The sequence below is a fragment of the Ipomoea triloba genome, chromosome 14, assembly GCF_003576645.1.
Source record: "Ipomoea triloba cultivar NCNSP0323 chromosome 14, ASM357664v1".
Lineage (NCBI taxonomy): Eukaryota > Viridiplantae > Streptophyta > Magnoliopsida > Solanales > Convolvulaceae > Ipomoea > Ipomoea triloba.
In genome coordinates this window covers 4,292,851-4,363,954 of record NC_044929.1, presented here as the reverse complement: position 1 = coordinate 4,363,954, position 71,104 = coordinate 4,292,851, and the positions used below count along the sequence as shown (strand labels likewise).

The window sequence follows — 71,104 nt, the reverse complement described above, 5'->3', positions numbered from 1 at the left end:
ATCAGCCAAGGCTTTATACTCAGCTTCCGTGGATGATCTTGCAACTGTCTTCTGTTTCTTGCACACCCAAGAGATAAGATTGGTGCCAAGAAACACTGCATACCCACTAGTAGATTTACGGTCCTCAGGACAACCAGCCCAGTCAGAATCAGAGAAAGCATGAAGCTCTCTAGAATTTGACTGAGTTACACGCAAGCCGAATGAGAGGGTGCCTTTGACATACCTGAGCACTCGTTTTAGCTGCTCCCAGTGAGACAATGTTGGAGCATGCATATGTTGACACAATTGATTGACCGCAAAGGATAAGTCTGGCCGTGTAATTGTGAGATACTGGAGAGCACCAGCCAAACTCCTGTATTTCGTTGGATCTTCATATGAATCTGAATTAAGCAATGGAGTTTTCGATGTAGAAATAGGAGTGGCGAGAGGTTTACAATCAGTCATTCCAGCCCGTTTTAAGATGTCTGACATGTACCGCTGCTGAGAAAGAATAACACCATTGCTAGTTTTGACTAGCTCAATTCCAAGAAAGAAACCAGGTTCACCAAGATCTCTAATTTTGAAAGCATTAGACAGTTTAGAGAGTAAATCAGACACTAGTAGCTCATCAGTCCCCATTACCAAAATGTCATCAACATATACTAAAAGATACACACATGCAGAACCACGAGAGTAATAGAATAATGACACATCAGTCTTTGAAGCTATAAACCCAACAGAGAGTAAAAAAGTATGCAGCCGATTAAACCAAGCTCGTGAAGCTTGCTTTAAGCTATATAAGGAACGCCTCAACAGACAAACGTGATCAGGTAATTGAGCATCAGCATACCCGGGTGGTTAACGCATATAAACAGTCTCAGCCAAATCACCATTCAAAAATGCATTGTGTACGTCAAGCTGCCTAACCACCCAACCTGAGGAAATAGCCAAACTCAAAAGCAATCTGACTGTAGTGGGTTTCACAACCGGACTAAAGGTGTCAAAAAAGTCCTGACCAGGAACTTGATTAAACCCTTTCGCCACAAGTCTCGCCTTATGTCTCTCTATTGAACCATCAGCTTTACGTTTAGTACGAAAAACCCACTTACACCCAATCACATTCATACCTGGGCGAGGAGGAACTAGAACCCAAGTCTGATTGTGCAAAAGTGCATTGAACTCCAGATCCATTGCCTCTCGCCATTCAGAAAATTTAACTGCCTGAGTGTAGCAAGTGGGTTCGGTAGGACAGGCCTGAGTAGAGAGAGCCAAANCGCGAAGAAGAATTGCCTTGGTTGCTATATCCTTCACAACAAAAAAGGATGGATGAAACTCAAAAAAGACTTTATTATCTTTTGCAAAGCGTTGCACAGATAAAAGAGAGGAAGACAAACCAGGAACATGTAAAATATCAGACATCCTAAATACTTTAGACGGGGTAGAAAAAGAAGCATGACCAGTATGACTAATAAGCAAACCTGTACCATCACCAACTCGAAGAGCATCACCACCAGTGTACTCTTCAGATGTAGAGAGCGCAGCAATATCAGGGGTCGCGTGATTTGTCGCCCCAGTGTCTGGAATCCAAAGATGCGAGTCAGACACAAGATTCGGCGCATCCTCAGCATATGTTAAATGAGCTTGGAGTCCACGGCCAATTAAAGAAAAACAGGCTGGTGCAAGATGACCATAATTGCCACATAATTGGCATTGAGGCTGCCAATTACCACCACGTCGCCCACGTGACCTGCCACCGCCATGCGAGCCACGTCCACGCTGCACACCACCGCCCTGCTGCTGTTGGTCGGCGAAAACAGCACCGCCACGTGACTGATTCCCACCGCGGTGATTCGATCCGCCACGCCAAGACCGCGACCGACCTCCACTACCACGCTGGCCAACAAAAGCCGCAGCTGCAGGGGCTGGAACACTGCTATAGCTATCACCGGTAGCGAACTCATGCGAGCCAAGGAGATCGGCGAGTTCGGGAAGACGCACCGGCTGACCTCGAACATTCAAAGAGGCTACGATAGAGTGATATTCTGGACGTAAACCTCTGAAAATATACATATTTTTATCCTCCAAAGGAACCGCACGGCCAGCAAGAGCTAGATCTTCCACCATAACTTGCGCACGAGCAATGTAGTCGACGGCCGAGGCATCACCTTGGCGTATTGTTTGAAGCTGTCCAAGAATATGCATAATCCGAGCTTGACTGGAAGAAGCGAGAGCCTGCTCAAGCACCAACCAGAGATCACGCGACGTAGTGCAACCAATTGCGAGGTACATAACTTCCGACGAAAGTGAAGAGATTAACATGCTAAGGACCGCCTGATCTTGGCGCACCCATGGAGCATGCAGCGGGTTGGGTAGAGCAGCAGCAGCGGAGGAGCCTTCAGAAACGGGAAGAAAACGATTAGGGCAAGAGTTCGTGCCATCAACGAAACCCATGAGGTCGTGCCCACGAAGAAACGGAATAACCTGCGTCCTCCAAAACAAGAAATTCTTGTTCGTTAGCTTAATGCTAACATAGTGATGCGCAGCAGACAGAGAAGCGGCTGCTGAAGAAACCGCAGAAGAAATAGCTGCATCAGAAACGGTCCGTTCGGAAGAATTAACAGAGCCGTCATCCATTGGAAAATAAACCTAGGCTAGCTGATACCAGATGAGAACTGAATATTGTATTGATTCAATTGAACAATTACAATGATGAGGAATAGGAGATATATATACTAGGGGAGTCTCAGGTAGAGTAGGATAGCTAGTCCTAACGTGACTCAAACTCAGAGAGTCCTAATAAAGATGAACCAAACATAGGAATGTTAGTTTTGGAATGTCACATATCCTTGGTTATGTTGTATAACTTGAACCAAATGCCCCTTAAAGTTTGTCAAATTAGGAAGTGACAAGTTTGAGTGTAGTAAATGTAGGGTACTACGCACTATCGTTTATATTATATGATATGATTGGATATTAGAGGAGTGGAATGATTTAATTTGATGTTATTTATAGTTTGAATTTTTAATAAATTTTATATAATAAAAAATCTATTAAAATTGTATTAAATATAAAAAAGTTGAATTTGAAAATCATTGAAAAAAGAAAAAAAAAATTCTGACTAATGAATTATGGAGTTGTGGTTTTCTTTTTTCTTTTTCTTTTTTCTTCTTTTGAACACTTTGCACCCACTAAGTTTCAAACCCATGATCTTCTAAATGGGAGATTCATTTTGTGCCATTAAATCATAAGATTTTTGACACTCGGAGTTAATCCTAACAAGATATGATATTATTGAGTTAATTCCAATTTTGGTCTTAGATTTATAGGAATTATAGGTGACAGTCTACTCTTAATCTTTTTTATTAGAACATCTAAGTTGGTCATAGTATTAATGTGGTATGTCCATTTTTAGTCCTCTGTCAACAAAATCGTTAAAATGTCGTTAAATACAAAGGCATTTCGATCATTTTTATACAAAGTGAGTTGACCCCGCTATATTTTTATGTTTTTTTTAAAACCACATAATTGAAGATCGAAATGCCTTTGAATTTAATGGTCATAAAATAGTTTTGTAGATAGAAAACCAAAAATGGTCATGTCACAATAATACTAGAATCAAAATGGATGTTTTAATAATAAATAAAAAAATTATTAAAAATGGACTACCACCTATAAATGTAGGACAACAAATGGAATTAACTCTATATTATTCATACTAGAATGTATTATTATTTTATTATATGATTTGTAATAAGAAAGGGTAAAATATTATTTTTATTATTAATTTAATAAAATGAGTGTTACTATTTTTAAAATTTTGAATTAATTTTAAGATCAATTTTTATTGTCTAATAAGAAATAGACACATGATGTGGACTTGAGAGGAGAATGGAGAACGATGTGGGGATGATGAAAATCCGACATAACAAGAGGGAGGGAGGGAAGGGTGGAGGGCAATTTATATCCTGGGCCATGGTCCACGTAGAATTATGGACTTTGGTTCGAAATAATGAAATACAAAATTTATACTTATAAGGTACAAAATTTTATAATACAAGACACAAAAATAACAATACAAGAGATGTACATATGTTACATATGTGAAACCCTAAGCTATATAAAGCAATGTATTGTCATTATATAATATTATAATCCAAACGCTACCTGATATCTCTGTATCTCTCTCGCTCTCATTTCTCATTAAATTTTACGTACGTACGAATACGATGGCTCGTCGTTCTCTGCATGGTTACATATTCAAGCCAACCGACAAGGAGTTGATGCAATATTTGGAGGGTTTCGTCCTTGGAAAACCTCTCAAACACACCTCTGATTTCATCGCACTGGAAGATCTTTACGGAGAGAAAGAACCTTCTGAGATTTTCGGCTCCGGCGACCCTATGACTCGCTATTACTTCACCCAGTTGAGGAGAAAATGCCAAGGTGGCTCAAGATTCTTGCGTGGCGTCGAAAACCGCGGGACGTGGAAGGGCCAGGACGCAGCACATCCTATTAGAGTCCGCGACAAAGTTATGGGATTCAGGAAAAGTTTGAAGTACGAGATGAAAAAATCAAAAAGCAAGGGCGGACTGGGCGACCGCCCAGGGGAGGCTTGGCTCATGAAAGAATATTCCCTGTCGGATGATTATCTCCGAGATAAAAACGTTGTACTCAAGGATGTTGTACTCTGCCGGATAAGGCGGAGAGTCGTTAGAAGCACATCAAGAAGCAGTGAATCGTCTACTCTGAATATTAATGAAAATGATACGCCGTTGGAGATTTACAATTGGCCGGAAAATGGTGATGTCACCGTATCTCTGCCACCCACTCAAACTCCAACTTTGGCCGCCGCAGATGTTTCCAGTGGAGTTGATGATTCATATGGAGGAGTGATCGCTATGGACAATCATACATTACAGGTGGATGAATTCAATGAATTGGATGAATTGTTGAGGAGGCTGGAAAACGACGACGTTACGGTATCTCTGCCACCCTCAGAAACTTCAACTTTGGCCGCCGCAGAAGCTTCCAGTGGAGTTGATGATGCATATGGAGGAGGGAGCGCTATGGGAAATGATATCGAGGATTACAATTTTGGTCCAACCTCTTACCCAAGAGGATAATGAAATAATAAATCAGCCTGAGCCAGTGACTATTTTAAGGCCGAACTAAATTAATTAAGATTACACAAATGGTATAGTAGCACAGTATGTAAAAGTAAGGATCAATCCCACGAAGGGTATAGTCTCAATAACAGTAAACAGTTTTACAAAGAGGGTCAATCAGTCCCTATTAACTGTAAATAATTTTGGCAAGTTTGTTGAGGATTTCAGATGCAGATGCAGGAAAGCGTGATACATTCCATTTCCCCTGCTTTAACCTACCTTTTATTATGTACATATATCCATATTTCTGTTAGAGGATGAATGAAGTGTTCACAAGAGGGTCTATATATATTTTCTCTTTTGTAGCTAGTCAGTTAAGTTTGTTAAGTTGTATTTTGGTTGAGTCTGCAGTTGTATTTATGTTGATGATATAATGCATAGGGAGAGAGAAGTAGCTAATATTTGTCCTTCAAAGATAGAAATTAAATGTTAGGTTGTGGTATGCCTGGATGGTTCCTGTCAATTTAATTTGTTTCTTTCAAGTTTTAGAGTTAGGAGTTCACACATGACTATTTCTCAAGCTTCATGTCAGATAGATAATATAGCACTTGCTCTATTTCAATTATTTTAGTGTTAGTTTAGAAACTCAGAAAATGACTTCTAGAAGTCATTTTTTGGATTTTTCAGCGTTTAGGTACTCAAGAAAAATGAAGTCAAAAGAAAATTAATATTGGTAGGCTTCACACTCCCTTTTCATTGTCCAATTCTAGCTACTACGTGCAGTCATAACAACATTAACTCCCCATAGGAATCTACTACCATATTAGGAACATAAAATGGCTGAAAATGTCGTGAAAATCGATGCATCTTAGCCTCTTGAACAAGACACCATTCAATAGTTTTCCAGAATTAGAGAATTGATCCTTTCAGTCCAAGCTAAGGGTAGTGCAGGCCTTAAATCATTTGTTTTGTAGAAACCATCCTCTCCTCTGTGGACCTGAAACTTGTTTGCAACAGCTAGCAGGAAGCTTTAGACTTTAGTGATTAGTAGCATAAATGGTTAGAAATTTGCAGGTGGAACAGCAAGCTCTACCTGCCTATTTGATCGTATATTTCCTTTGTGGCCTTTTAATAAGTTTAGATCATGTGGGCATGCAGACTTGATGCCAAAACTTACATCCTATATATAGTTTGTTATTTTATTTTTCTTGACTTCAGTATGCATGGAAATGATTATCTTCAAATTTATTGCGGTACGCTTGTGCCAATATAATAAATAATCAAATTGGTGATTTGGTGGGCAGAGACCAATGAAGGACTAAGTCCGACAATTAGTGGCTAGAGGATTGTTGAGAAGAGGCTGGCGAAGGGTTAAGTTCACACCTTGCCTCTTTAAAAGTAGCAGTATATAAGAACATAAAGTTATATATTCGTGATGAGCTATAGTTTTTGGTATGGTGATAAGAGTTTGATCCCAACAAGACTTTTGGCATAGTTACGTTGTAAGCATCCTAACATAAAGCATTGATAGAGGCATAGACCTGGAGAGAGCTATACGTACAAATCATATGTTAATATATGACATTTTATGTTTAATCATAAGTTTTGTACAATTTATATAAAAAAAAATCAAATTTTCTAACCAACTATATTTAATCTACAACTAGGTGAATTTAGAAATCCTAACTCATATATATGAATGTACTATGCAGTACGTACTGATGATGCAAGAGAAGCAAGTGCGGCTAAGTAATGGAGTCATATATTCCGTAGTACTTTAATTTGTCCTATAATAATAATCAATCATTAATTCACACGAAACCTAATCGTTAAATTAGCAACGGAATGAATCCGTCGCTAAATCCGTAGTTATTTCCGCATTTTTTTGTAGTGTATGGTTGAAACTTTCACATTTCTTTATTGCACCATTATATCATTGAAGACTTATTACATAAGTTTTAGCTCTAAATTTAATGGTAAATTATTATTACTCTTGTTAAGGTTATTGGAGAATATAAATTGTAGGATGTGTCTCAATTCACCACTAGATGGTTCCCAAATAATATAATAATTGTACATACACTATTATTTATTACAATGCTAAATTCACACCTTATTTTTAAATCCTTAGATATAATTAATTTAAAAGTTAATTTCATTTTTTGCCCTAGATTTATAGGTGACATTCCACTTTTAGTCATTTCTTTTAGAACATCGATCTCCTGTTGGTCTTACAGTCTTACTATTATTGTGACATGACCATTTTTGGTATCTATCAACAAACCTATTTAAATTGTGTTAAATATGACGATGACATTTCAATCTATTAAGTTCTAAGTGTTAATTCATTTTTTTGTCCTAAATTTATGTGTCATTCCGCTACTGCATGCGGAGGCTCAAGTTGCAGAGGCGTTGCTACGGAGGCACAGATTGCAATTGAAGAAGACATGGGACTCTAACCATGAATTAGAAATTTTTCGGAAAAAAAAAACTAAAAATATATATATATAGCATGTCAACTCACTTTGTATAAAAAAACAAAATGTCATCATATTTAATGCTATTTAAACAAGTTTGTTGATGGACGAAAAAAATGATCATGTCACAATAATACTAGAATTAACCAACCTGCATGAGATATTCTTAAAAAAAAAAAAAAGAATGATACATATACATCTAGAACAAAAAAAAATAATAATAATAAAAAAATCTTTATTTAACTCCCCACCCTGTGACTGAAAATTCATTACCTGCTCCATAACTCCGGGAGTACATGGACTGCACATTTATCTCTTCACTTTCATGGTGTTGACTTGTTTGAGATGGGGTCACTTCAAATTTTTTTCAACATGCATGCAACAAACAATTTAGACATTTAGTGCAGTTGTTATTGGTGGTGGTGTTGTTATAATACATGAGCAACTTTTAATTTATCGTAATGTCAAAAACTCGTGTGAAATTGTCTCACGGGTCTCAATATATGCGAGATGAGTGGATTTTTTTATTAATGATGTTAAAGATCCGACCCATTAATCAAAGATTTGACCCGTCTCACACAAGTGTTACTCTATTATAATAGGGTAACACTTGAGTAAAATCGTCGCAGGGTCTCTGGATATTTGACCACATTAATCAAAGATCCGACATGAGACGGTCTTACATAAGTTTTTGTCATCCTAATATGTTTTATATTACCCCTCCATTTTTTTTTGTAGTATCTGACGGTCTTGCACAGTTGCCTCCACTAAGGTTCAAACGAACTCACTCCACTGAGGCTCGAACTCACTCCATCATCCATGTGGGAGTGTAAACTGGACTGGGTGCAACTAGACCACAAGGTCTTTGAAAATATATAATATCTACTTTCCATAATTAAATACTACGGAATTCGTTTTCAAAAAAAATTACTACGGAATTCTATTTTTTTAGTTTTTAATTTACCATTTGAAAATAAAATTATAACTTTAGTTTAAAAAAAAATATTTTGTTACTAAAATTTATAGTAACAAAATGTGGGTTATTTAAGGAAAAAATAATAATATAATAGAAAGTAAAAAAAAATTATAAAATAATATTAAAATCAAAATAATCTGAACCATTCATTTTATCCATTTTTAGTTCCCATTATAATTTTCTTTATAGGCTTAATTTTATTGGCTTTTATTATTACTTCAGTTTAGTAGATTAGTAGAGCTGGTACTCATAATAGATATATGGTTTACTACTATAACAGATAGATAACTCAGCTCCTCTCAGTATATATTGCTCTCCCTAGCTTCTATCCTAGGTATCAGGTGCAGGGAAAAACATGTCAGCAATGAACCCTCTCTTGGATCTCCAAGACCAGCTGTGCTATGTAAAATGTGGCCACTGCACCACCATTTTACTTGTAATAATAAAAAAATATTTCTCAATACACTTAATAATGTCTTCTTCCCTTGTATGTGTTATATTCTGATCTGATATGATGGAATACAATATAATGCAGGTGAGCGTGCCCCGGAGCAGCCTGTGCACGGTGGTGACGGTCAGATGCGGCCACTGCACCGCCATTCTTTCCGTCAACATGATGATGATGACAACTTCACTTGTCCCTTTCCAGTTCTTGGCTTCCCTTGATCATCATCATCAGGTAATTCCTTAATTAATCTACAACAACATCGAACTTCAATTCATAATGTTTCTGCACTGATCATCACAAAAATCAAAGCAGTGGAATCAAGAAGGAGAAGAAGATCAGCAAGAAGGGGACGATTCCAATAATAACCCAAAACCTTGGGAGAAAAACACCCCCTCCTTGGAGGAAGAAGACAATAATGATGATTCCCCAGTTACCCAAACTGCCGTCACTAAACGTATAGTATTCATCATCTAAGTTTAATAATATATATTCATTGTTTTCACAGAAATTTAAACATGAAATTCTGGAACATTTTAACTGTTCATTCATTCTTGCAGCTCCTGAGAAGAGACAAAGAGCCCCCTCAGCTTACAACTGCTTCATCAAGTAATTAAACATCTAAATAATCATTTCTTTAAATTTATTTTTTTTCTGCATTTTTTTACTTTCAATTTTTATCTGCATTATCAGAGAAGAGATCAAGAGACTGAAGGCTTCGAATCCGTGCATGAGCCACAAGCAGGTCTTCAGCGCTGCGTCCAAAAACGTAAGTTATCTAATCCCAAAAACATAATTTTTTTTTATAAATAAAAATCTAAAAATAATAATTTGAAAAAAATTGAAGTGGGCCCATCTGAGACCAAGTCAACACCATGAAAGCGAAGGAGGAAGCTATGGTCAGGAAGAGATAAATGTGCAGTCCGTGTACTCGGGGACTGAGCAGGTAAGTCTTCAGTTCTATAATGGTGAAACAAGTGTATGTGAGAGTGTCAACCATGTATAATTAGGTTTTGTGGGAATTAATGATTGATTATTGTTATTATTATAGGACAAATTAAAGTACTACCTAGGGTATATATATGATGAGCACCACTACACATAGTTCCACTTTTACTACATTTCTACTTATGTTGACATAATTTGATTAATCCATACAAATGTGGGCCACAAGTCTTAATTTCTTTGTTTTCTGTTTCTCCAATAAAATCTTAAAAAAAAAAAAAAAAAAAAGCTGGGGTTTTACTATGTTAAAATACACTTAACATAACTACTGCTTAGTACATAAATATATAGGTTTAAACCCTAAACCTGAGAGCCCTTGACTCCTCTATCCTGGGAATTGCGAGATGAGGTATATCACAGGATGTACCTCTATAACGCAGGGTTTGAGTGCTTACTTTTTGTTTCAAGGCTGAGATCCTCTCCCATTTAGGATTCGAACCCAGGTATTTGCTAGGTCACTAACTTTTTGACCACTAGCTATGCCCCAGGGCCTTATTACATACATATACATACATAAGAGAGTGAGTGTTTAAGTTTGTACTTGCTACTATTTCATCATACAGGATATAAACTTAAAAATTTTATAATTCACTTTGAGATGATACTTGGTACAAGAGTTAAGGATTGGTGTTGATGAATACTTTAGAAATTAGAAATTTGTGTATATAGTATGTGAAGTTATTAAATGGAATCAAAAGTATCAACTCTGCATGCCCACATGGTGTAAATTTATTGAATGGCCACAAAGGATATAGAAACAAATAGGCAGAGGTGGCTGGAACACCTGCAATTTTCTACCCATTTATTCTATTGATGAGTAAATTAAATTAAATTCTGATGCATGGCTTGTTGTTGTTGCAATCAAGTTTCAGGTCCACAGAGAATAGGATGGTTTCTACAAAAGAAGTGCTTTAAGGCACGCACCCTTGGAGTGAAAGGATCAAATCTCTCATTCTGGAAAAGTAGCATTGAATGTTGTCTTATTCAAACACACCACATTGGTTTTCGCAAAATTTTCAGCCATTTTTATGTTCCTAGTATGGTAGTAGATTCCTGTGGGGAGTTTAATGTTGTTATGACTGCTTATAGTAGCTAGAAATTGGAGAATGTGAAAGCTGCCGATGTTCACTTCTGTTTAATGATTGATGTTCCTTGTAGGAGTATCATTATTTTAGCTAATTAAGCTTAGTATATCCTAATTAAGCTGGGTTTTTTTTGTTGCAATAGTACAATTATCGATTACTTATGTTGTCTTTAATTGTACTTGGACCTTCCATTTCTTCTCATATTTTTTTTGGCATATATACAGTCATCCAAATTCCACATTATATTGATTTCAAAATAAAATATTTGGTTTGGTTTTGATTTGGCAAAAATTTAAATGTCAAACTAAAATACTTGATTTTATTTTAGTTTGACTCAAATCAAATTGGACCATCATTATATTTGGCGCGGCTAATCATTTACATATCATGATATAGTTTAAGATTCAAATGATAGTTGAATTATGTATTCGATTTAATATGTGTTAGCATTCAGTCATTTGTTAAATGTCTTACGAAAATTTCTAATTACAGTAAAGGTTGTGTTTGCTCTATTATGTAAATGCACAGGGAAGATAATTGTTGATTTGTTGTGCAAATGATTGGCCTCTTTTCATAATACCAAAATTTATCGTTTAAAAGTTTTTGACAACCCGTTCTATAAAAAAAAAAGTTTTTGACAACTCCAAAAAGTTTTGGGTGTTTATTGGCGGTAAATACTAGCCTAGATTTGTTTAACATTCTAGCATTTGCCTTTTCCTTTTCTATGTATAGAAAAAGGTTCAATTACGTTTGAAATTAAAATTAGCTTACCCGAATATTTTAGGTTTTGGTTTGGGTTGATTTATTGGTTTGAATAATTGAATGTAAATCCATGCCCTCTGATCTACTTAGAATATACAATCCTTAACCCGCTACTGCAATTTATGTTGAGTTGGGTGATCGAGTTTACTCCACTCGGATTTTGACTGCATTGCGCTAACTGCGTAGGAAACACCTTTAAACTAATACCATACTCAGACTAATATCTGTTCGAGAGGGTTCGAACTCCCACGGTCACTCACCCAACCAAGCTGGTTACTGTATTGATTTTTTTTTATTTTGTTTAATTTTATTTCTTTTAATTAGAGTCATGGTTGAAAAAATCGTTAGGCGTTTGGGGAGTGCCTAGAGCCTAGGCATGGATTAATCAGAGTTCGTGTATTTTTTATTTTATTTTTAAATTTTTTTTTAATTTTTAAGAGTTGATAATTATAAACTATTTAATACTTTAATAGTTAATAATAAAATATTAAATATTAACCTAAAAACATCTAGAATTTGAACAATTCAGAGTTATATTGTTCAAAATGATATCGTATTAAGTGAAATAACCCATTTAAAAAATATGAGAACATAGCTAATTGGCCGACTAGGAGGCCTAGGCGGAGGCAACCTAGTCGGCCGCATAGCGGCTAGCGCATCACCATATCGGTGGTCTAGGCGGCTGGCCAGTGCCTAGCGTCTAGGCGGGATTTTTGCAATACTAATTAGAGTATATATAGTTAAATTAACAAAAAGGAAGGCATTGAAATTTTGAAAAAAAAAAAAGTATATATAGTGACTAGTCAAGTAAAAATGCAAAAATTACGTAACGTAAAGAATTGAGTTTATTTTCCTTTTAGTTATTAATCTCGATTTACTTGTAGTTATAGACTTTAAAATTGTTTCAATTTTGTAGTTTAAATAATGCCTATAGTTTGCAAAATGTTACAGTACAAAATTTCATCCCACTACATTTTAGGACAATTTAGATTAAACATATAACATTTTTTAAGTTAAAAAAATAAAAGTGAAACAAATCAAATTTCATAACCAAAAGTGAAAATACTAATCCTTAAATGTAGCAACGAATCAAACCAACTACTAATTAGTATTATACACAATTTTTTTTGTTAGACCACCAAATTTCCTAAGTCCTAATTATAAGAAGACACATTTAACCACTTTCATGCTCAAACTAATCCATCACCAGATATCCTAATTATAAGAGACAGTTTTGAACACGCACTATAGTCAGACTAATCCACAATTTAGTGGTCGAAAGACTCTAATTCTTCATCGACATACTCGACCTTGGACTCAGAAATCTTGTCCAACAACTTATTGATCTGCTTCATTGAAGGCCGTGCTTCAGGCCGTTTCTGCAGGCACATTCCGGCGATCGTCACCATCTTCAGCACCGTGGCCGGATCATAAAACCTCTGTTCCCCCCTGATCAGCCTCGGATCCATGCTCGTCTCCATAATGCTCCGATCGGAAAAGCACTTCATCAGCACATCCAGCACCGGCGTTTCCTGGTCCGGAGCGGAGGACAGGGGTTTCCCCATGAGCAGCTCGCACAGGAATATTCCGAACCCCCAAACATCGTTCTCCTTCGTGGTCGAGTACGAGGTGAAGAGCTCCGGGGCTCTGGATAGGAACATTGTGATGGATTCCGGGGTTAATGTGGGGTCGGCCTCTTTGTGAAGGTCGGCTATGGTTTTGTACACGTTTAATTTGGGGAAAACGGCGTACGATAGCTTGACGTTTAGTTCCTCGTCTAAAAGTACGCACCGCGAGCCGAAGGTTCGGTACATTACGCCGTGTTCGTGGAGGTGTTCCAATGCGAGCCCGGTTTGGATGGCGATTCGGATCCGCCTCTCCCAGGCGAGGGGTTTGTGGGGCTTCTCGTAGTCGAGGAGGCGGTCGTGCGCGCTGCCGTTCTTGACGAGGTCGAATACGAGGAAACAATAGGCCCGATTTTCGCGGCGCCGGTCCGGCTCGGCGCAGTATCCGACGAGGTGGACGAGGTTCGGGTGCGAAATCTTCTCGAGTTTCTTGATTTCGTTGAGGCATTTGGGGAGATCTCCCGGCTGGAGGCCGCGGCTGAGGTTTCTGACGATTACCTCCATCGTCTTCGGCGCGTCGCGGTCAGCGACGGGGGGGTTAATGTGGAGGCCGCGGCGGAGGGTTCCCTTGTAGGTGTCCTCGCCGATTCTGTTGCCGGCGTTGAATTTTCCGGTGGCTTTTCTCAGTTTCTTGTAGGTGAATTTCTTGAGCGATGTGGTTGGCAATGGAGGGAAGAGGTCTTCTTCTCTGCCGGGGCTGAAACACCGCGCCCAATCCATGGTAAATTGTGATTTCAGAAACTCTGATCTGGGATTAATGGATAGGTCATGTTGAAATAATGATCGGATAGATCACCGGAGATAATATGATGTGGTTCAATTCTTGAATCTTGTTTAAAAGGGGAAATTAAATCTGCGTGAAAAAGCGATGCATATACTTGGGGAAATAATTAAACCGGTTTCTATTTTTACCCTTCAGTTTGAATATTAAACTTGGATGGCAACATTTCATTTCGGTTGAATGGAGAATATGAATATAAATTGGTTTGCTTTATCAATTTTTTAAAATTAATAAATTTAATGTAAATGAAGGAATTAGATGTTGTGATAAAATAAATTAAATAGACACTTAAATATTTTTTAAATTTAAAAAGTAAAAAGGGAAGTTGCACTTTTAAACAGTCATAATTCCAAATTACGGAGTATAATTTAAATGACAGTAGGTGTAAATAATGTGCCACTTAATTAATCTCATCAACTAATTTGGGTAGATTAATAGGTTGCTGAAAAAAAAAAAAAGGATACATGAGATTCATCCAAACTTTTACAAGAAAGATCGTGTTTACACATGCACACATTAACTTTATTTTTTTATTTAAACGGAGAACCAATTATAGCAAGAAAATAAAATTAAAGTTAATTATGTAATGTGCTAAAATTAAAATACTAAGGAGGATTTGATAAATATCTTATCAGTCAACTTTTGACTTATTTGATTAATTCTAGTTGTCTAACTTGGTCAATAAATTAAAATGAGTAATTGGTAAATAACTTTTTATTGAGAGATGACAAATAAATTTTTAGTTTAGCTTATTGATGTTATAAGCTAAAATTGAAAAACTTAGTTGGAGTTCTATGTTGGTATTAGTTGATTGCGTTTTTTTTTTTTAAATCTAATTTATCATTAATAGTTATTGGTTATTGAGGTATTTATATTTATTTAATTTTTATTTCAAATTTACATGTTTAATATTGAATTATTTTTACTTAATAAAAATAATAATAGTTAAAATAATAAGTAACAACAACAATTATTATTAATAATATTATTATAAAATAAACCTATTTTAAAATTCATACCTAAGACTAAAAATAATTTAATCAATAAAATAATATATTCCTATTTTTTTGAAAATAATATATTCATATATTTTAAAGGAATTTAATTTACAAGTAACACCCTAGCATTAAATAGTTAATTTAATAAAAAAATTTCTTACAAACGGCTAATACTAATAATTGGTCAAAACATTTAACACAATCTTTTATCGGATAACATCTAATTGCCAAACATCTCTCAAATTAAGGTGGTTTTTGTACTTTACTATCAAATTTGATATATATTACCATGTTTATTTGCCTACCTTTATTATTTTACTATGGATTCAAATCCTTTAATTAAAAATACACATTGGACATTGCTTTAATCGCGCAACGCGCGTGTGATAACTAGTTCTTTAACAATTGTAAAATACATTATCAGTCTCTTCTATACTTTTAAACAACATAATAAAAATAAGATTAAAAAATACTCCGTATTATTCATGCATTCAATATAGAACTTTAATATGTATACGTTATATATTTATCAATTTTATTTTCAAAGATTTTTCTTACTTACATTTTTTTCTTTTGAATATTATTAATTATGTTATAATATAGTATATGCCAACGAATTAGTTAATTTCTATTTGAAAGAGCTACAATTATGTAGTTTAATCACAAGTTAATTTTCAACAAAATATTCCATATTTCATAATAATTTGAAATAGTTGAGAACTCAATAGTAGAATTAACTACTTTTGAAAATGCCAAGCACCTTGTGCTCGATGGCAGAATAGTGGTATATTGGTTCTTTGTGCTCCAAGTTGAGTTTATTAAAAAAAAAAAACTACTTTTGAAAATATGTCAATTTTTTCTTCAATTGCGCCTTCGGACATCCGGCAGTTACCCTTTCGGTATGATGCTGCTGGAAATTTCCGATGGCCGGAAAATGGTGACACCCGGAAGTACCTTCCAGTGGATACTGGATATCGCTGCTACCCAATTGTCTGATTCATCAAAATACCCGACCCGAAAGCTAAGCTGAAAGATCAATGAATCTTGAGGCAGAGAATTCTGAAACCTCAGTACGAATTCCAGAGCTTGCAGTAGTGACAAGAAATATGAATAGAGGCAAGGGTTATATTATTTATTTACCAATTTTTTGATGGATATATGATGCATATCTAATAAACTGTAGGATTCGAATGAATCGGTTAAAAGTTAGGTTAATTTAGTATAGATTTCTTGAAAATTGTAAAATTTATTATTGTCTTGCCTGAAAGGGGAAATGTTGATGGCCGGTATTATAATATGGATTGCAGACTTGCAGTATAGGGGAAATAAAGAACATCTGGAAACACTTAGACTGATGAATGGTGCTTTTGGCCATGGCTGAAGAGTAAAGCAAAGATGTCCATAGTAATATTCTTACACTTGAAGTGTAGGCATGTAAAAAATTTCAACATCTTCATCTACTTCCAAGCCAAGCCATATAACCCACTAAATCCTCCATTTGTTAGTACTAATCACTTCATATAAATTAATTCTCAATGGCTTCCCTGGATATATGTAAATCAAGTAACACAAGGGAACAACCAGAGCCCATAAATGATGGCAACAATGGTTTTCATCATGTGCTTTCTTGTTTTCATGCTGGCAACTCTTGTCTGTGCCGAGAAGAGTTTATATGAAGAGATTAATGTTTTGAAGGAGTTTGAGGACTGGGAAGCGGAAGAAGGTGATGGAGTTGAGCTGTTGGACCTCCCATCGTTCACAAAAGGTCGTGGGAATAAGGTTCTTGTCAATGTGGATAGCTTCGGTGCAGTTGGTGATGGAGTTGCTGATGATACTAAGGTGATATTTCTCTTGATATATCTCTTGATATGGTTAACTTAGATTTGGTTAAATAATACTTCATATGAAACAGCCCATTTCACTCTTTTCTAGTGATCATAGAAATGTTAAACCATCCTGCTGCTGTTGTTATTAAGCTAAATTCGAAATAATTTTGCTTTCTACAATTTACCAGGCCTTCTCAGATGCGTGGAAACAAGCTTGTTCTATACCAAGATCGGTCCTCTTGGTTCCATCAGATGGCCGTTACCTAGTCAATGCAACAAGATTCAAAGGGCCCTGTGCTGGCAACTTAATAGTCCAGGTTGCACCCCAAATCCTTCACATTTTTTTTGTTTTTATCTTGCGTTTTCTCTGGAGTATGATACATTTTGGACTTTATGACGTTTATGTGGTCATTCAATCATCTCTGTTACTAAATTACCAGATCTTTAAGTCATATGGCAATATAATAAATGATTGGTGACATTGTTGGAAACAGATTGATGGAACAATTGTAGCACCAGATGAGCCTAAAAGTTGGGATCCGAAAAACCCACGGGTTTGGCTCGTTTTCTCAAACTTGACTGCAGTTTCATTCCAAGGACAAGGAGTAATTGATGGCTCTGGAAGTAAATGGTGGGAAGCCTCTTGCAAAAAGAACAAATCCAATGTAAGCATCAAACATACAAAACATTGTGTTTTAACTAGAAAAATATAATCCGAATTCCCATTCTCACTAATTTTCTGTTTTCCCTTATTAACAGCCTTGCAAAGGAGCACCAACGGTAAAGATATCAGTCACTGAATTATGTGAATTTTGCTCAGCATCATTTAAATATTTGGATGAACTTAAGTTGAAATTTTGATTGCAGGCATTTACTATAGATTTAAGTTCTGCGATAAAAGTAAAGGGCCTTACAATTCAAAACAGCCAACAGATGCACTTCACCATTTCTCGATCAGATTCTGTACGCATCACTGGCGTACAAGTTTCCTCTCCGGAAGACAGTCCTAATACTGATGGAATTCACATAACTGAATCAACAAATGTTATCCTCCAGAACAGCAAAATTGGAACAGGTCCCCAAATTACGCTCAAATGTCATTTATATTTTAAAATGAAAAACATTGCATAAACATCAAGAAGAATGACACTTCAATGGAAATGTCTTGCTCACAGATTCATTTAATGAAACTGCATTTTGATATGTAGGTGATGACTGCGTCTCAATTGTCAATGCTAGCTCCAGTATCAGGATGAAGAATATCTATTGTGGACCGGGCCATGGAATCAGGTGACTCCAATCAAGAGCATTATGCAAGTGCAATTTTAAAGGATTATTATTGCCAAAAGCCCCAAAACTGTGTCATAACTCATAATAAATATCAATAGAAGAATATCTGTATTTTAGTGCACCTAAGGGTGGCTTAATTATAGTCCCGACAAGAGTTTATCTCACAATATGATTTTCACTTGCCAGCATTGGAAGCCTTGGAAAGGACAACTCCGTTGCCGTAGTCACAAAGGTGGTATTGGATACTGCATTTCTCAGAGGTACTACCAATGGCCTTCGAATCAAGACCTGGCAGGTATTGCTATTCCTTTATTCTTTATATTCTATATTCCATTTCCCTATAATTTTCATTTGTTAAAAATTGCCTTCACCTCCTGGTTTTTGTGTGATATGAAAAAGAACTTGCAGCAGAACTTAATCCTAAGACACCGCGTTAATGTTGAGATAAGACAAAAAATATGTGTTTGTTTCGGAAAATGATGTTTGTTTCAACTATGTTTTTATCAAGCATAAAGTCTGTTACTTTATGTCAATCTGGTAGGGAGGGTCTGGTTATGTCCGTGCAATACGTTTCCAGAACGTGATGATGGAAGACGTCTCCAACCCCATTATCATTGACCAATTTTATTGCGACTCTCCAACAACTTGCCAAAACCAGGTACACTCGAGCCTAAAGAACATATCTCTATCACAAAGACGAACCTTATAGTATACATAATAACGCACTGTTTCTTTCTATTCGATAGACATCTGCAGTGGAAATAAGTGAAGTAGTTTACCGGAACATCACTGGAACTTCAAAGAGTCAAAAGGCAATGCAATTTGCTTGTAGCAACAGTGTTCCCTGTACTAACATCGTGTTGAACAACATCAATCTGGAGACCCGAGATGGCACTGCCGAGGTCTACTGCAACTCTGCCACTGGCATTGGCTATGGATATATACATCCGTCGGCTGAATGTCTCGACTCATCTGACAAGGAGATTGAGCAGGAAACGAGGGCTGAACTAGCTGAAGAAAACGAAGAGCTACGCCTCATTCATACTGAGCTATAACTTCTTACATGATAAATACTGAACCAAACATCTTGTCTATGTATGACTATCTATGATTTTATTTTTGGGTTTTATTATTGCTGATATTAGTGATATGAATATTGAATAGTCTCAGATTGTGAGATTACTAAATTGTGAGTGTAATTGCATAATTTTGTTGCTTTTCAGATTTTATACTCCGAACCATACTCTTGTACCCAAAAGAAAAACAGAACTGAATATATATATAACCAGACTTTTATCAGACCTTGTATGTTGTATCTAAGGTTTTTTTGTGTGTGTGTGTTTAAAATAAGAATGTATGAATAAAATGTCACTCTATATAACCATGTATGTATGCATGTTTGAAAACTCATGTACACTAACCCATTGGGCCACTCCAACTTCTTGATATATATGGAAGTTTTCAAGTGAAAACAAGCAAATTTTATTGTGGACTATGGTTCAAAACGGTGCCGTTTCTTTTAACGAAAACAAATGGCACCCGTTTAGCTAGGTTTGTCAACTTTCAGTTACTTTTTCAACTATGTTGTCCACTGAGATTCAAATCCACTCCCATCCATGTAGGAGTGTATACCGGGTGCCATTTAGACCACAAGGTCTTTGGCAGCCTAAAATATAAATCAAGTGACATGATCTTTTTAACTTTTGACATCCCTAGTGGGCTAGAGGTCTTGATTAAAAGGTTGAAGTGGGCTTGAAGTTGTCTTGATTAAAAGTTATAGTCCCACTAGTCCACTGGGGAAGCCCAAGGTTGTGCCATGGATGAACGGTTGGGAAGGCCCAGATGTGGAAAAACTGAAGTTGCAGGTTTTAGCACTCTACAGCATATAAGGGCCCATTGGAACATCAACTTCAGATGAAATCTTTTCCCCCAAGAAAACCAATTACAACTTATCATCATTATATTTATAGTTTTCTGATCCGTCTCTGGTGGGGTAGGTGGTGGACATTCAAATTGGACTTGAACTCTTAGTTTGATTGACACACTTTCAAATTCCCGAAAGGAGTATATATATATGGAAAGAATTGGAAATGTTGTGGATAAGTGAGAGTTATGGAGAGTAAAGTTGATAGCATTGAGCAAGATGGTGTGGAGAATATATCCTATCTAACGCAGGTACAAGCTGCACAACTGGATGAGCTGCTCACAGGTCCTCTTGGGTTTACTGTTCATCAGCTCATGGTTAGTGTTTTCATTATTTGATATCATTGAAGTATGTCTGATATATATATGCTTAATTGTTTTCTGGGATTTCTCTTGAAGGAATTGGCTGCTCTAAGTGTTGCAACTGCTATTGCAGAGGTAGTAGTGTTCACACAATCCTGTTTAATTGTTGATGAAACTACTATTTATGAGTTAATTATAGATTAATCTTCATAATTGGTGCTTTAGCAGAATTAGGTTAGGAAAATCGTTTACCACTATGTCGTATACCAAAAGCACTTACCAATCTTACAGACTTATCGATCAAGTGAACACAATCGTGTCCTTGTGATCTGTGGTCCGGGGAACAATGGCGGTGGGGGTCTTGTGTCTGCTCGCCATTTACGTAATTTTGGCTACAACATATCCATTTCTTACCCAAAGCCTCTTTACAACAATTTGGTCACCCAGGTAAGGGTGGGACTAAAGTACTAAACTCAAGCATATATCATAATACTTAATATATCACTATCTCTAATGCATCACATCAATGCATTTTGTAGCTTGAATCACTCTCAGTTCCTTTCCTATCTGTGGAAGATCTAACTCTGGACATATCTGAGAGCTTTGACATTCTGGTTGATGCTACCTTTGGCTTTTCCTTCCTCGGTATCGCCCTTATTTTGGTTTTATTCTTCGAAATGCAAATTGAATTGCTAGAGTTTGAAATGTTAATACGCGTCCAGGTGCCCCGAACCCGCCTTTAGATGATCTGATACAGAGGGTGGTGGCATTACAAAGTAGTAATCAGAAGGCAGTAATTGTGTGTGTGGATATTCCATCTGGATGGCACATTGAAGAAGGGGATCTCAGTGGCAAAGGCCTTAAACCTCACATGCTGGTGCTACATTATTCTCCTTATTACCGTTATTTTTGTACATTCTATCCTATCCATGGTATCTATTTAACAGATTATGTTAAGGAATAGGACTCACCTTGAAACCTTCTTTATAGAAAGCAACAGAGATGTCATCAAACTCTCGTTATTACTTTTAGATTTGAGAAGTTCAATGAATGTTACATTCTAAGCTTCTGAATATAATGTAGGTATCCCTGTTTGCACCAAAATTCTGTGCCAAAACCTTTCATGGTCCACACCATTTTCTGGGTGGCAGGTTTATTCCAGCAGCCATTTTAGAAAAATTTCAGCTGCAGTTACCAGATTATCCAGGCACTTCACCGTGTGTTCGAATTGGAAAGGCTTCGACGGGCATATCATCCTTGAAAGACAAGTATTTTGAACAACATGTTGAGGCTGATCCCTTTGATCAGGTAAAATTATTTGGCCTTTTTCATACTAGAGTTCCCATGTTGAATTGCTTTGATCTTCTTTTCAATTCTTGGCAGTTCCAAAAGTGGTTAGAAGATGCAATGAGTGCAGGCTTGAAGAGAGCAACTGCTGCTGCTGTGTCAACCGCGACAAAAGATGGGAAGACGTAAGATTATATGTATATATGCCATTCCCAAATAAGCTCTTCTTCACTCCCTCTCTATCACCATATTTTTCTTGCGTTTCATCTCAACTAAAAGTCTAAGCAGATAGTTGCACTGCATATTTATGTTTATATATTATATACTCAACACGCCTCCTCATGTTTATATATTATATATTCAACATGCCTCCTCACGTTTATATATTATATATTCAACATGCCTCCTCACGTGCTGCGAGCCGGTTATTTTTGGCGGGCTTCAAACAATACGTGTATCATAGTCTCTTTTTGTCGAGTAAAGCATGGGTTCTCTCCAATACCAAAAACTGAGTCATATATTCTGTTTCAACTAAAAGTCCAAGCTGATAGATGAAGTTGACATTTATGTGCATTCACTAATACTTGAATTGGTTTTATGAAAACCACACATTCTTAACTGAAGGTCATCAAGAATGGTGCTGCTGAGATCAGTAGACAGAGATGGCTTTGTCTGGTAATTACCCACTTCCTGCTTTTTCTAGCTACACCAAAACCCGGAGAAATTCTTCATTTTTCTAGAGAAACGGAAAACGGAAAATGCATTTGTTTCTATATTTCCACAACTCGAAAACTGAAGAACCGAAAATCAGAGAATTGAAGTAAACACAAACGAGATTTGACATTAATGCACTGTTTTTTGGTTCTGTAAACTGGAGTTGATTAAGTTTGTATGCAGGAACTCCAATTATGAAAGCAGAAAGGGTCAGGATATATCAGAAAACCCTCATGCGGCACTTCTTTTCTGCTGGAGTGGTTTAAACAGAGAGGCAAGAGTAGAGGGAACAGTGCAGAAAATTTCTGAACAAGAATCTGAGCACTACTTCTACAGTCGTCCAATAGAAAGTCAAATTGCAGCTTTAGTTAGCAAGCAGGTTTGAAATCACTTATTCATTTTTATACATACACACAAATATATTTCCATTTATTTTATTTTCTTATCTCTTTATATAACTACATCTCCAGAGTACTGTAATTCCTAATCGTCAGACTCTCCACAACGAATACAAAGATTTGGAGACCAAGTACTATGATGGGTCAGTACAATTTTTTGTATGGTATAAAACATAAATGTGCAGTACTAGTTCAACTATTAATTTAGACTTTTTAGTTGAGACGAGAAAAGTATTAACAATTGTATGAGGGGCATGAGTCTAAACTCTAAAAAGCAAAGTTATTCTTATAAATCAAATAGATCTTTTTTATTGTAAAATTCATCCATCCCGACCTTATAAGTTTTTTTTAGATATAAAGTAAATTTAATGTAATTTTCTATCTTGTGGTACGTGCATGCAGAATTGTGATTCCCAAACCAAAAAGCGCCGGAGGATACAGGCTTAGACCGAAAATGTTTGAATTCTTGCAAGGACAAGAATCTCAGTTGCATTATAGGTACGTCATATGAAGCTCTTGACATGTAGGGAGAAATTTGGCACTTTTCTTCCCTACTTGAACTAATTGATAGGAGAAAAAGGCAAATTAATGATTATATATTAACAGGTTGCAATATACTGCTCAAGATATTGATGGAAAGAAGGAATGGAAAATAGATCAATCCACTTGTGACAAGTGTTAAAATATTATTACGTTGTTGTAATTGTTGATCATTTTATTAGTGGTGCATCTTTATTACATAGAATTTTATTTCAAAGAAGGATTTTGGAGTAATGCTCGATAGTCTTGAAATGCTGTAAAAACTTTCCTAGCCTAATACAAGACAATTTTAAAGTTGAATATATCAAGAGATCTTTGCCGGTGCTGACTTGGATCTCGGCTCCGCGCTCTATTCGGTCGGAACCGGGTTCGAGAACATTCGACCATGAGTTGAAAGACCCTGGCGATTAGCCACTTCATATCAAGCACTTACCGCCCCTACCATTATATTTCCGTTTTTCATTTGGATCCTATCAACTTGGAGAGTGTCTAGATTAAGACACTTCTCGTGGCCGCCTTTGCTCAATTTGGCTCAGACCTTGATGCAGCGACTCAGGCATTACTCAATAGAGGTGCAAAAACTTACAAGAGGCGGAAGCAGGGTTGGTTGCATACCTGCTATAAGTGGGAAGCCCACATGCCTTACATATAAGTGTCATTTAAAAGATTTCAGTTACACATTTTTAATGACATTTTCTTATGCATTACTTTTATTTGTACAACAAAATTTAAATTTCTTATGCATTACTTTTATTTGTACAACAAAATTTAAGTAAAAAAAGAATTTATGGAGAAAAGATTAATTTCTTATAACTAAAATTAAAATTCTAAATAAATTAAAAAATCTTTCAACTAGTCATCTTTCAATTATTAATCCAAATTGGACTCCCGGGAAGTAGCTTATTAGCCATTGATTTGAATCAATAAACTATGTGCAACATATGTGATTTACTTTCTTATGTTCATTTGCCTACTATAATTAAAAAGTGAAATTTACTCAGTAGACACTCTCGGATAATTGCTGTGAGTTTCTCTCATTATTCAAAAAAATAAAAATTTTATTTATTAAATACTGCACATTTTTTAATAACCAAATTAGGGAAAATGGACAATTAAGCCATCGAATTATTTGGGAATTAGCAATTAAGCCATCGAACTCAAATAAGTTTCAAATAAGCTACTGAACTCAGAAAAACAAAACAATTAAGCCATTAAATCTGAAAAAATAACAATTAACATTTTTAACAGGTCATTTGCCTATTCCGGCCACCGACAATGACTTTTTCGGTGACCGTCGAAAAATTCCGACGACCGTCAACGACCGAGCCGTCGCCGGTTGCATTTTCTGAGCGGACCCTCGTCGGAGAAGGTGACCATATCTAGTTGCCTTCCCCAAGGAGAAGGTGACCTCTGGTTGTCTTCTCCGGTGAGGCAACCATTTTTGGTCCTCGGTTGGAAAATGCGTCCGTCGTCGCTAGAATTTTTCGCCGGTCACAGGAGAAGTCGTCGCTGGTGGCCGGAAAAGACTGGAAAAGACAAATAACCTGTTAAAAATGTTAATTATTATTTTTTGGGTTTAGTGGCTTAATTGCTTTGTTTTGATGAGTTCAGTGATTTATTAGGAGCTTATTTGAGTTCGATGGTTTAATTGCTAATTCCCAAATAGTTAGATAACTTATTTGTACATTTTCCCACCAAATTATATTGGAATAAAACATCACAGTTCATTAAGTGACTAATCCGACACCAAATTATATTGGAATAAAACATCACAGTTCATTAAGTGACTAATCCGAAGCTACCTAACATTATTTTGTTATTCAATGAATGATTCCCCGACAACTATACCTTTTTCTTTTTATCTTCCCAACAACAAACTATGCTGCTATCTTTCACTTTAGAAAAAATAGCACTCGTACCATTATTGAGTTCCTGCTTGTATTACTTCCAGTTGCTTCTTCTGTAAAGCTTACACACAATCAAAAAAATTGCAGTTGCACTATCACAGACAAACAGATCTAGAGATCCAAGGATAGATGGCTTGTGTAGCTGTAGCTTCTCTTCTCAGAACAATAGAGCTTGAGTTCTTCCAATATCACCCTCGTCCACTTGTTCTACACAATCATCTCATCTCTCCTAACAAAGACTTGATCCAATCTTTCCACCAAAAGCTTGGATTTCTCATAAGTCAGCTCGATGAGGAAAGACTCCATGTTGTTGAAGCAGTTAAACGCTTGGAAACCAAGCTCAGGGATTTAGCTTTCAGAGTGGAAGATGAAATCGAAATCCTAATAGCAAACCTCTATGATGAAGAGGAAGATGAAGATGAAGTCAAAATAACAGATCTCGTTTTGAAAGAGGAAAAACCACAGAGGGACATAGAAGAGCAGAAGTCTCAGCCTTACTGTGTGAAACTTGGTCAAGTTTTTCAAAGTGCAATGGAACAAATTGAAACCATCAAGGAAGAGTTGGTGAAAATCAAGGCAGAAGGAAGAAAGACGGCCCATGATGTTCAACAAAGGTCTCAACTTCTTTCCTCCAAGCATGCTTCACACTCCAAGGAACAAATGATCGGGAAAAAGGACGAGTTTGAGATAATCAAGAAGCTGCTAACTGAACTTGGATCTAAGGAAAAAAGAGTTGTATCAATTATAGGTATGGGAGGAATCGGTAAGACAACTTTGGCTAAACAAGTCTATGAAGATCCATCAATTTCTCTCCACTTTGATGTGCGAGCATGGGCTGTTGCGTCACAGGTTCACAACAAGAGGCAAATGCTTGTAAGTCTTCTTAATTCAATTTCCAAGCAAGACGACATAGAACGGTCCAGTGATGAGGAACTTGCTTTAAAACTCTACCAATGTTTGAAGCGTCAAAGGTACATGATTGTGGTTGATGATGTGTGGAGTGGTGAGGCATGGGATGATGTTAGCAATTGCTTTCCTGATGATGGAAATAGGAGTCGAGTATTGTTAACTACTCGCCTCTCACAGAGGTGGCAAATTATACTAGCTCTGACAATGACTTTTCTCATCATATGCAATTATTGGATCAAATTGATAGTTGAAATTTATTTTATAAAAAGGCATGTGAATCTCGTGGTGCAAAATTTGAGATAATCGGGAGGCCGATTGTTGAAAAATGCAAAGGATTGCCTCTAGCAATAATTGTGGTTGCCGGACTGTTCTCCAAACTCAACACACTAAATGAGTGGGAGAATATTGCAAAAGATCTAGATTTTTCTACAACAACAACTATTGAGGCAAGATGTTTAAAAGTACTCTCACTGAGCTACAATCACTTGTCTCACCACTTAAAGGCATGTTTTTTATATTTAGGAGCTTTTCCAGAAGATTATGATATCGATGCTAATGAGCTGGCAAGGTTATGGTCTGCTGAAGGTCTTGTAAAGGCATCCGAGAATACAACCTATGATGTAGTGGCTGAAAGGCGTATACAAGAACTAATGGATCGAAATTTAATTCTTGTGGTTGAAAGGAGTTGTTGTGGAAGAAAAATCAAAACGTTTGGGGTTCATGATTTATTGCATGTCTTTTGTGTGAAAGAAGCTCAAAAGGAGAACTTTTTGCATGTTGTTCGACAAAATGGTTTAGATTTTCCTCAGGAATACTTCCGTTGGGTAAGCATACAATCATCAAATTTTGATGTGTCTACACTATCTTATTATTCATCAAGAAGCTGTCGGTCTATCTTCTGTTTTTTTAGAGAATGCAGAAGCTCAAACTTGAAACAGTTCAAGCTATTGAGAGTGTTCTGTTTTTGTAGCTTTGGGATGTATGAAAATGTTGTGGATCTCGTCCATTTGAGATATTTTTCTTCAGAGTTTAATACTATAAATTTCATACCGTTCAACGCTTGGAATCTTCATATTTTACAAGATGATTGGAACTATTTGGAGTTTCCACAACTGCAATATGCTTTTACTATGGGACATCCTCCCAAATTTGTTCATCAAAACTTGCAGAGGCTTTCTTGGTTGGAGCCTGAGGATTGCACAAAAGAATTCTTTACACATGTTCCAAACATAAAAAAGATAGGGATTAGCGGTGAAAGAAGGGAGTGCAATGATTGCATCGAGAACCTTGTCAGTTTACAGCAGTTGGAGAGACTATATATTTATATTGGTAGAACCGGTTATACGATGAGTCCAAAGATGATCCAGATTAACAGCAATATTGTTCTCTTGAAAAGCCTTAAGAGGTTAAAATTTGAAAACAATCATTTTGAGTGGAATGGAATTAATGTTCTTTGCAAGTTGCCTAGGTTGGAGGTGCTCAAGTTAAATAAATATGCATGTCTAGGCAAAGAGTGGGAGCTACCAGAGGATGATGACAAATTCTGTCAGTTAATTGTTTTGAAAATTGGTAGAACGGATCTCAAGGATTGGAAAGCCACTGGTGATCATTTCCCAAAACTCAAGTACCTCTCCCTTTCTTCATGCACGGAATTGAAAGAGATCCCTAGCAGGTTTGCAGAAATTGAAGAGTTGAAATCAATCCAATTAGCGGATTGTCTTCCTTCTGTGGTTGCTTCAGCCGAGGAAATCAAGAAAGAACAACTTGAGTATATGAATAATACTGTGGATGTGGTTGAATTGTGATGTCACAACATGGCTACTAGTTTTCCGGTCTCTCTCCCGGCCTTTATCTTTCTGAATTACATACTTTTCTTTCTATACTGTACTCCGATCCATTCAATTTCATCATTATCCTAATTTTGTTTTAATAATTCATGACAGGTTTCTGAGCCTAAGTTTGATGAAGCTTAGTTTGATGGATGAAATTGAGTTGTGCCAAAAGAGTAGAAAGAGGAAAGCTTGAGAATAGGGAAAAATAGGTATGCATGTCTACATATCATTGTGAATCATAAAATTTGACCTTGCAGCATTGTACTGTGTAGCCCTGAGTGAGAAAGTGTTACATCACTCTACTTAATTCATTTGTGCTATTTTAATGCGAGTTAGACTCGTCCTTTAATTTGTTGTACTTTTTGTTTTAAAAACATTTGTTTCTATTTCATTCATAAGGTAATGTGATATGCTTGAAGTTTATTCAAGGTTTATATTGGTGTAAAAATTTGGACTGTGTTTGTACTCTCTGGCGATAGGTAAACTTGTGTTGTGGATGAATTTTGTTTCCACTTATTTTATTTTCTTATCTCTTTATATAACTCCATTTCCAGAGTACGTACTGTAACTCCTAATCGTTAGACGAATCCAAAGATTTGGAGACCTAAGTAATATGATGGGTCGGTACAATAACTAATAGTTTGCTTAAATGCCTCATTTAGCCTATATTTACTATGAAAATTGGACTAATTGATAGTCCAACGACCACGAGAGTGGCTCGTGGCGTTGGCATCTTTAGCATTTCCCTAAACTCTTCATTGATTCTTGCACGACTTAAATCTTAGGACACATAAGAATATCTATGCAAAGGTAGTTCGGTTCAAGTCATCGATCTTTTCTCAATTGTTTCTCAATTCAATTAGTTGTTTTTTGTTGCTTACTTCTTTTAGTCCGTAGTCCACAAATCAATAATGATTGGATTTTGACAATTTTTGACTTTGTCTTTCTTTTATAACAATTTTAAACGTTGTTGTTATATTGAAAGTGGATTGAAATTGTAACGAAGTATAAAAATAATGTTGAATTATAAACAACATTGAAAAAATCGCTAGACGTTCGGGGAGCGCTTAGCGCCTAGGAAGCCTAAGCGGGGATTAATTGGCACCAGTGTATTTTTTATTTTACTTTTTATTTTTTAAAAATTTGTTTTAAGTATTTTCAAATTTTTAAAGACTAATAATTATAAATTATATAATACTTTAAAAGTTAATACTAAAATATTAAGTATTAACCTAAAAAATATCTAGAGTTTGTACAATGTAGAGTTATTTCGCTTAAAATGATGTTGTTTTGAGTGAAATAACTCATTAAAAAAAAAAGAAGAACAATAGCTAATTGCCTGACTAGGTGCCCTAGTCGGTGCCTAGGAGGTCTAGTCGGCGCCTAGGTGGCCTAGGCGGTCAGCGCCTAAGCGGCCTAGGCGGTGTTTAGGCGGAGCTTAGATGGCCTAGCGGACGCCTAGCCGGCTAGCCACCTAGACCACCATTTAAGGTGATACGCTAGGCGGGGATTAATCGGTGCCTATGCGAGATTTTTGCAACATTGATTATAAATGTGATGATATAATAGTACGTGCTTTTGAAAGTGAGAGAATATTATAAAGATGGAGCTAGATAGTCTTTGGTTAAATTATTCAAGCAACCTTGTCGGCTAGTCGTGTGAAATGGAGTAATTAGCTAGTGGCTCGTATAATAATCAAAATGGTTGTTACCCTATTATTATATGCTATGTTTTAATGTAACAAGTAGCTGTAATATTTTTCAAAATGGTTGTTAGAAATGGAGACGATAATCAGCAAAGCAACTAAAATAACACCACTAACACAATTCTAGAATAGTTAATTTAGTGGGTAGTTGGGGTTTCATCACTGTCTTCAAAAATAATATTTCTTTATGTAAAGAGGGTAGTGAATATTGTTTAATAAAAGTTTAATTTCATTTTCTTTGTGCAAATTGATCTCCTCCTTGAGAATTGAAAAATTACATCATGTACTAAAAAGTTGGTTTTAGTGGGGGCGAAAATTTCATTATTCTAACACATAAAGCTAACTCATAAAAATATTATTATTTTACCACAAAAATTTCATTATTCTAACACATAAAGTACATTATTCTAACTCATAAAATGCATTATCTTATCTTCATTATTCTAGTACGCACAGGGAGCAAGAAATTATTTTTTTTTAACATCGTTTTGGACCGTGATCCACACAATAATTTGTCGTCAAAATCATTGCAAGCCTTTCATTATGTAGCAACCATTAAAAAAAACACATTTTCATAGATACGCAAAACATATTTCATTATCAATTACGGAGTATTAATCAATTCAAATACTTATACTACATATGATACATTATAAATCTCACAAATTAACACACATTATAAATATCAATAGTAAATTACTCAATAATAAATAAATTTTAAAACTTGATTGGTATCACAAATTAATTAATCTACATTATGAAATTAAATCTCACAATTGACACTAAAAAAAAAAAAGCAAAAAAAATATAATTTCCTGGAACCATGAACTAAAATTGAATCGCAGTTATATCTACTTATATGTGGAATCAGAACAAATGTAAAAAAATTGCAAACACCATTTATAAATATTATAATAATAATTTTAAGTCAATGCTAGTAACATTAATATTATAATTATACTAGTATTAAAGAATTATTTGTGTTTGAGCCATAATTCTGTTATTAGCATTAGTTTAAAATTATAATTATAATATTTGTAAAGGTGTATGTTCTTTTTCGCATTTATTCTTATTCTCATATTTAAGCAATAATTTGTTAAAGAAGAAAAATAAATAAAATATTTATTTGTAAGGTAAAAAATGTCTACTTAACATAAAAGGGTGAGAAAATCGTCACTTTTAAAATAATTAAAAGAATTAATATAGATACATAAATAATTTAGGGAGAAAAATCACTATAAGCATATACCCCATGAGAAAAAGTTGCCATTTTCCCTATATGTTTTTAGGGATTTTTAGACTTTCAGCATTTCTGTATAAGGCCTAATAAATTTGTTAGAAGAAAACACTCCCACAGTCCCACGTGATAAAGACGCGATTAAAACGGCCAACATTATTTGCATTCTTAATACTCACGCAAAAAGATAAATAAATAAATAAATAAAAATCTAAAATTTTCCTTTTGACTTGGCGCTACATACTCATTTAATTCTTTAATATTTAATTATAGGTAGGTGTGATAAATTAATTTGTAGAGACTTAATAAATATAAGTTACATTAATTTATTATGACAAAATTTTTTATGAAACTAGAACAGTTCCACAGTTTGGATCAAAATAAAAATGTAATATTTGTACTGAGAAATATAATACTAGTCAAGAATAAAGTGTTTGTTACTTATAGAAGAATGTGTAATATTCTTGAAGAAAAATGTAATACCTTTTACATTTTTATTTAAATACATTTACATTTTCCTCAAAAGTATTATATTTTCCCATATAAGTAACAAACATTTTAATATTATTGATTAGTATTACATTTTCCAGTATAAATATCTGCAAGACAATCTCACAGAGTCACAGGAGAGTCCGTCATTCTTAAGTCTTAATTAGTGTCTTTCTTAAACATTCTTCTCGAACTTCGCTCTTGTGACCAATTGAGCTGTCTATGAGAGCAGTCTTTTCAAACATATTTTTTTATTGTCCGAGGATGGCTGATCCAGCTCAGCTATGAATGCGGACGTCACACTGATATAAGCCTTTTGAGATGGGAATTGGTCACAATAAATACACCACACCACCTGCATAAGTACTGCATGCCCAAACAATAATTAGCAGCGGAGAGATATTACCAAATCCCAGACTCCACAGCTCCTCTCCTCAGACTCAGCCCTCAGGTATATATGCATCCAAAATTAAGTGTTGTCATCTATAGTCTTCCCCTCTTTAATTGTTTCTTTAACTAGCTATAAAACTTGCTAAATTCTACCAAAGTAAGCCAAGCACCTTTTGGTCAGATACCATTATAGTGCATTGTACTGTAGCCAGCTTAGTTAGTGAGAGTGTCGTGCACTCTTATCTCTTAATAGAGGTCAGGAGTTTAAAATTCCTTCTCGATTGTATGAAAAAATTAATATAGCTAACACTTTGAGGCTTAATTGGATGGGTTAGTCTGGTGCAAATGAGATTAGTTTGAATATGGCCGATACATGTTTAAAAGTGTCTCATATAGTTAGGGCATACTTAATTATGCAATGACACCTCATAGTCTATCAAAAAAAACATACATCGTACTGTGTAGAGGGGTAATTTTTCTTTGAGAGTGGAAGAAACTTGTGAGCCATTAATAAATATAGTACTCAAAAAAAAAATTATGGAGTAATGGTAGAAAATGTCTAAAGGATATAAGTGGATGACATTCTATGAAGGACTAAAATGAGAAGTAAGACAAATAAAATGTGATAAATAAAGTGCGGATTATAATATTTTTCCTATCTCGTTTTATACGGATAATTATGTTTGGCATAATTTTCATGATAAATAAACAAAATGTGATACTCATTCCAAAATTTTCATTATAAAAATGGTAAATTGGGACTCACTTAAAAAGAATAAAGTAAATTAAGTCAAGACCTTGTGGTCTAGTGACACCCGGTTGCACCTCCATAAGGAGGTGGGTTCAGGTCCCAGTGGGTAGAGGAAGTAGTTATGAACTGCATTCTTATTAAGCGTGTCAACAACCTTGTTGTCTAGTGGCAGAGAGTTACTCTCATATATGGAAATTGAGCCAATAGTAACCGTTAAAATTCATATTTTTATGCATTTTTCTAGAAGTATGTTCTTTAATTTATGTAACATAACCAGATTAAAGGTTGGATGGCGCTCAATAATTATTGTGATAGTGCTACAAGCGATGACCTGTCAGCCCCTTTGCTCCATCAACGGGAAACTTATGATAATGGAAAGGTGTGCAACAAGTTAGCTATTTGAATGGTCAAATTAATTTATTTTTTTTGTAATTATAAACATGATTTCTTGTCATTTTCAATAAATTATGCAACAAGTTAAGCTATTTGAGAATCTCATTTGACAAGTTATGTTATATGGTCGCACACGCATTTGGCGTGCTCTAAGGTGCATGCCATGCATTTTTACTTTCATTTTTTATGATTGGTTGATTAGAACATGCACAAATTTTAATATGAAATTAATGATATGATTGACATGAATATGTGACTAAAATATAGCTACTATACATTGGTGCATAATTAGGAGTACACTTCGATTCACTTTATAATTTAATATAATTGAGAGGTTGATTTGACCATTCACCTATTTTAGTGACAATAAATGTAATTAAATTTTATTGTTACATAAATATTAATGATTTAATAATTCATATTATGTGATGATTAATAGATGTTACTTTTAGTTAAAAATGATCGACCTTCAATAAATCAACACTTTTAAGGTAAATACTTTTTAACAAGCTCAAATAACTTAAGAATAACATTATTTCATCTCCTAATTTTATCTCTTAATATTCATTCCCTAACATGATAATAAAATTATTCTTACTTATTGAGCATCGAGAATTAATGGACTCCACCCAATATTTAAAAAAAAATTACTTCTTAATCAAATATAAAAGTAATCAATCAAATATTATAAGGATACAAGGCGATTAATCTAAAGAAACCTTATATAGAGCTTTATACCAATATCAATAGACTATTTATTGATGGTTGTGTTTTACTTTTAATTATCACTATTTGACAACAATAAAATTATTAAGGGATATAATATTATAATCAAGGTTGAAAAAATCGCTAGGCGTCCTCTAGGCGCCTGGGGGGCGCAACTAGCGCCTAAGGCGCCTAGGTTTTTTTTTTTTTTTTTTTTTTTTTAATTTTAATTTTTAAAAAAAAAAAAATTTTAAAAATATTTTAAGTGTAAATAATTGTAAAGTGCTTAATATTGTAAGTCTTTACACTTGAATAGTTAAATAGTTAACACTTATTAAGTTATTAGTTATTATTTATTAATTATTAGTGCATTACTTATTAGTTTAATTTAGTTATTACGTAGTACTTATTATTTTATTAAGTTATTACTTATTAGACCATTAGAGTATTAGTTAATACAGTATAACATTAATAGTTTAAATGTTTACAAAAAAACACCCAGGCTACTGGCCGCCCGCCCAGGAGACCTAGGCGCTTATACAATATCATTTTGGTCGCCGGCGCGTATAATTTATAATTGTTGTAATATATATTTTTAAACTTTAATTACATAATAAAGTAAATATAAGATATGTTGGAATACAAGTGTTCATTGTTTATAATTATGAAAGAATTAGAATTTTGTTTTAATTTGTAATATATTGATGATAATAATTTTTAATTAAAAAAATTATTGTATATATTTTATTTCAATAAATTATATTTAAAAATGTTCTTGAATTATATTTCATAAAAGGTATATTATTATAAGTAAAATTATATGTTTTTAATTAATATAATAATATATGTATATTAGTAAATTATTTTATATAATAATAATAAGTAATAATAATAATAATATAATAATAATAATATAATAATAATAATAATAATAATAAATTATGGCATTTATCATGTAAATTTCATAATAAATTGAAGTTATACTATTATAGTGAATCTCTTTTATTTATTTTGAAATAGTGGAGAGTCCATGCATGTTTTAATGATGAAGGGTATTTTATTAGGTGTCATTTTTTAAAGTAATAAGGATAAGAATAGAATAAATAATTAATTGCTCAGGTGTTTATTTAAAAACGCTATGAGAAGTGAGGTGTCAAAATAGTTTTATTTTTTTCATTCATTTCACCAAGCTTAATCTTGTGACCTTTTTTAAAGAGCCATAGAGGTGTCAATTAAGAATAAAGTGTGGATCAAACATATTTTAATTTTGATTTTTAAGTTAATAACAAACATATTTGATCCTCAATAAAATGTTGTGATGAGGATGATTACATTTAATTCAATAAATAATGCTTTTATCTTTAAATTAAATGTAAAAGAATGTATAGTGAAAGATCAAAATTAAAATTAAAATTAATTTATAATTAAATATTAGTGTAATAAGAATGAATTTTATACTTTTGCACGTACATCTTTTAATTGATGAACTTTTTTCTATTACATTATCACTTACATGCATGAACAGAAGAAACAAGGTCCACAAGATCATGTTTTGAACATAGATTATTCAAGTGGTCAAACTCACAACGGTCGAAATGATAATGAAAAGGTAATATATATTTGCAATGTGTAAGAATTAATATAATTTTATATATTTGCACGTCAATCTTTTAATTGGTGAACTTTTCTCTATTACATTATCACTTACATGAACAGGAGAAGAAGGGTCCACAAGATCGCGTTTTGAAAGTATGTTATTCAAGTAATCAAACTCACAACGAACTAAGTGATAGTGGAAAGGTTATATTTGCAATGTGCAATAATTAATTTTATACTTTTATAAGTTGATGATCTTTTAATTGATGAATTTTATTTTATTTTATTTTTTGTTAAATCATCACTTGTATGAACAGGAAAGTCAAGGTTCAGAAGATCACGTTTTGAACGTAGGTTATTTAAGTGATCAAACTCACAACCGACGAAGTGATATTGGAAAGGTTATATATATTTGCAATATGAATATACTCTTCACAATTCTATATACATCCACATACACATTGATGTGTCTACGGACCGATTCAGGACCCAATTGATCCAGCCCTGACTCAAACTCGAAAAAATTGGGTTTGACTTTACCGGACCTAGCTTGAACCGGGCCCAACTTATACCGGAGTTGTTTAGGTCCTATAAAATTAAAAAACCTTGGGGCCCAACTCGAAGTTGGCCCAGGACCGAGTCCCGGCACGACCTAGACTCCTAACCGGCCTAGGCATGACTTATAAAAGTATAAAATATATGTATAATTTACGCGTTATTGATATGATGTGGTCATCAGGAGCAGACAGTGGCAACATGCAAATCAAGTCGTGGGGACTATCTCAAACCAACATTGGTATCCATTGGCCCCAAGTACGTATTCAGTGAAAAGCATTTCAAAGGGGTTGCACGGTTCAAGAACCAAGAGTACAAGGACAAGTATTTCAAGTCTTTTCTCCAAAGAGGAGGGGAGACAAGAACAAAACACGACGAGTACCGGGAACACCTCAAGGACCCAAAGTTAAATTTGGTGCAAAAAGCCCGAAAATATTACGAGGAAATTGGAATCAACTGCCCTAATTCCGACCAAGACTTGGCCAACATCTTGGTTAATGATGGCGGCTTTGTCGTGGAGTTTGTCCTGAGATGCAAGAAAGGCGGCCGAGATGACCCGCGCATAAAAGAAAAAGGGAAAGAAGCACGCAAAGACATGCTTTGTTTCGAGAATCAACTCCCTTTCGAAGTCCTAACCGCCCTCTACCAAAAAATGATTAGCTATACTAACGAGGCAGAAACAGACCCCCCGAGTTTCATAAGACTAGTGAAGTTCGCATTTGCGTCCTTCGCACCAAACATTACCCTTTCCAATTTTTTCGACGATAACAAACCCGAAAACCCTCTTGATATACTCCATGTTCTCCACAGCCTTTGCCTCCCTCCAATCAACAATAATCCCCACCAAAACCAAACAATGGAGTGGCCAACAGTAGTCCACATTAACAGCGCCACGGAGCTTCGAGACGTCGGAGTTAGCTTCAATAACACCGGCGAAGTCTACACTATGCCAAGGCAATACCACACAATTTCATCCTTAAAAGAGTGCAAGGATACAACTAGCCTCTTCGACATAACCTTTTCGGGCGGGGTGATGAAGATCCCTTCTTTCAAAGTGGATGATTTCACTGAAATATTCTTCGGGAATATGATCGCCTTGGAGCAACGCCGCACTCTAAAGCCCAAATACTACACAGATTACGCCAGGTTAATGGACCATTTGGTGGACACTCATATGGACGTCAGTTTGCTCCGCAAGAATGGGACGATTCACAACCTTTTAGGCGAAGATATTAAGGTGGCCGATGTTTTCAACAGTGTGTGTGTTAAGGTAGATATTACCACCAACTTCTATTTCGCGCCGCTCTACACAGCTGTGAATCGGCATTGTCGCAACACGCGCCTTGTGTGGAAGGCGAGACTAAAAACTGATTATTTCTCCGATCCCTGGAAAGGGATTTCCTCTATTGCTGGGGCTATTGTCTTGCTACTTGGTGCCTCCCTCACTCTCAAAAGTCTACTTTCTTAGACCCTGGTTAGAATTGAATATGTGTTCCATCTCAACTAAAAATCTAAGTTGGTATTTGAATTGCATATTATTTGGATTAATGCCCAATGCTTATATTTAAATAAATATTTAAAAGTATATCAAATGCAAGAGTTGATCAACCAACAATATTGTTATTGTGCAAGTGTACTTAATTATATATACATCTATCGTAATAGTTGGTTTGTTTATCCGGATTCCGGAAGGTTTGATAATAAAATCTTGTCTATTTATTTTTTGCCTAGGCGTGTACCACATTCTAACAATCAGTCTCCACCCTCACATCCCTAATAAGGAATAAGGTTATGCTGCTTGATCAAGGATAGAGCCTCCTTGCAGGCTAGGCTTTTGTTATTAGTGGGTCAAAACCACAATTGAGAGAACCATTAGAAGGAGCAATGAATTTGATGGATGATATATTAGGGCCAATGGCCCGCAACCCAGCACGAGAAGGAATGAGTAACTTGGGCCTATTCATAGTTTAATAGGATTGGGTTGGTACATAATCGACTCTCTGCTCACCAAAATATCAACAGACGTGTGCATGATCAAGAGTTCATAGTACAATTAAGATCCAGTCATATACACAACAAGGAAAACCCATAGCTTCCTACATCATAATCTCATTGCATGACATTTTCATCTATGCTACCAACAGTAACCCAATTGCAAATAACACATTACCAACAAAAATGAAGATGACAAATAGTGAAGATGAATTGAAGACAATGACAATGTTACTCAAAAGAGAATTAAGAATACTTAGAAAAATTCAAACCAAAAGTAGTATTTTTTTAGACTAACATTTTTAGATCAAGTATTTAGATTATCAATTTTACAAAGTTGCAAACATTTATTTTAGCGTCAATTATAATTAATTTCTTATATTATCTTGAATTTATATACTTTGAGTTACATATTTAAATAAACAAATTTGACATTCAATTACCTATGTATACTTCTCCTATATAATCTTCCATTGATATACTTTCAAATATTTATTTAAATATAAACATTGGGCATTAACTCATTCGTGCACTGCACTAGTGTAAAACTAGTATCAATATAAAAATTAAACGATACTATTTTTGGACTATATAATTTTTTTTTTTGAAAACCAAACAAAGAAACTATATTAATTAATCGAAAGCAACTGCTGAATACAATCCGGGTAAGAAGTAAACCAAGAACAAGGACCAGACTGAGAAGCCGTAGCTCTAGCTAACACATGAGCATACGTATTCGCTGATCTAGGGACAAAATGAAACGACACAGCAACAAAATGACGTTTCAAACCAATACAATCATTGATGACACAACCAACATAGGAAAGTGTTGGGGAAGAGCTCTTTAACAAGTTACACACCAGCTGACAATCTGAGAAGATAGCCACCTTTTCCCATCCACAACCCTTCGCCCAAGAGAGAGCCTCCTTAACAGCCATAGCTTCCGCTAGAATAGGATCATGAAGACACCTGACTTGATCGTTACGTGCCGCCAAAAACCTCCCATCACCCCCATGCACTACAGCTGAAACAAATCCCTCCTCTTTGTCCTGGAAGATCGCTGCATCGACATTAATTCTAACCACATCTACAGGTGGCGTGTGAACATGAGCATGACTAGGTGGTGAAGGAGTAGAAGTAATAGGTGTTACCTGCAAAGTATACCACTCCTCAATTAACAGTTCCATTCGTCTCACCACCTCCCCATGCAACCAGGCCTTATTGCTCCATAACAGCTCATTGCGAGAGTTCCACACGGTCCAGCACAAAGCCACAACACTCCTAATCAGCACCTCGTCCTTCCCTTTGACAAGCTTTGAGAGCCATGCAGCAAAATTATCTGAATCAAGAAAAGGAGGGAGACTTTGAAAAGTATCCCACAGCCTGGACGTAAAAACACACTGTTTAAAAAGGTGCAAAGCAGATTCTGGATGAGAGTTACACAATGGACATGATATATCAATATTAACTCCCCTACCAGCCAGATTCGTATGCAACGGTAAAATATCTCGAGCACATCTCCACACGAAGTTTAGGATTTTTGGAGGCAGCTTCAAATTCCATAACAACTTCCATGCATTGAAACTGTTAGACTCACTGGCAGCACCCTCCACCATCAACTTATAACCCTGCTTAACCGTATACATCCCTTTAATATGGCCTCTCCAACACCACTGATCAGCAAAAGAAGTAGACATAGGCAGCCTCGTAATCAACTGAACATCCCGATCACAAAATAGCTCTCTAACAAGCGGAATATCCCAATCTGAAGTCACTGGATCAATGAGTGCCGACACCGTAGCTGAGCCGTGATGCACTGAACGAGGTGAAGTAATAAATGGGGAGTCCTTATCAGGTAGCCAAGGATCATCCCATATTCGGGTAGTACAACCGTCGCCAATCCTCCGAAAACANTTGAGAAATAATTTGTAGCCAAAGATAGCAGACCCTCCTGCTCAATCCACACCCCAGATACATCTCTCAAACGCGTAATATGGTTCCTTTTCCTCCTACCAGTTGCATAAGAGTGAAAGAACCTTGTATTACGATCACCCTGACATAACCAAAACTGTTTAGCCCGTTGACGCCAATACACATCCTGTTGATCTAACAAATGTTTCAACTCAAAGTTCAACTGTCTTACCTCCCTCAAGGAGTCGTGATCACGCCTCCCCCTTAGAGAATTTAGAGAAGCAAGAATACCAGTGATCTGCTTATTTAATTGTTTTCCAAAATCACCTCCCCATTGTTTTAATTTCTCACTGCAACAAAGGAGTCTATAAGGCAGACAATCACCTACTGTTTGATTCCAAACTTGACAGACAACCTCCTTGCACCCGCTGTCTTTCAACCAAGCGTTTTCAAACATGAACCTCCTACGACGCGCCTTAACACAGGGTTTCTCAACGTCAATATAAATGGCCGAGTGATCAGACGAAACCACATCCACATTGTACACAGTAGCATGCGGGTGCAACATACACCAATCCGCTCCGGCCACAGCTCTATCTAGGCGCTCCTCCACCCAGTCATCAGTACCCCTTCCACGCTCCCACGTAAAAGGACGTCCCTTCATTCCCAAGTCTATCAGTCTACAGTCCTCCAAAGTGCGGTTAAAACCCTCAATCAATGCAAGAGGATGAGAATGAGCACCCCGTTTCTCAGCAGGAGATGCCAAGTCATTGAAATCGCCTGCCACAAGCCACGGTAACGAGGAATGATGATGTAAGGACCTTAATAAGTCCCATGATAATTGACGCCTACTCCTTTCCGGATGTCCATAGAAACAGGTTAATCGCCATGGCGCCACTCCAGAAAGTAAAATCTCAACGTCAATATGATTCTTTGAATAAGATAGTAACCGTACAGAATTTCGTTCCCGCCATAGTAGCGCCAAGCCACCACCGAGACCCCCACCATCGACATAAAAAAGGCCATCAAACTGTAATCTAGCTTTCAAACGGTCAGCATGTTCACGTCTTACTTTAGTCTCCATCAAAAAAATAAACATCGGCTTCATCTTGGCATCAATGGCCAAGACCTCTTGAACTGTACGTGGATTGCCAAGACCACGACAGTTCCAACAAATGGTACTCATAGTGATTGGCGGGACTGGGAAACACCAGCACCCGCCACCAGCAAGTTTTTTGAAAGAGTCTGAGAGTCAATGTCAACCTGCATATCAGCACCAACCTCTGAACTCTCACCATCCACACGCTTCCGCTTTTGATCAAAGACAGTAAGTTCTTTACTCATGGCGATAGGAGTCGTACCACCGTCATTGGCAAGGCCAGTCTCAGTTATAGAACACCCCCTCGTATTCACGTTGTTTCGAGCCACAATCATAGATGAAACCTCGTTCACAGACATCGACGATTTCCCTTTCGCAACATCCGAACCCACCACCACAGGTCCCTTCCACAAGCTTCGCTCGGCAGTGGTTTCCGGCGCACACCATCGCTGCCCAGCCGTCGGCGTAGTCCTTCGAGAACCAGCCCTAAGACTAGCCCCAAAAGGCTTAACCAACGTAGAAACCTCTTCCCAAGATTTAGGGCAGAACTTTTCACCATGACCAATAATACCGCACAAGAAGCAAAACGTAGGCAATCGCTCATACTTAAACTCCACCATCACCCAGTCACCATTCTCAACCTTTAATCTCATACCTTTACGTAGAGGTTTAGTCACATCAATAGAAACCCTGATGCGAAAAAAAGACCTCATGGAACCATCGAAATTGCGCTCATCAGTCTTCACCAGTGAACCTATAAAGTTACCCATAGCGCTCAAAATAGCTTCCGATCGTAATCCAACCGGGAGACTATGAATCTGCACCCAAAAGTCCGTCGAATTTAGATTGACAGATTCAGGAACTTCCGGCGGCACAACTCGCTTCAAGATTAACAAACTTTGCTCAAACGACCAAGGCCCATCCTCCATAACACGTAAGACGTCTTTTTCATGAAAGAACCTGAAAAGATAGAGATGGGGTTGGAGTTCCCGCGCATTCATACCCATAAGAGGTTGCCAGACCGAAGCCATAGTGTCCTTCAGGAACGCAAACTTAGTCGGCTTATTCGTCACTAAACGACCGACTATATAAAACTCCACTTCTACAGCAGCACCCTCAACATGCACTTGTGCTTGGTGATACACCCCCTCATCGTCATCAAGATCAGCTAACGTGAGATTAGCCAAAGATGGAACATCGTCGTGGGACGCCATTCCCTCAAACAGAACGAAAAAAGACAAGAGAACAGAAAGCTCGCAAAAACCCTAGCGAGAGAGAGAAGACTCGCGAAACCCTAGCGAGAGATGCTTTTGCGGACTATATAATTTCTTCCATGCTTACTGCGCAAATTAAGCAATATATATATAGCTTAACTATCACTCTAGCTAGGTGCGAATCAGTGAAGTTCACAATTAAACTTTGGAAAATATACAATAATACATTTGTTCGTACAGGCTTGAAATGCACACAAAGCATAATAGATAAAGCGTGTTGCACATATTGAATGGGTGCATATATACTATACATAAAGTATGTTGGTCTGTTAAAGCAAATAAATTGATTATATATATTTATTCCATTTAATTTATTGGAATTGAAGCAAGGAATTGTGCCTCTTCTTCCTATTCAATATTCAATTTATATATATATATATATATATATATATATATATATATATATATATATATATATATATATATATATAAGAGGTTAGCTACACATACATTCACTCCACCATTTGATTCAATATCCTGGTGCCACATTAGCTTTAATTTTTCCCTTAAGTCTTATCCCTAATTCTTAGAAATGGCCAGCCAGCCTTTGTGGCAATCAAACATGGTAGTTTCACATATTGATGAAAGTATCATCACCGAAGAAGTTATAGCTACACATGATTCGGATAGCAAAGACTTTGAAGCCGATTCGTATAGCATCCTCTATTCTATCCTGCTGGTTTGTCTATTTATATTATTATCATAGCTTACATTTGTGTCATATTTTAAATTTGATTCGATAAGTCTCGATAGATGTATATATCTACTATATGGATTTCATGCACAATGATAAAGATTTATGTGGTATTTGTTAGTTATAAATGATCTAACGATACATAATAGTCTACGAGAAATCTATCCTTGTAGTAGCGGAAGTGAAAGCAACGTTGATCTCCAGCTACAGTTGATGTATGATGCCTCTTGGATGCTAGACCGTTAATCGACTCAGAATCCTAAATTGTGTATTGGTGTCTACTGAGCACTATGAGCACCATATCTTTAGATGTTATATAATTGTTTGTCTTGTATCCCATAAATACAAGTTTTATATAGGCATAATGGTGGAATATGGACTAAACCTATATGTTCAATCTAACCTATTACTTAAATGGGTCTAGTATACTATTTGCACCACATAATTAAAGACCACACTATATAATATATATTGTATGGGAAAAGTCTTACAATATTCTCATCTATTTTGTTTGGTGTTGGTTTAGACTCCTGGAGAAGTCACAAATATTCAAGAAGATTTGGCATGTTTACTAATAGAAAATTGTTTTCTATTTTCTAATTTTTCAGTTTCTATTTTCTATTTTTTGTTTAGAAAACTTGTTTAATAACACTTATTTTTTCAAATTTATTTTTTAGATTAACATTATAAGATTAACATAAGTTTAATTTCGAGAGATTTTTAGACTTTATATTTAAAATATTTTAAAATATATTTGGTTTAAATAGAATAAATAATATATGTAAAATTTTTACATTTGATATCTGAATCAAATTTATTTTTGTGTATAACATAATTACAAATATATTCAAACTAATAACCTATTAAGTTCACATAAAATTTAGTTTGGATAATATTAATATTTTTTGAGCTAATATTTAATATATTTTTGGATATATTCATTTGAATGACATATATATAATATATAATTTTTATTTTGAAATCTAATATAATAATATATATGAAATTTCGATATATGATATCTGGACCAAACTTGTATTTGATATAACATAATTAAAAATATTTGAACCAATAATCAATTGAGTTAAGTCAAAATATAAAACGTGGTATAGATTTCAATTTTAAAATTTGATAATGTGAATGGAGTATAATTTTAAGCATAAGCAAATAAGTTATGTTTAAATAAGTAACACAAGTAGAAAAGATAAAAGATGATGATAAGTAAAAGAAGATGATAATGAATGTAATCATAGTAATGAATAAATATGTAAGTAGATAATGGTGAGAATGTGATTATAGTGACATATAGCTAGTCTAAGAGATTATAGATGATTCTGTTTTTCCTTTAGAAAACAATTTTTATAGTGTTCCAGTTTTCTAGAAAACTGAAAAATTGTTTCCCAGTTTTCGAAATGGAAAATTGTGCTACTAAACATGTTTTCTGTTCTCCAATTTTCCAAATTTTCATAAAATTGGAGAAAATTTACAGTTAATAAACGGGTTGCAATTGGAGTTTTATGATGTGGAATCTGATGATGAGGAGTCTAATGAGGAAGATGAGGAAGATGAGTCTGATGAGGAAGATGAGTCTGACAGTGATGAAGAGTCTAAAGAGGAGGCATCCAAAGACGAGCAATCTAATGAGGATGAATCTTACGACAAGAAATCTAATGAGGATGAATCTTATGACAATGAATCTAATGAGGATGAATCTTACGAGGATGAATCTTACGATGAGGAATTTAATGTGGAAGAATTTATGTATCAAATAAAGCGATTTTCCTTTGAGGTGAGTCTTTTAAAGAGAAATTTATGTTTCTAAACTTTTGGATTCAATTTATAATATGCTGATTTTGTTATAACAGTTATGTTTATAAATGTTATTATTCAGGACATACTATAACCTGATGATTAGAAATTTTATAACGAATACCTAATGCGTATGGAACTTCAAAATGATACTATGATGGAAAGTCCACGTAAAGATTTCTTATTAATGTTAGTTTGATTTTTGTTGTTTTAAATTTCATATTCAGATAGCATCAAAGTGTGGACAAAGTGCAAATCCACATTCAACTGTAATCTACTTTTTGAAAATGTTGTCCACATATACATGGGAAGCCAAGCTTCTCATAATGCTGGCTGCTTTCTCCATCAACATTGGAGAATTCAACCTTGTCCACAGTCACAAGGGATTAGCCAGTAAATTGACAAATATCAATGGATGTGATAGTGCAGTGGCTCCCTCCCATATCTACCAATCACTTACCCAGTTTATCATATCACTCATATATCTTACTATCAGCATTGTTGAGCTTGCGCAATCATCTTCTTACAATTTGTCACCAGTCGTACCAGTTGCTTGCTATTGGATCATCACAAGTATCCTTACTTGTGCACCCTATTTCGCTCCCTTTCTAAAGGCAAATTCAGAGTAAGATTCAGTTTCTGGTATAGGTAACACATACACAATTTACGTTTTTTCATATCACTTGTCTAAATAATGTTATATTTAACAAAAAAACCCTGATTGTATGTTTATAAATAACTATATATTGATTAAGATATCAAATATTTGACTAGTTATATTATTATGAGTAATGTTACGTTACACACTCTTCTTAAATTTTCCATCCCGGCCCGACATCACATTAGTATTTGATTACAAGTAAAGCCAGTTAATTCATGAGCAAACAATAAATAATAGTAACATCAGGATTAAATTTAGGAGAGGAAACTTAGGAGAAAAAACATTTTCATATTAGTATATAATATAATTAATATAATACTATGAGAGTCGTTTCCATGCTTTGCTACTACTACATTTTGTTGTTGTTGTTACAAAATTTTATTGTTGTTGTTATTACAAAATGTACCCCGCCCATCTTTTAGTAGTTTTAAGATTTGACATTATTTGTTACAAATAGATATGAAAAAATTCAAATTATAAATATTTTTGTTGTTGCTGTTATTGTTGTTATAGGTGGCTTATTGCTAATGGAAATCAACTCTCCAGCTTAACTACAAAAATCAACGACTTAATCACTTATTGCCACCAAATACTAGGTTTGTTTAATAAATTCAAGCATATATATGCAATCATTATTTTGATCAAAGCTTAATAGTGATATTAAATTAATGCATGCATTGGATCGGTATATGCAGAGAAGAAGAGAGAAGAGGAATCTTACAAAGCATTGTGGGATGCATTTTCGGATGAGAATGAGATCCCTTCTACTAATTTGGATGTCCTCAAATTACTATTCAATGTCAATGATGGTGACGAGAAACCCATTTATGATGGTGCTAGAGAAGAATTGGTATGAACTTAATTAGTTTAAAATTAAACAATTAATTATTAAAGGTTGCTTGCTACTTGTTAATTAAGTACTGTTTTTCGTTTCCATGCTATATAAATTACTTGGAATATCATATCAATGGGAATCATGTATCATGAAATGGCAATATAATTAAACACATTACTAGCAACTTAGCAAATATTCATAGAAATATTGACTATATATATAACTTTTCTCTTTTATATATATATTCTTAAATTGCAGGTAGAGTTCCATTTGTTGGAGAATAAGAGCTTGTTATTGTTAATATCATCAAGCCTTAATATTGATGAATACTTATGGGAAATACTTATTGGGCTTCGGTGGACAACTGAGTTACCTGTGTTCTGGATCCCAATATTGGATGATTGTCCTGCATTAGGGGATACTAAAATTTTGAAAAAACAGTATAGAGATTTAGCGGATAGAGGAAGTTTAGTTATAGCGAGAAATTTAAAAAAAGTTGTGACACCAAGATTCATAAGATTTGTCAAAGAGAAATTCTTCCCAGAATTCCAAATAGGGGGCGAGCCTATAATTGTTTCATTGGATCATCACGGAAGGATTGTTCACCGCAATGCATTGCACATGATATTGATGAGAGCTATAGACTTTTTTGAAAGGATTTCTACTATTGTTAGTAAAGGACATAGAAGAATTCCTTTATTAAAGGATATGCTCAGGGAAAAGACTTCAGCTCTTCGAGATTTTGTGCCTGATATTGATAAGCGGATAAGCAAATTTGCAGATAAAACAAATAAGAAAATAAATGCTTGGTTACGTCGAATTGAGGAGAAAGTAAAAAATCCGGTATGTTTATTTTGAACTCTTATTAGCTAGCTTATTTAGCTAATTAGGTTATTTTATAATAAGTTTGTTAACCCATTTTTATTTAGATAATAGATTAAAATTACTTTGTATGGCAATTTATATCATGGACCAGCCCACATACTTGTAAGGTATAGAATTTCATAACATAAGATACAAAAAATCACAACACAAGACGTACATACACATGTTATATATATATATATTTAATTTACTTATATTTTAAATCTAATTTAGGTACATAATTTGTATTCATTAGTACAAAATTTCACAACACAAGATACAAAAATTCATAGCATAAGATACAATTATTATTATTATTATTATTAAAATAACTAATTGATTACAAATTTTTCCCTTCAAAGATGTTTTAATTATAATTTTATGAATAGATTTACAGCAATATTTACACCAGAGAGAGGGAAAATGATCTATGGAAGGAGAAGGAAGTAAGTTGGTGCACTAAGCTTATGGCAAGTAGGCAGGGCAGTCCAATAAACAAGTGGGTACGTTAACTTTGATTCTTGTTCATCCACAACTTTCAAAATATCACTCTACTTTAACTTTGATTACTTGTGAATTTTTTTAACAAAAATTAAAGAAATTAAATAATCAATTCATAGTATTACCTTTGAATTTCTTGCTTAAATTTTATATCAAATATAAATTTATAGCATTAACTCATATTTTGATTTATAGGCAGATAAGAAGAATTACATTTTTTTTATTGGAGGGAATAGCATACACTGGGTTAAAATATTTGTGTCCAAGGTAGTGTCACAAAGTCAATTTAACTCAAAATGGAAAATTAAGATGGCCTACATTGGTAGCAACATGGAAGTAGCATCAGTGATTAATCGAGACGAGATTTGCATGGCACCAGATGATGAGTCAAGTATAGCGTTCTTTTGGGCAAGGCTTCGAAGCATATTTTTGTCAAGGATCAGATTCTTAAATGAGTCTCATTGTGATGAAGGGTGTGACGAAATTGTGGAAGGACTAAAAAAGTTGCTAGCTTATGAAGATAAAGGGTTAGTATCACCAGTTGATGGATGGGCTATGCTGTGTAAGAGGAACAAGATAGTTGTATGTGACTTAGGAGATAACATGTTGACGGTCATGAATGAATTCGAGAAATGGAAGGAAAGTGCAATAACCAAAGGCTTTGACCAAGCATTCAAAGATCATCATGAGAAGAAGTTTGCTGGTACTACTACTTATGCCTCACAATGTCACCCTTGTTGTGCTCTTGATTATCCATCTAATTTTGATGAAGTTCCAAAGAACATGAAATGTCCCCAATGTTGGTGCAATATGCAAAAATTTGAAACTTTCATGTGTTCTCATGGCTATGATTCTAAAGTAGATGATGATGAAGATGACAATGAAGATAATAATGACAGTGATGATAGTGATGGTGATGATGATATTCACTAAGATATACTTAGTTGATATCAACACATTGTATTTGCATTTGTATATGAAGGTTAAACTTTTGCATGCAATTTAATGCCTTTCAATATCTTACCTACATTTTTAATTGAGATAATAGGCCTGGTAAATGGTTGTTAGCTGATGCTATTAGCTGATTGGGTTATAAGGTATAATTAATTGATAATATTAGCTGATTGTAGAAAAGTATTTGATAAATTAGCTGTTAGCTGATAGCTGTTTGGTATAATTTCATTTCTCAAAAGGCTAATTGAAAATGTTGCTTTGAGTAGTCTTTTGAAATTTAGTATTTTAGAGTTACAAAAATCTTATTAACAAAACACTTATTGATTTTTTAACCAAGTCAAACAACTAATAATGGTCAAATATGCCAAAATTGACTGATAGGCTAATTATTTACCAAACAGGACCAATTAAGTAAAAATTTAAAATTATTAGTACAAATTCAAGATCAACAAAAATAATATTATTAAGATTAAATTTAAATTATTATCCAATTATTAAATTTATTTTGTAGTATAAATTTAATCTTAATATTATTATTTTTGTTGATCTTGAATTTGTACTCATAATTTTAAATTTGTACTTAATTGGCTAAATATTAAAAATAATTTAAATTTAAACTAAAAAGTAAAAATAATTTTGAATTCGTACTTAATTTTACTAAGATTAAATTGGCTACATGTTTTTAGAAATGAATTAATTTTAACTTTAATTAGTTTACTAAAATTAAAATAATTAAATTGGCTACATATGTTTTTAGAAATGAATTAGTTTTAACTTTAATTAGTTTTTTAGAAATGTCCATTTTAATCCTACTTGAAAAGGAAATTTTTTTTCCGGCGAGAAATTGATGGAAATGTTGCCTCTTTTTTTCGACAAAAACTTGTCGGAAAATCCGCCGATTTTTATTTTCCGACGAGTAGTTGACTGTAAAGTTGCCGGAATGACTATTTTTGCAACAAAACCAATAGTCGTTGACCAAAACTGCAAAATTTGAAAGTCGTTGACCAAAATTGCAAGTGTCACTATAGTCGTGGGACTAAAAGTGCAAAAAAATCTTTCAACTAATTAGAATTTGTTTATTAAATATTACCTGTTTATTATACTCTCACTCACAATTTATATGTTATATTTACTATTTATTAGTGAAATCAATTCTTTCTTTTTTACTTATTTTTAATTAATTTTAAATTTATTTTTTATTTTTAATAGAAGTGTACTTTTAATTTAGTTTTAAAATATATAAATTTTATATACTAATACTAAACTTAATATTATAAAAAATTGAATTAAAATAATTTTAATAGGTTAATCGAACAAGACACATAAAAAAGGGTTCTTAGCGAACAGAGCTTTCAATAAACTACTCGTGTTTGAGCTTGGTAAGTGTTCGTTTATGTTCGTTTATTAAGGTAAACGAACATTAACAAACAAAATTTAGAGCTCGGTTAATAAACGAACAGAGTCTGAACAGTGATAAGCTCGTTTGCTAAGTGTTTGCGAACAAGCTCGTTTGTGTTCGTTTAGTAGTGTTCGTGAACAAGCTCGTTTGTGTTCGTTTAGTAGTGTTCGCGAATAAGCTCGTTTAGTGTTCGTTTAATAATGTTTGCGAACATGTTTATATATATAAAAAATTGTCCGTGAAGACGTGAATGCAGATTATTTATTGTTCACGAACAAAGTATGTTCATAAACATGTGCAGGTGTTTGGTTATTAAGTGTTCACGAACGTGTTCATGAACGTAAATAAACATGTTTGTGAACGTGTTGGTTAACGTTTGCGAACACGTTCGTGAACGTGTTCGTTAACGTTAACGAACACGTTCGTGAACATGTTCCCGAACGTTAACGAACACTAACGAACGCTTAATAAACGAACACGAACAGGATTTTCAAAAACCTTAACAAACGAACACGAACACGAACACCCCAAAATCCTTAACAAACGAACACGAACAGCCTCCGTTCGTTTATGTTCGGTTCGTTAACGGCCCTAGTCATAAAATTAGAGAAAAAAGATAGTAATTAAATGTTAAAATTAGACATTGCAGCTATCTTCCTATTTATTGGATTTGTCACCATATTGAATCCTAAGCTACCATTTTTGTTGTCATTCAATGATATATGATTCCCCGACAACTACACTATTTTTTATCTTTCCAATAACATGTTATCTTTAAATTAAAATATTTAATGGTACAAGTTGCAGAAAGCCACCAAAACATTTAACTTTAAAAAATAGCATTGCATTTTAGAGGGTGTCTTGCCATTATTGAATTCCATCCAGTTGATATTAATTAATTAAATTAGTTCCATCCAGTTGCTTCTGTGAAAACTTACACACAATCAAAGTAACTTGGATTATCACACGCAAACAGATCTAGAGATCGAAGGATGGCTTGTGTAGCTGTAGCTTCTCTTCTCAGAACAATAGAGCTTGAGTTCTTGCAATATAAGCCTCGTCCACTTGTACTGCACAATCATCTCATCTCTTTCAACAAAGACTTGATCCAATCTTTCCACCAAAACCTTGGATTTCTCATAAGTCAGCTCGATGAGGAAAGAATCAATATGGATGGTGTTGAAGCAGTTAAACACTTGGAAACGAAGCTCAGGGATTTAGCTTTCAGAGTGGAAGATGAAATCGAATTCCTAGTAGCACACCTTTATGATGAAGAGGAAGAGGAAGAGGAAGTCAAAATAGCAGATCTCGTTTTGAAAGAGAAAAAACCACAGAGGGACACAGATGCGGAGAAGACTCAGCCTTGTGTGAAACTTCATCAAGTTTTTCAAAGTGCAATGGAACAAATTGAAGCCATCAAGGAAGAGTTGCTGAAAATCAAGGCAGAAGCAGGAAGAAAGACAGCCCATGATGTTCTACAAAGGTCTCAACTTCTTTCCTCCCACCATGCTTCACACTCCAAGGAACAAATGGTTGGGAAAAAAGACGATTTTGAGATAATCAAGAAGCTGCTAACTGAACTTGGATCTAAGGAAAAAAAAGTTGTATCAATTATAGGTATGGGAGGAATCGGTAAGACAACTTTAGCCAAACAAATTTATGAAGATCCATCAGTTTCTATCCACTTTGATGTGCGAGCCTGGGTTGTCGCATCACAGCTTCACAATAAGAGGCAAATGCTTGTTGGTCTTCTTAATTCAATTTCCAAACAAGGCAACCTAGAAAACTCCACTGATCATGATACTGCTTTAAAACTCTACCAATGTTTAAAGCGTCAAAGGTACATGGTTGTGGTTGATGATGTGTGGAGTCGTGAGGCATGGGATGATGTTAGCAATTGCTTTCCTGATGATGGAAATGGGAGTCGAGTATTGTTAACTACTCGCCTCGCAGAGGTGGCAAATTATACTAGCTCCAACAATGACTTTTCTCATCATATGCAATTATTGGATCAAACTGATAGTTGGAATTTATTTTGTGAAAAGGTATGTAAATCTCGTGCTGCCAAATTTGAGATAATCGGGAGGCCAATTGTTGAAAAATGCAAAGGATTGCCTCTAGCAATAATTGTGGTTGCCGGGCTGTTCTCCAAACTCAACACATTAAATGAGTGGGTGAATATTGCAAAAGCTCTAGATTCTTCTACAACAACAACTATTGCGGCAACATGTTCAAAAATACTCTCACTGAGCTACAATCACTTGCCTCACCACTTAAAGGCATGTTTTTTATATTTAGGAGTTTTTCCAGAAGATAAAGAGATCAATGCTAATGAGCTTGCAAGGTTATGGTCCGCCGAAGGTCTTGTAAAGGCATCCGAGAATAAAACATTTGATGTAGTGGCTGAAAGGCGCATACAAGAACTAATGGATCGAAACCTAATTCTTGTGAGGAAGTGGAGTTGTTGTGGAAGAAAAATTAAAGTGTTTAGGGTGCATGATTTATTGCATGCCTTTTGTGTGAAAGAAGCTCAAAAGGAGAACCTTCTGCGTGTTATTCCGGGAAATGGTTTAGATTTTCCTCAAAGATGCTTCCGTTGGGTAAGCATACAATCATCAAATCCTGACGTCTCTACACTATGTTATTCCTCAAGAAGTTGTCGGTCCATATTATGTTTTTCAGAATGCGAAATCTTAAATTTGGAACAGTTCAAGCTATTGAGAGTGTTTTTCTTTATTAGAAATCGGATGTACAATAATTTCGTGGATCTCGTCCATTTGAGATATTTACCTCCAGCGCTTCGTAGTCATAATATTATGGAACTGTTCAAGGCTTGGAATCTTCAAACACTATATATTTGTTCAGATCATAGGAACTATTTGGAGTTTCCACAACTGCAATATTTTCGTTGCTTAATTATTATGAGACATCCTCCCAAATTTGTTCATCAAAACTTGCAGAGCATTTCTTGGTTGGAGCCTAAGCATTGCACAAAAGAATTCTTTACACATGTTCCAAACGTAAAGAAGATACGGATTAACGGTGAAATAAGAGAGTGCAATGATTGCATCGAGAACCTTGTCAGTTTACAGCAGCTGGAGAGACTGCATATTTATACTAGTTTATACGGTGATACGAGTCCAAACATGATCCAGATTAACAGCCATATTGTTCTCTTGAAAAGGCTTAAGAGGTTAAAATTCGAATACAATCATTTTGAGTGGAACGGAATTAATGTTCTTTGCAAGTTGCCTAGGCTGGAGGTGCTCAAGTTATTAAGTGGTGCCTGTGTAGGCGAACTGTGGGAGCTACAAGAGGATGACAAATTCTGCCATTTAATTGTTTTAGAAATTCATTCAACTGATCTCAAGGATTGGAAAGCCCCTGGTGATCATTTCCCAAAACTTGAGCACCTCTCCCTTTTTTCATGCCACAAATTGAAAGAGATCCCTAACGGGTTTGCAGAAATTTCAAGATTGAAATCAATCCAATTAACAGATTGTCGTCCTCCTGTGATTGTTTCAGCCAAGGAAATCAAGGAAGAACAACATGATTATTTGAATAATATTGTGGATGTGGTAAAACAAGGCTACACTTCAGTCTCTCTCCCTTTTATCTTTCTTAATTACTTTCTCTCTAAACTTCATTCAGTTTTATCAGTATATCCTAATTTAGTTAGTTTCAACTATTCATGACAGGTTGCTGAGCCTGATGAAGATCAATATGAGACTGATGAAGATTAATTTTATGAAAATGAGTTTTTCTAGAAGAGCAGAAGGAGGAAATTTTGAGAAAAATTGGTAGCTAAGCGCATTTATCATTGTGAATCATGAATTTTGACTTTGCAACATTGTACTGTGTAGCTTTGAGTTAGAATTCGTTGCATCACTCTACTTTAAAGCGAGTTAGACTGGTCCTTTAATTCTTTGATATGCTTTAAAAACGTTTGTTTCTATTTCATTCATAAAGTCATGTGATATGCTTGAAGTTGATTCAATATTTATATTGGTGTAAAATTTTGGCCTTTAATTTTATAATTCAGTTAAATGTTCTTCTTCTCGAGTTAATCTGAGTTATTATCCCCACGTGAGATTCTTCTGGAGCAATTGCTGGTTGGTGTAGCAAGGGATGAAATGTGGCTTGCCAACAGTGACTTGCAAGCTCTTCAATACCTCCGATCCACAAATTAAATTGCTTGTATAACTGGTAACTTTCCTTTTCGACTACTTCATCACCCCTAATTGTCGATTTCTCCTTTTCCTGAAATTATCAAAATCGGCTTGAATTGCAACCTCATATATCTATCTTTCCTTCCCCGAATTACAAAGCTCAAACTATCTCCCGCCCAACTTAATTAGCTTTCTCCTTTTCGATCTACTCCGGACATGTTTGAATTCTTGCAAGGACAAGAATCTCAATTGCACTATAGGTACGTCATATGAAGCTCTTGACATGTAGGGAGAAATTTGACACTTTGTTCCCTACTTGAACTAATTCATAGGAGAAAAAGGCAATTAATGATTATATATTAACAGGTTGCAATATACTGTTGAAGATATTGATGGAAAGAAGGAATGGAAAATATATCAATTCACTTGTGATAAGTGTTAAAAAAAAAATTTGGTAACTCCACCGAGTCTTTCTCCGTCTCTGTTTAACGGATAAGTGTTAAAATTATTGTTGCAATTGTTGACCATTTTATTAATGATGCATCTTTATTACAGATAAATTTATTAAGGTAACGAATAAAAATAAAAGGTCATACCATTTAAAAGTGCATCTTTATTACTGAATGGTCACACTTTTGTCTCCGTATCTATGGAGATGAGACAATCTCTATGGATCTGGTGGCCTGCGACAAAGACCGTGTCTTGGTCAGAAATCTTTTTTTTTTATATTTAATTCTTTTTTTAATTTCACCTAATTACATGTTGGTAACTTTCCACTTTAGGTCACTTGAGATGGATTGCATGATTTTAAAATGTTGAATGATCAAATTGTACTTTTTTTTAGTTGATTGGCAAAATAACATTTTCACATTTTTGTTCAAATGTCGCCTTGACCCTTATTCCTTTAACAATTTGTATAGGTTCATAAACCATGTATTACGATTCATTAAACTCCATAAGATATGACATTATCCTAAGGACCATAATAATCAAAGTCTATTTCATTTGTGCAAGTTCATTATCTTGATCATTTGTGCAAGTCTATTGGAAAATTTGTGAATGAGAGTCCTCCTTTGGATGTGATTAGGGCGAAATTTCGGAAGGATTTCCTTATCACTGGCTCTCACACATCGAATTGATCAATACTATGCAAGTTAGAAAGATTGAGGGATGGAATTTGTTCAAATTGAAAATCAGGGACTACATTGCATATTGCTAATAATTGAGGGACCAAATGTGTAATTTCCCTTTTTTTTAATGCAATTTAAGTTGAAAACATTTTAATTTTTCATCATGACTAGTATAACAGATAAAATTGAAAATCTTAATACATACAATGCAATAAATATGGATGGATTCTACCGAAAAAAATAGAAAAATATCTAAATTGCGCATATTTTACTTGTTTAGTGATTTAATTGCACACATTTTAAGTTTAGTTACCCAATTGCATAAAAATAATAAATTTAGTGGCCTATTTGAGACTTTTAAAAAAATGAAAGAAAAGAAAACAGCTATAGTTGAGAGTTGAGACAACTACTAAATGGGGCAAGTTAGCTAGGAAAGCAGATGATTGTTTGGTGACTATAGTTGAGTTACATAGCCAACACTATACTTAAGTGAGTTGTTGAGGAAATATCTCAGCTCGTTTTTAAAGTTAAAAAAATAATAAGTGCACAGAAATCTTATTCACCTGGTTTGGAATGTGTACACTTGGTTTGATTAATGTGAAAGAAAGTTCGATAAAATTTTAAAAGATTTTTCTTGAAAAAGTTCACACACATAAGTAAATATTACTGTCGAAAGTAAATATAATTGATCAAAAGTGTAATAAAGTAAATAACAAAAGGAAGTTGATAGTGGTTTGCCAAAAACTATAACTCCCCTAGCTAGTCTAATGTTCTCTCTTTAGGAGAAATTTTCACTATATATATTAGTTTTGTACAAAACTTGAATACAATAGCTACTACAACCAATCACAGCCTCTAACTGCAAGATTCAACCCAATCGATTTCACATGAACTTATACGTGATGTCTCCCAGCCTTAATTACCCAATTTGAGATGGTATTCCTTTTTTATGCAAATTAAAGGATGTTAGCTCTAAAACTCTAGTACACTAGTATAGATGTCTTCTTTAAATTTTAGGGAGAGAAGTTTTGCCAATGTAAAGGTGATGTGTTGGGACTCAAACTTGAGAAAAAGACCAAGATGAATATATAATGTTATTGTGGAGAAGACAAGTTGGAAGCCATCAATGCATCCAAGGATAGAGATTCAACCTCAGCTCCCAAGATTGCTTCTGCTTTCTTCCTGGACTATATAGGAAGCCCAAGTCAAGATACAACTAATTGTCAAGCAGTGGCTAACAATAAATTAAAGTCGAAATGTATTCAAATTAAAATGATAAAACTAATTGTTAACACTTGGTAAACTCTTTATGATTCAACAATTTTTGTACTCAACTAGATTGCCCAAAAAAAAGGGATTTACATATCATATATATGTAACTAGGGTCTCAACTCTCAAGAAACCCCCAAAAACATTGGGAAGAAAATTAGAGTGTGGGTGATAATGAATGATCTGGTCTTCTATACAACTAAAAGGAAAGTAGGAAACATATCTTTGATGACTATTTCTATTACTTCAAATCTCTGATATATTTACCTTCTGAATTGAGAGGCAGGGGGGAAACTCCAATTCTTTGCGGTTTAGGGAATGACTATACAGAGCTGTTCCAAAAATCTCCATCTTATATGTGAATGAATACTAGCTACAAGTCACCTATTGTTGTCAAAACCTGTTAGTCATGGCAAGGCTAGGATTGATATCATGTTAAATCATCAGTACCATTTTTCAATGCCTTTGAGGCTCTTTTGAATTCCTTTGCAAGTATGCTTTTCAGTTTTTGCCTCAAATTAGAAGCTTCATGAGGCTTGAACCACTTCTTTCCAAACTGAAACCAATAATCATACTAATTAGCAGTAGTAGTAATAATAAGAAGACGAAGAAAAGGAAATGCAAGACAATAATATTTAGGTATAACATGGAAGTGAAAGATATCATACATTACTATCAGAAATAAAGAGGGAAAAATAGTACCATATCTAGATCCTTCCTTTTCAGCCTCTCAGAAACTTCATCAATAAACCGTTCTATAAAGAAAAGTACAAAGGGACCGCAGTCATAGTCATTCTTTTGTTGAGGAACCTGTCACCAACAAAAATTGTGCTGAAGAAACATAGGAGATTAAGGGTGTGTTTGGAAAGCAGGAATGACTTCTGAAAAATATTTTCTGGAAAATGAGTCATTTTCCGGAAAATAGTTTGATTTCCAGTGTTTGGTTGCATTCTGGAAAACTGTCTTTGTGTGTTTGGCTCATTTTCCAGAAAATGAGTAGAAATGTATATTTATATATTTTTATTATTTTATTTAAAATATAAAGATATATAAACTAATAATATTTATTATAAAATAAATAAATAAATAACTAAATAATTTTTTTATTTTTTTTTTTAAAAAAAACATGCTTCATCACTGCTCTGGTTTCGCTCCGGCGGACTGGTTTCCGCCGGACTGAGAGAGGGACTGGTTTGCCGTCCCTCTCTCAATACTGTGCATCAATCCCATTTTCCGCCAAAATGGCTTTGTTTTCCCCAGTCAACGGAAATCATTTTCCGTTGACTGGGTTTTCCCATGCTTGCCAAACACCCAAAGCCCGGAAAATGATTTCCGGAAATCATTTTCCGGGCTTCCAAACACACCCTAAAGGAAACATGAGCTCACAAAGGCAAACTTTTGGTTCAAAAGAATGTTTTCAACAATTCAATTTAATCACCAATCATAAACCATACAATTCAGAAATAAGTAATCCCAGGAATTTTCTTGTTGAGAAGAAATGACAATGTGACATTAAATTTCAGTCTGGGATAGTATTTTACCTCAATTTCTTTTTCCTCAATTCTTCTAGGGAGTTTCTCCCATATTTTATCTGCAATGGGGAAATGTGGTCCTTCATCTTTCAAGATTTTCCATTCCTCTATCAAAAACCTGGGTACAGATCGAACAAATTCAACAGACTTCTAACTCAAGAAGTTTTAACCAAAAAAGGCTTACGGTGTCAAATGAAATCCCATGGAAAAATTCAATTGAGAAATTGGAGATCACACAATTATTAAAGAAGTCTGTTTAAAAAGGAAGAGACATACATAAATTCATAGATAGATAAAGACTTCTGGGTTGCCTAAACTCGCTAGCTTTGAACTCAGAAGTGTATAATTGGATGGTAACCGTCCAACCCTTTGGGGGTGTGTTTGATTCAGGTTATATCACATAGTTCAATTTCTGTCACATTTCTAGGAATCTCATTCCCCTCAAATTTTGTGGTTATACGAGATTCCTGGGAATGTCGCTTTAAAATAGATAGAAGCATTCCTTGAACCAAACACCCCCTCCACCATTATTTCTCAATATTTAGAATTCAGACAGAGAATGCAAGACTGCCACATAAAGCAGAAAATAGAAATATCTAGCAGACATGTACACAACCTTACCTCTGCTAAGGTATTTTCCAGGGCTAAAAATCATAACCTAATGGGATTAAGCATGCAGAAAACTAAACTGTAAACAAACTTGAGTCCTTATGTCTCCAACCAAATTAAGGAGCTAGGAAATGCTAATTCTAGTCATCTTCAATTTAAGCATCCCCTGTCAAACATCTCTTCAATTGTTTTGCCTCTAAAAACAACATTTTTAATAAGTATATTTCACTTCATACCAAGCATATTTATGCATTTCTTAGCATACATGAGACCATATAGCTGTAAGAAAAATTCAAGAACTCAAGTATAAAGTATTCATAGAACACAATAACAAATATACAGAGGGATGTAACAAAATATAATTAACATCCTGGTTTTACTTGGATACAATTCTATTTAGGGCAGACAAACTTTAAAACACACTTCAAAAACCAGGTATCTATATATTGTGTTTGATTAAGTACTTAAAAAAAAAATTAAACCTTACTTTCTGGTGTTGTTAAATATTGGCTTGCTACAGTGGAACATTAGTGAATCCAAATGAAGTACAATTGGTCCAGATTCATCTTCCTTATCAGGTATGCAGATAATCACCAAGCTCCAATGAAGACTGAGAAGATAACATTAACCAACATAAAGAGAACGGAAAAGCAAGAAATACTTAAAAAGAAACAGATTCAAGATGATGGATAAAAAATGGCCCCACAAGAATAACTGAAGAAGTGCAGAAGCATTCTGAACATCGGGCTCAAAGTGTTCTCATCTCTTAAAAGGTAAATATCTTTTATCACTGGGCCAAAAATCTGTTAACTTATTAATCTGGCAATTGCAAAGATCTTGGGAATCATTTCTAATATTGGTTGTGGCATTTGACAGGTTAAAATTACATGAATGTTGAAATATTCAGTGCAAATGGTAGATTATCCATCAAGGAAAACTATAGTCCTCCTAATCCTTGCCCTGTTCCTTTCTGATACAGTAAACAAGACTTCTCATTCGCCTCAGAGTACTCACACCTCATATAGAACTATAACTAAGCCAAATATTTCAAAATTTCAAATTTTAAGAATAAACGGAACTTTTAAAAAAAAAAAAAAAACATTAGCTCACCTTTCATGAATTGGTAAAAATAGGTATGCTTTCTCAAACAGATTTACGCCTTTCCACCATCTTCTTAACTTGACAAAGGAAGATTCCTTGTCATTCTGCTGTAAACCAGTATAGCAAAATTATTCATACATACTTGGTTAAGCATATATAGAGGGTATATTTGTGTCTCGTGTGTGTCTATTCTACTTCACATACACTCCACATTTTTTCTTCTGATTTCTTGTCTTTGATAGGTTGCTTCTGATGGTTAATGTTGGAAGAAAAACATTATTCTTAATACTTCCAAGGAAAAATTTATAGTTCATGATTATCATATACCTCCAGTCACATTGGAGTTCATTATTTTGTTAAAATGTTCCATATGCATTAAGTGCAGTCTAGTAGACAAGGAAATGCAGACTTGAAAGTTTCATTTGCTTTTCTCATATGCCACTGTTCTTTATTCTTTCATGGAAGATTAAAGAAAAAGATTCAAGTGGTTGTTCAATCCATGGGATTGATTGGATTTGGACCAACAATCCTTCCTATTCCTCAGGCATATAGTTGCTTTTGGATTAGTTCATAATTTGTGGTACCCACCGCTTACAATGAAGAGGATTGCCTTCATATTGAAGAATGAAGGGGATCATTAAGCTCCTTTTAAACAAAATAAGCTCTCAACAAGTGTACTACTATCAAATAGTACAAAATCACATTATTAAGGAATGCAATATTAGAAAGAAGTAAAGTTCCATATTGCCTTCACGGTTAGAAGAATATCCATGCATAAGATATCCAAGACAACCTGTTACCTGATTCAAGTACTAATATAAAGTTTGAAGTACATGTCTCCCCCAAATATTTGGTTTGAAAGATAATATACCTTGTTCAGCATAGCCTCTTTAAGCTTGTTGTAAAAATATGTATTAAAAAAATGATAGTTGCATCCTCCTCTATCTGGTGAAGACTTGGTCTGCTGCAGATATCTAGCAAAAATATTGAGGATGATTAGAGACTTAAGAAAACTTTCAGCTAGTCCACAAATAAAATGATATTAGAAACATAAATGAAATTGCAATATAGTACAGCTCTACAAAAGGTGCTTAATGAAAGCTCTAATTAAGGAACTTGATGCAGTCTAGAAGATAATAGGCAAGTCATTATACATGCATACATAATATATATATATATACACACACACACACACATACTGTTTTTGAAAGGCATATTTTGAATCAGGTATAAGCTTGTCTTGATTGTACTATTGCAGTCAAGTATATTTTTTATCTAGAGTTCTAGCTGAGAAATTTGCAGATCATGGCATGCCACTTATTTGATATTTAATGATGAAGCAACCTAGTACTTGAACAGTTGAACTTCAGCCGAAATAGGTGAATAATGAGTAATTAATGGGATGAAATACTGGATCCCATAAAACTTCTAAATTAAGCACTGCTTGGGCAAGTGTAGTCCTAGGAAGGGTGACCCCCTAAGAAATCTCTGTTGCATCACCCATCTCCATTTGTATGCTTATAAAATTTAAAAAGATAAAAATAGAGGGAGCTTTGGGTTAAAAATACATGCAAAAACTTTCAAGTATGCACTTTAGTTCTCAAACTATAAGATTTTCGCCCTTCAGCTCATTGACTTCAGACCAGCCTGCAGAAGATTGGCCTTCTTTAGCAATTAAATTTCTTATACTTCTATCTTCCTAAATCTGCAATTTCCACATATTTATGGCTTTAAGCCTTGTTTGCTAGAAACTGTTATTTGCCCAATTCAATCCAGGTCTTAGCTTATTTTCAGATCTAAATATCTAATACTATAGAGCACCTTGGATTTATAATTTCATTGCACCAAGTTGTTAGGAAATGTTAATTGGCAGCGATACATCTCACATACATTCATTGCTCAAGTCCTAATTTATTTTCTCCCATCCAAACACCAATTAATCTTAATGCAACAGTCTTGGTGGCTCTCACCATACACATGCAGTCTGTATGTTTCTAGCACCATCATTGGAAATCAATAATTTGAAAATAAAAACTTCAGCAGAATAGATTACTCTGAAGTTTGCAAATATAGTGAAGTAACAACAGCTTTCCTATTTTTCTAGTTGTGATTCTGTCCATCTGTTTTGGAGGAATCAAGGATAGCAGGGAAGGGTACCAGTCCGAGAAACAGAAACAATAATCTATGAACTCATCATGACCAATACATTGAACTATCTGAAATCATCTCTAATCAACATTACCGGATATAAAAGTTCATTATGGTTGATGACAAATATGCTTCAGGAGCAAGGCATTCCATGTCTGAATAGCAAAGCTCAATTGGATCTGGATCATCTCTATTCCACCAAGCAAAACAGCTTGTAAAATGTTAGTATTCAAGAGGCAAGGATGCAAAAAGTAAAGAAAGAGAGCTCACCATACCTAGAAGGATAGTACAGCTTCAAATCTTTGGTGCTGAAATGACAAACAGAGATAATAATTGCCTCACAGGTCACATTCTAGGAAGCTGACATGTTTAAAAGAAAATGAGATTAAAAAAAGTCAGAAGTTAGAGTAAACTCATTACCTTTCATCCATAAAGTCCAATTGATCCATCTGCTTGGCCTCTTGTTCCTCCTCATCCACAAGAACAACAGTCTCCCCCTACAAGAAGCAACATAATTCAATCCATATATAAATCTCAGAAATTATAAATTAAAAATGACCTAAGACTATAGGAGCAAATAGAAGATAAGATGAAAGCCTCTTTAATGGTAAGGTTTCTGATCATATATAAATTTTGAGTACAAAATCCCAAAGAATATACAAGGCAAAGAACATGTAAACTGTAAACAGAGAATTAATGAAGCATAGTAGAACATACATTTTTGCACCTTGGCCTATTTGAACCTTGGACTTCTGAAGAATTATTCCTGAGAGGGGAATGAATATATCAAGTTTAGAACATGCAACAAAGATTGCAGGGAACAGCACTAGAGGCAAAAAAAGATTTAAAAAATAATAATAATAACAATACAAAAATGTGCTCCATGAAAGGACTAAATCACATTTTATAGCAGATAAAGCAGAAGAAAAATGAGGCACGAAGAACTAATATACTTCTTTGTCACACTGCTGTAGAAGTCTTCCTCAGAATGTGATGTAGTAGAAGAAATACTTCTTTTCAAACCAGTATTAGATAGTCGCTGACGAGCTTTAAAAGATGCACTGCGTGAAGACAACCCTCTCTCTTGTCTTCTCCTTGGCGGAATCTGTCTTTTGGGTACCCTTTTGCTGTCACAAGGATTTAGAGTACTCATTTCGCTTTCAAAGGCATTGCCCACCTTATGGTTTCCCTTATTATCAATGCACGAAAATTAGAAGGGCAAACTTCAGTTGTTAAAGAATCCACAACCAGGTAATGATTAGTCAAGAATAAGATTATAAGAATGTACTGGTTCCAAACGCTTTGAAAAACAAGCAGCAAATGAAGATTGTGAATTTGGTGTGGAAGATGATGGAGCCGGTTGCATGAAGCCATTAGATAAACCTGCACAATTACATCTAGCTCTTATCCTTGCCCACTCAACATTTGTGAATATGTGAACTATGTAAATAGCATCATCCATCTATACATATATAAAAAATAATAATAATAAAACAAAATAAATAAAAAAAGACCCACATACTCTCATTCCAAGAAGTTTAATATGCCTATTGTGTTTGTGTGTGTGTTTGCATATTACATATTTTTATATCATGAACTTGAGCCTGTTCTTACAAAACCCCAATGAAATCCAATAGTCTGCAATAAATCATTTTCTTTCTAAGCAGTTTCCCTAAGACCCTAACAGTATACTGAAGCAAAAGATATTGGGAAAAAAAAACAGTTCTGACATATATATATATATATATATATATATATATATATATATATATTAAAGCAGAAGAGATAATACAACATATTTACAGAAGTAATATAAACTTCACCTGCCCCAATGTGGTCATGCCCTTCTTGTTTATCAACTTCCTGTAGAAGAAATAAAAATTAATGGCTAAAAATGAGCATGAATAATAGAATTCATATTAAGTGTATATTATGGAAGTAAATAGGTGAACATGGCTTACTCATGCTACAATTACTTTTAGGTTAGCACTCAAAGCACATCTACCACTACTGAAAAACCTTGTCACTTCTATTGGTGAAATATTCATAAAATTCACCAATAGGTGCTTTCTTAGTACCAAAAAAAAAAAAAGAACTATGAAACTTTAATGCAATTTAGTGGACAAAGCAACATGTTCTTCAATTGCAATGCAGTATTTAAATGCACAATGTACATCTGCAAGTGACACAAATCTAGTTAACAATAATAATTAGTAATAATAATAATAATAATAATAAAAGAAGCAATTAGATAAGTGTTATTTATCAACAGGATTTTTATTCAACCAGCAAAACCTTGGGTTCTAAGGGGAAAAGAAGAAAATGAAATAGGTAAGACAATATATGCTCCAGCCCTGATATGCTGTGCTTTTTGGGCCGAACCTTATTTCTTGAAGTTCTAAGAAACAGGCAAACAGCACACCATACCCCGCTCTAGTACAAAAGCAGAATATAGGGCTGTGGCGCAATCCTGGATCAAGGTCACTTAGATGCAGTATACTACATAGCCCTTTATGGGATGCACCACTCTCACGTTGTGACAATGTCAAGGCTATCTACCTAAGGTCACAATTCTATATTTAAAGCACATATGACATATTAAACACTCGGAAATTGACTATCACTTTGATAGAGTGCGGTGGCTTCAGGAGAAATTCATATTCACTAGTCCTTTCTAACAATCAGTTCACAGATGTATTTACTAAGGAACTCACATCACATTACTTCAACAAACTCCAGATCAATCTCAAGTTAAGGGTATATGTTAGATTACCTAATATATGTGAAATCAATAATAGTATAAAAGTAGTACAACTATGCTTTCCTCATTATACTATGATCATGAATATACTCATTAAAATAAAGGAAAATCTCTAAGTCCGCAACAAGATAAAATATGGTATCTGTTTAACAACAACCAGCTTAAAGCATATAAAATGTCAAAGGCCCATCTTTATCTTCAGAGCAAAGAATATGAGTTGGCAGAAAATTATGCAACCAAACCATTAGACTCACAATTACATCAAAGTCAACCAACCACAGATGTGGCTCATTCAGATTTTGCAGAACTCCGACAAAAAAAAAAAATTAAAATCAACCATATTATCCTCAATCACAGATTCCCAGTCATAGCAATAACCAGGTTACTGCACTTTGATAACAATTGTTCACAGAAGGCCGTGCTTATATATTGATCAAGAAACCTTGAGCAAAAGCTAACCTATTAACTGAATAGGCACATTCCCTTCTAAGTAGGGTTTTGGAATTCCATATAGTTCCAAACTCGGAATAAAAAATCAATGTTGTAAGTTTAAAGTTAACCTATCACGTTATTCAATCTAAAAAATAAATAAACTAAATAATAAATCACCTTTCGGAGATGGTCACGTTGCCTCCTTTCCAGTTCATTCCGGAGGCGCTTGATGAAGTGTCTCAACTTCTCGCCACCATCGGGCAAATTTTTGCAGGATAGCAGTCTATTGGTCCTCTCAATCTTAACCCTGAGCGTTTCATCCGACAATTCCTGTAGGTCGTCCCTACGTTCATCGTCGTCCATCACCGTTGACGGCGGTTTCACCGCAGCGGTGGAGACTACCACCAGCTCCGGCGGAGGCTCGTCTTCGCGGTCCCGTAATAACTCGTCAATGTTAAGCGGTATGCCTCCCTTCTGCTTTTCCTCACTTCCTCCCCCCATGCAAATGTGTATAGAGAGTGAAGCAGTGTGATGAATCCTCTGAGCTCTAATTTTCTGGGGAAGAGAGAGAAAATGGAGGGGAAGGAACAAAATACTCTGTAGACTATTGCCAGGGATTCGATGGTGCTATATTTTGGGCTTTTGGCTTGGAATTTGTATAAGCTAAAATACCAAGTGGAACATGTGTCATTATTATAGGGCATGTTTAATGTAAAAATAAATAAATAAATAACTCTCCAATTTTCCCACTTCATTTTTTTTCCTCTTTTTTCCACTCTTTTCCAGTTTCCCTATGATAATGATAATTTAATAATAACAAAAAAAATAAAAAGAACCCTTCTCTAAATTAATTTAAAAATATAATCTTCTATCTTCTAACCAGTAATAAGTGTGAATGAAAATTATATCATTCATTTATATCAATTTTCTCTGTTACTTTTTTTACATTATGCTATAAAAGTTGTACTATACAATACTTTGCTAAAAAATATCATTACTATTATAACTTGCGTTATCTTTTTCAACTATTATTGTTATGCACATGCATCCACCATATATAGACATTATGTATTGGAGTATTATATAAGTTATTTCCTAAAATATAGATACTAAATTTATAAAAATGATTTACATTATTATTATTATTGATATAAATATCTAAAATTTACATAAATATAAGATTTTAATATAGAGTACTAATATTAACATCAATTTTTGCGCATCACGCATAAAAAATACTATAATATTTAGTATATGAATAAAATTCTCATACTAGGTTAAGTAGTATAATTGAATCTCATCAAAAAAGTGTTATCTAAACCCTAAAAACTTGCAAAATAATAATAATAATAATAATAATAATAATAAGAGTTAATTCCATAAATGATCCTTCAACTATTGATTTTTACTAATTTTTGTCATCGACTTTTAACTAGACCAAAGTTGGTCCCTTAACTATTGATTTTGTACCAATTTTGGTCCTTCTGTTTAATCTATGTTAAATAGGTGTTAAAATTGAGGGTAAAAATATAAAATCAAATATTTGAGCTTTTTATATATTACTGCAATGTAATATATATTCCTTAATAATTTGTTTTTGGATTAAACTCATCCATCACTTTGTAATATATATTCCATAATTTTTTTTTTTTTGGATTAAACTCATCCATCACTTTGATTACCAAATTTTCAACCAGAAAAATGACAAATTAGAACAGTAAAAAATTAACACAGAATAAAGCAAAAAAAAAAATAAATATTACGGAGTATATATTACATTGCAGTAATATATAAAAGGCTCAAATATTTGGTTTTACATTTTTGCCCTCAATTTTAACACCTATTTAACATAGATTTAACAGAAGAACCAAAATTGGTACAAAATCAATAGTTAAAGGACTAACTTTGGTCAAACTAAAAGTCGAGGACAAAAATTGGTAAAAGTCAATAGTCGAATGATCATTTCTGGAATTAACTCTAATAATAATAATAATAATAATAATAATAATTTTTAAAGAAAAGGGAATCAATTTATTATATCAAAAGTAATATAGGAAGCCAAAAATAGAAGGGGCTCATCAAGTCAAACCCCGGTACTCGACACAGAAATGGCTTCCTTAGCTAACGCATGGGCAGTTTGATTCGCAGATCTCTTAAGAGATATGATATGAAACGTAAATCATAAAACGACATACTAGATTCTTCAATATCCAAAATAATTAAGCCTAAGAAAGAATAAAAATCAACCAATTGAATAACACTGCAAACTTGGAGCGCATCCATTTCCATGTCCACATTGTCCAACTCCAACTCCTTAAGCCAACTCAAAGCTTCTTGTCCACATTATTATTATTATTATTATTATTATTATTATTATACCAATTAACAAGTTACCTTTATGACGAGTTTGTGCTTTTTAGTAAGAAGTTGCCAAGTTGGTGCTTACTCAGTATTGATTTGATTTTCATGTTATTTTTGTGTTAAAAAAGTTTTTTCTTTTTGTTTTCCAAAAAATAAAAAGAAAGAAAAGATTTATATTTTTTGTTTAAAAACATAGGGGCTAACGTGGCACATGTGGATATGCATGTTTGAAGGTATATGCATTGAAAGAGGTCGAGATTGAGTGCTTTAAAAAAAAAAATACAACAAGGTTTACCCTTATTGTTTATGGGATTATTACAACTTTTCACAATGTATATTATATTACTCAATGGATTTTTCTTTGTAATCCTTGATCTTTTTAATGGAAAAAGGGAGTGAAACTCTGCAGAAAACTGAGATTGTTACTTGTTTAGGTGTGAAGTTTTGAACAACTTATTTTGGAAGAAATATCTTGAAATGTATTAGGAATTAAGGACCATTGTTGTTGTAGACTTGTAGATAATGTAAATTTTCCTAGTTGAAGTAATCGGAAATTTCATACTTTTTAGTTAAGTAATCCAACCTTGCATGTTGCAACTGTCAGAAGACCTGATTTCCTAATCCCCTAGACTGGATCACATAAGATCATAAGGTAAACAATTAGTGTTTATCACATGAGTTACAAAAAATTGTAAGACCAGTCGAGTTTGGTTTATACACATTAATCTGCCAATCAACAACTAAAAATCCAAAGTAAGATTTTTCTTATACGAACAGACACAAGCAATAAACATACTAAAAATCACTATGATAACATCAGGGACAACCTCACAATGAAGAATCATTTACCAATTTGAATGCTCTGTCCAGCTTGAGGTCGTTTATTGTTCTTATGATGTTTTTTCCGTAATCATCGCTATTGTTGCCAGATCTATTCAACAATGTTATCCACAAAGGAATTGTTATCAAGGAAAGCCATCTCAGTAAATCTCACCACCTGAGAAAACAAGAAAAAATTGAAGAGAATTATCTTAATCACACACTACCATCTACCGGTTTGCCACCAGCTCTTTAATGTAATCTAAAGAGATGAACTGAAGTTTCAGCACATGGAAATCCTAAATAATTATACAAAGTGTAGATTTTAACTAGACATAAATATCAGCACATAACAATTACTAAAAAGAGTTTGAATTGAATTCTAGCCACTTACAAATATGCACCCATTTCTGCTCCCTAAGGGTGAAAGGTAAATACTTCTTTAGTTCTTCCTACAACTAGTTCACAATTTCCATTGAATTCTACATCTCAAAAAGTTTAGCAAAATTTTCACTGCTTAACTAAAAGCAGAGGAAGCAATGAAGATACCTTAAACTGGTTCAGATTAAAATCTCTTCTCACTGCAAGTCAAGATATCAGAACAGGCTTAACAGAGTCTATGTTTACTGAAGAACAATGGAGAAAACCTACTTTTGGGGAAATTATAGGCAGGTCTGCTGCCCAGGTCAAGCAGAAGAAGGTGGAGGTGTGCCAGCTCGGCTCCTAGGTCCTTCACTTTCCGAATCCGCAATCTCTTCTGGAAGACCCCACTCCCCAGCCTTAAAACCAGGGCAAACGACCTCCAATTGTTCATAGATAGTCTTCTGCATCATCCGCATACCCTGGAGAGTCGCCTCAGCTCTACTCTCCTCCAACTTGTTGTGAAGAGCTGGGTTGGACTCGACCGCATCAATTACGAACTCTTGGCCGTCTTCATTAACCGAGAATTGAGAGATAACTTCAAAAAGGAAGGGCAAGCTAGTTCTGCATTCAGCCCGGACACGCTCTTCGAGCTCCGCCTTGCTGCTTTGCAGCTTGGCTGCCTCGTTAATGGCCCTAGTCCTCTCCTTCCGCAGAGCTATGATCTTCCCAGGAAGACCAGGCAGTTCATCCTCAGCATCGGCCAGCTCAGAGGTGAAGCTCTTCTCTACTTGCTCCACCTGGGCCAAGCTATGATTTAACAGTACACCATTAGTCACACAGGAGTGCTGGAGTTCGGAGTGTGCAGATCGAAGAGAAGTTAACTCTTGGTGGAGTCCGTGCAGATTTGCTTGCTGGACCTTGGCTAAGACCACCATTCCCCCGAACCTCTTCTGTACGTCCTCCAGCAGAGCCAGGGACCCAACATCCTTCTCGAGTTCAGAGACCCGTTTCTCCAACTTCTTGGTCTTCGCCTGCTCAGCCCATAAGCTCTCTTTGGCTTCTTCCAGCTGACCTGCCTGGGCTGATATTTTTTTGCGAGCCTCCTCCAATTCAGCCTCCAGCTCGGCATTCTGATCTATGAAAATCGTGGAGGTAGCAGCATTCTAGAAACAAAAAAGCAGAATTGGTTAATGGTCAGATCAGAAAGGGAATATTATAAAAGGATAGATATGTTGAAAAACAAAGGGTTATGTCTGTCCATAGGGTTGTGTCTGCTTATGAATAGGTGCTTAAATTAACAGTTATCTGTCTGTTTATGAATACTGAATTTGAATTATAGTTATATATTGTAATCTTTCAGTACTATATACATTTCCTCATTCCTTGATTCTTCATCTCTGCTTTTGCATAACTGGCGGGTGGTTGTTATTCTCCACCTGCCAGGCCTTTGGATCTTTCAAATTCAACAAGAAGATTAAGACTTACTTGGAGGGCTTGGACCAGGAAATATTCGCGCTTGTTTTCTTCTGAGCTCATCCGGTTAAAGATTGACATGTCAACACGGCTCAAAAACTCTAGCCCGATGTCAACAGCCTGACCTTCCCTTAAAGCTTTTCTCCATCGTTGACCTTTGGAGGAAGCTGGCTGTACTGGCTCAGCAGAAGAGCTGGGGGGCTCTGATGAGGTAACAGGTGGAGCTACCTCAGCGGATCTAGCTCCTGCTACCACCTCCTCGTGAGTAGGCCTGCTGGTCTTGACTTGTGTAGATGGGTCGAAGATGAAGCCTGGTTCATTGGGACCATAAGGCTCTGCTTTGCTAACTTGGGTTGGAGGAACAGAGGGACTGCCAGCAGGATCGGGAACGTGTTTGACTCTATTCTCTCTTCCTCCCTCCATAGGCCCGATTGGTTTCCTCCGAGACATGATCTTGGCCAATACTTGTGGGGAAACCTTGCTGGATTGAATGACCCTCTCCTTCAAACGAGAGGCAGAGGAACTATGATTGGTAGTGAGACCGAATCTTATCTTCTTTGCAGCACCACTAGCAGAAAAGGTTTTCCTCTTCAAGCTTGCTGTGACTTGGGCCAACTTGGCTGAGCCAGACAGAATGACTGAAGGGTTAGAAGTATCAACATGAGGGGTAGATGTTTGAGCCCCGATAGATGGCACTGGTTCAGTCTTGGCGGACCTGGATGCCCCTTGATCTTTAGGAGGTGCAGGATCAGCTGCTTCAGCAATGCCTTGAAAATTGTGAATAGGTGGTGAGCCTTGTGCTTGAGCTCCAGATGAAGCAATCCCCACATAGATCGGAAGACCTGAGCCTGATGAACCACCTACAATTAGAAGCAGATCCTGATCCACATTAGAGAAGATAAGACAGAACAAATGAAAAAAGGAGTATTATGAAAATAAAGACCAATTATACTTAC

The 71,104-nt window shown here is 34.9% G+C and overlaps 8 protein-coding genes and 2 pseudogenes across 22 annotated transcripts in view; 7 read left to right on the top strand and 3 right to left on the bottom strand.

Moving 5' to 3' along the window:
* The first annotated feature begins 4,205 nt into the window (after positions 1–4,205).
* Positions 4,206–5,102, top strand: LOC116004791 (NAC domain-containing protein 78-like). The gene has a single exon (XM_031244961.1). The coding sequence runs from the start codon at positions 4,206–4,208 to the stop codon at positions 5,100–5,102; it is 897 nt and encodes a 298-aa protein (XP_031100821.1).
* An 8,000-nt stretch (positions 5,103–13,102) lies between these two features.
* On the bottom strand, positions 13,103–14,179 carry LOC116004790 (serine/threonine-protein kinase PCRK1-like). Its single transcript, XM_031244960.1, has one exon. It carries the CDS (start codon positions 14,177–14,179, stop codon positions 13,103–13,105), a length of 1,077 nt encoding a protein of 358 aa, XP_031100820.1.
* Positions 14,180–16,414: 2,235 nt separating this feature from the next.
* LOC116003803 lies at positions 16,415–19,655 on the top strand (annotated as a pseudogene).
* Positions 19,656–20,357: 702 nt separating this feature from the next.
* Positions 20,358–23,827, top strand: LOC116004442 (pyridoxine/pyridoxamine 5'-phosphate oxidase 1, chloroplastic-like). 5 transcript variants are annotated; one of them, XM_031244495.1, is made up of 12 exons: positions 20,358–20,595; positions 20,677–20,715; positions 20,872–21,027; positions 21,120–21,225; positions 21,324–21,457; positions 21,664–21,888; positions 21,964–22,052; positions 22,492–22,542; positions 22,765–22,960; positions 23,052–23,122; positions 23,382–23,477; positions 23,586–23,827. In XM_031244495.1, exons 1-12 carry the CDS (start codon positions 20,467–20,469, stop codon positions 23,659–23,661), a joined length of 1,368 nt encoding a protein of 455 aa, XP_031100355.1. In that variant the 5' UTR covers positions 20,358–20,466; the 3' UTR covers positions 23,662–23,827. The 5 variants fall into 5 exon arrangements, with proteins under 5 accessions (XP_031100355.1, XP_031100357.1, XP_031100358.1 ...); XM_031244494.1 differs by having other exon boundaries at positions 20,360–20,595; positions 21,303–21,457; XM_031244497.1 differs by lacking the exon at positions 20,872–21,027 and having other exon boundaries at positions 21,303–21,457.
* Positions 23,828–25,555: 1,728 nt separating this feature from the next.
* On the top strand, positions 25,556–28,601 carry LOC116004440 (annotated as a pseudogene).
* A 3,392-nt stretch (positions 28,602–31,993) lies between these two features.
* On the top strand, positions 31,994–37,457 carry LOC116005185. The gene is made up of 6 exons (XM_031245442.1): positions 31,994–32,049; positions 33,017–33,118; positions 35,363–35,446; positions 35,554–35,637; positions 35,751–35,834; positions 36,173–37,457. The coding sequence occupies exons 2-6, from the start codon at positions 33,029–33,031 to the stop codon at positions 37,454–37,456; spliced, it is 1,626 nt and encodes a 541-aa protein (XP_031101302.1). The 5' UTR covers positions 31,994–32,049; positions 33,017–33,028; the 3' UTR covers position 37,457.
* A 5,307-nt stretch (positions 37,458–42,764) lies between these two features.
* Positions 42,765–48,644, top strand: LOC116004789 (protein SIEVE ELEMENT OCCLUSION B-like). Its single transcript, XM_031244959.1, has 8 exons — positions 42,765–42,943; positions 44,448–44,747; positions 44,995–45,392; positions 45,942–46,024; positions 46,124–46,278; positions 46,522–47,106; positions 47,517–47,630; positions 47,824–48,644. The coding sequence occupies exons 1-8, from the start codon at positions 42,797–42,799 to the stop codon at positions 48,559–48,561; spliced, it is 2,520 nt and encodes an 839-aa protein (XP_031100819.1). The 5' UTR covers positions 42,765–42,796; the 3' UTR covers positions 48,562–48,644.
* A 2,301-nt stretch (positions 48,645–50,945) lies between these two features.
* On the top strand, positions 50,946–53,997 carry LOC116005011 (putative late blight resistance protein homolog R1B-14). Its single transcript, XM_031245227.1, has 2 exons — positions 50,946–53,559; positions 53,680–53,997. The coding sequence occupies exons 1-2, from the start codon at positions 50,974–50,976 to the stop codon at positions 53,722–53,724; spliced, it is 2,631 nt and encodes an 876-aa protein (XP_031101087.1). The 5' UTR covers positions 50,946–50,973; the 3' UTR covers positions 53,725–53,997.
* Positions 53,998–55,943: 1,946 nt separating this feature from the next.
* LOC116004672 (ubiquitin-like-specific protease 1D) lies at positions 55,944–65,756 on the bottom strand. 9 transcript variants are annotated; one of them, XR_004094840.1, is made up of 16 exons: positions 65,310–65,755; positions 63,763–63,802; positions 63,228–63,322; positions 62,893–63,128; positions 62,657–62,705; positions 62,360–62,436; positions 62,215–62,247; positions 62,034–62,129; positions 60,663–60,765; positions 59,801–59,898; positions 59,178–59,300; positions 58,091–58,199; positions 57,252–57,359; positions 57,000–57,105; positions 56,817–56,933; positions 55,944–56,467 (listed from the first exon to the last, which is right to left on the bottom strand). XR_004094840.1 is itself a non-coding variant. In XM_031244815.1 (15 exons), the coding sequence occupies exons 1-15, from the start codon at positions 65,631–65,633 to the stop codon at positions 56,923–56,925; spliced, it is 1,608 nt and encodes a 535-aa protein (XP_031100675.1). In that variant the 5' UTR covers positions 65,634–65,755; the 3' UTR covers positions 56,516–56,922. The 9 variants fall into 9 exon arrangements, 5 of the variants coding, with proteins under 5 accessions (XP_031100675.1, XP_031100676.1, XP_031100673.1 ...); XR_004094838.1 differs by having other exon boundaries at positions 56,817–57,105; positions 65,310–65,754; XR_004094839.1 differs by having other exon boundaries at positions 55,944–56,462; positions 56,817–57,105; positions 65,310–65,754.
* Positions 65,757–68,141: 2,385 nt separating this feature from the next.
* The window catches only part of LOC116004657, a 9,517-nt gene continuing 6,554 nt past the window's right edge, over positions 68,142–71,104 (bottom strand). For 2 of the 3 annotated variants that reach the window (XM_031244790.1, XM_031244791.1), the window contains 3 exons: positions 70,161–71,008; positions 68,964–69,838; positions 68,142–68,490 (listed from right to left, as the gene is read on the bottom strand). In XM_031244790.1, the coding sequence (XP_031100650.1) occupies positions 68,999–69,838; positions 70,161–71,008 (1,688 nt within the window). In that variant the 3' untranslated portion in view covers positions 68,142–68,490; positions 68,964–68,998. Of the gene's footprint in view, positions 68,491–68,861; positions 69,839–70,160; positions 71,009–71,104 lie in introns of all 3 variants that reach the window. The other variant, XR_004094833.1, reaches the window with a different exon arrangement.

Coding starts and splice junctions, on each gene's coding strand:
- LOC116004791 (XM_031244961.1), top strand. CDS start 4,206: ATGGCTCGTCGTTCTCTGCATGGTTACATATTCAAGCCAACCGACAAG.
- LOC116004790 (XM_031244960.1), bottom strand. CDS start 14,179: ATGGATTGGGCGCGGTGTTTCAGCCCCGGCAGAGAAGAAGACCTCTTC.
- LOC116004442 (XM_031244494.1), top strand. CDS start 20,467: ATGGAGAGTAAAGTTGATAGCATTGAGCAAGATGGTGTGGAGAATATA. Junction 22,543..22,764: donor GACAGAGATGGCTTTGTCTG/GTAATTACCCAC, acceptor GTTTGTATGCAG/GAACTCCAATTATGAAAGCA. Junction 22,961..23,051: donor CAGCTTTAGTTAGCAAGCAG/GTTTGAAATCAC, acceptor CTACATCTCCAG/AGTACTGTAATTCCTAATCG.
- LOC116005185 (XM_031245442.1), top strand. CDS start 33,029: ATGGCGCTCAATAATTATTGTGATAGTGCTACAAGCGATGACCTGTCA. Junction 35,447..35,553: donor GTCGAAATGATAATGAAAAG/GTAATATATATT, acceptor TTACATGAACAG/GAGAAGAAGGGTCCACAAGA. Junction 35,638..35,750: donor AACTAAGTGATAGTGGAAAG/GTTATATTTGCA, acceptor TTGTATGAACAG/GAAAGTCAAGGTTCAGAAGA.
- LOC116004789 (XM_031244959.1), top strand. CDS start 42,797: ATGGCCAGCCAGCCTTTGTGGCAATCAAACATGGTAGTTTCACATATT. Junction 42,944..44,447: donor TCCTCTATTCTATCCTGCTG/GTTTGTCTATTT, acceptor GAAAATTTACAG/TTAATAAACGGGTTGCAATT. Junction 44,748..44,994: donor TAAAGCGATTTTCCTTTGAG/GTGAGTCTTTTA, acceptor TTTCATATTCAG/ATAGCATCAAAGTGTGGACA.
- LOC116005011 (XM_031245227.1), top strand. CDS start 50,974: ATGGCTTGTGTAGCTGTAGCTTCTCTTCTCAGAACAATAGAGCTTGAG. Junction 53,560..53,679: donor TGAATAATATTGTGGATGTG/GTAAAACAAGGC, acceptor TATTCATGACAG/GTTGCTGAGCCTGATGAAGA.
- LOC116004672 (XM_031244813.1), bottom strand. CDS start 65,633: ATGGGGGGAGGAAGTGAGGAAAAGCAGAAGGGAGGCATACCGCTTAAC. Junction 63,803..65,309: donor AACGTGACCATCTCCGAAAG/GTGATTTATTAT, acceptor TTTCTTCTACAG/GAAGTTGATAAACAAGAAGG. Junction 57,106..57,251: donor AAAGGAAGGATCTAGATATG/GTACTATTTTTC, acceptor TATTGGTTTCAG/TTTGGAAAGAAGTGGTTCAA.